General features: G+C 37.6%; 1 protein-coding gene and 3 long non-coding RNA genes across 4 annotated transcripts; all 4 read right to left on the minus strand.

The window, feature by feature from the left end:
• Positions 1–6,327: 6,327 nt before the first annotated feature.
• On the minus strand, positions 6,328–47,246 carry LOC122662276 (serine/threonine-protein kinase PRP4 homolog). The gene is made up of 8 exons (XM_043857901.1): positions 47,117–47,246; positions 35,006–35,071; positions 34,688–34,844; positions 34,291–34,582; positions 34,100–34,214; positions 33,797–33,960; positions 33,522–33,596; positions 6,328–6,455 (listed from the first exon to the last, which is right to left on the minus strand). Exons 1-8 carry the CDS (start codon positions 47,244–47,246, stop codon positions 6,357–6,359), a joined length of 1,098 nt encoding a protein of 365 aa, XP_043713836.1. The 3' UTR covers positions 6,328–6,356.
• LOC122654686 lies at positions 8,709–15,523 on the minus strand. The gene is made up of 4 exons (XR_006331950.1): positions 15,481–15,523; positions 10,217–10,219; positions 9,012–9,226; positions 8,709–8,778 (listed from the first exon to the last, which is right to left on the minus strand). It is a non-coding gene; the product is annotated as an uncharacterized LOC122654686 (long non-coding RNA).
• Positions 18,867–19,404, minus strand: LOC122654674. Its single transcript, XR_006331948.1, has 3 exons — positions 19,257–19,404; positions 19,001–19,141; positions 18,867–18,909 (listed from the first exon to the last, which is right to left on the minus strand). It is a non-coding gene; the product is annotated as an uncharacterized LOC122654674 (long non-coding RNA).
• LOC122654681 lies at positions 31,683–32,497 on the minus strand. Its single transcript, XR_006331949.1, has 3 exons — positions 32,443–32,497; positions 31,945–31,996; positions 31,683–31,799 (listed from the first exon to the last, which is right to left on the minus strand). It is a non-coding gene; the product is annotated as an uncharacterized LOC122654681 (long non-coding RNA).
• Positions 47,247–72,089: the final 24,843 nt, after the last annotated feature.

A 72,089-nucleotide genomic window follows, 5' to 3' on the forward strand; every position in this document is an offset into this window, starting at 1 on the left:
CTTTGCTGTAACCATCGGCGATCTTGTTCACCCCACCACCATACTGCAAATAGTAAGACTTTTGGAAGGCCTTTACTAGCCCTAAACCACACATTGCACCCAAGCATTGTGAAACCATGTACATCACAGCACGGATTAGTGACACCTTATGGGCTAAGAAAAGCCCAAACTTCACTTCTGGGTTATTATGCCCTCCTCTACACACACACAACTGTTTAGAAGGAAAAAAGAGAGAGACGATCAGACGAGAGTTATTAATCATTATTGAAAAAATTCCTTTTCTATTCAATGACTATCTTTCTTTTTTAAATATAAGAAAGAAGGGATACAGAGAATAACTTAAGCATAGTTGTGAAACCCGTAAAAAAAATTTGAACTTTTGGAATCTGTGTGATTTCAGGTTCTGGTTCAATATTTGGCCATGCTAGCCTCTAAGTTGAGGGCCGTCTTGACTAAGAAATTCAGACCTATCTCATGACTCGTCTGTAAAGGCATTCCGATCAGCCAACTACTGTGGCCTTAAATGAGTCTGAGGTGTCTAGAGGAAGACAACACATAAGCTTGGCATGCTGGATTGATGGCCTGCGAAGCCTCTCTCTGTCTTAGGCCGAATCCCAGGTAAGAATCCCTTTTATATGTATATATGTTGTATTTTTAATTAATTTGTGTATTAGGGGCAGAATAGTAATTTTTACCTAGTGGGACCCCGCACCAGAGCTACTTGTGTCGGGTCTGCTGGCTGGACAGGCTGCAGGACCTTCCCCTTAATTAAACTCAATGTAAGTATAATTTAAAATATATTTATATAACGTTTTGTACGACCAAATAGGGTTAGAAGGGTTTTTTAGTAAAATTGACCCCGTGAGACCCAGTTCCCCAGTGGGGAATGTGGTTCCGGACAGTTACCCATATCCGGATCATCCCTGATGTCGCATGACATCGATCTGTAGCTGGAATAAGGTAATAAATACAAAAGAATCAATTTTAGAAATAATTTATAACCAAATGACCATTCTGCCCCTTAGTGGTTAAGTATCCTATATATATGTATATAACTTCTCTTATACTATTTACAAAACACATTACAAGTTAGAGAAGCTGAAAAATTCGTTCCAGCTTGGAGAAAGAAGAAAGAAAAGGAAAAAGAGAAGAGAAGAAGAGGGATTAGAGGCTGTTCTTGAAGGCTTATCTCTTGCACCTAATTTTGGGCTTAAAGCTTCCATTAGAAGGCTGCAATTACAGTTTCAGGTAAGCCTTGGTGAATCCCTTGCTGTAATTACCTTCTTTTCCTCTAAATTTCTTCTAAAACTGCTCTAAATCTACCCTAAGTTCATCCTAGTATAGCCTAGGTGCTGTCCAAGTAAATACCTGCCATTAAAGCTCTAATTTGAGCTTGACTTTTATAGATTTTACTATTTATAATGCTGTCTTGCTGCCATCTAGGTTCAGTTATGCCTGAATCTCCATGGCAGTACCCCTAATAAGCCAGCCCAATTTCTGCTCCCAGTAACTAGTCCATGAACCCTAGCTAAGAAATTTAGGTTTAATTGAAGAAATTCCTAAATTAACTAACTAATTATGAAATTGGAACCCAAAATAGATTGACCCACCTTGAATTAATGTTAAAACTCCTAATTTGGGCCATGCATACAAAGATCTGGCCAATTGAAGCAAAACCCCCAAATTCGGACACTGACCCGGATGCTGTTGCAGGCCTAGGGGCGATCGACCGGCTCCCTGGAAGTCTGCATCCGGCTGCCTGTTTTGGAGCCTTTATGACCCTGCCCTTATGGGACTTAACCTTGGGCCATATTAGGACCTAATGGATGATGTTTTGCGTAATTGTGTTGTTTAGGCCTGTTTCTGCTGTTCTTTATCTGCTTTGCTGGGTTCTTGGAAGGTTATTTGGAATAGGCTAAGTTACAACTCAGGTAAGGGAATTCTGACTTTAATTTTGGAGTGTTTATCATTTTAATTTGTTATTGTTCTGATTGCCATGTCATGCATCATCAAAATTATCCTGTTCATATAGTTTATTAGCTTTTATTTACTGCATTAGAATCTACATGTGAATTAGGTTGCATTGGCATCTTGCATCTGCACTGATATTTACTTGTTACTGATGATTATTATTGGAGAAGTACTGTTCTATTTAAATTCAGCTATTCATACATGTGCTATCATACATAGATTGCACTGGGCTAGACTGTCATATCATAACCCAGTACTACGCCCCTTACCAACAAGGGGTAAGGTGTTGGACAACCCGTGGTACAACCGAAGGGACATGCCGTGGTGCCATCTTCTGTCCCATATTAGCGTGTCCGCTCCGCTGTGGGAATAAACAGATAGGATTGGTCTTTGGGGGCCTATCGGATCCGCTGCCTGGTGTCATGCCGATTTGGCGGGTCCTCACCGTGGTAGAATGGTTTCGCTCTGGTGACCGACGTCTAGAGCTGCCTGGTGTCATGCTTTCCGATTGGTCATTGGGGGTCTGTTGGGTTAGCTGCCTTGTGTCATGCTTTCCTGGCGGGTTCTCTTCGAGGTTAGCATCTACCACAGTAGTACTTATACCACATGAGACTTAGTATCCATGTTAAGAGCATGCTAGATTAGCACATTCATCATGAATTATTGTGTTGTGTTTTGCATGCATTTCCTTACTGGGCTCAGTTGAGAGCTCACCCCTGTGGATATCCTTATTTTGCAGGTGATTTAGTTACTTCTAATGTTGGATTTGCGGCGCTGGAGTTTGAAGTGCACGATACTTCGTGCGCACGTGATGATTGCGCAACCTCCTGATCTTGGCCTGATAGTCCAGGCTACCTCCCCACTTTTTTATGCTTTATAAATGCTTTATATAGTTATAGTATAGTTTCTTGTATACTTTTACTCTGTGGTACTTTTGAGAGTTGTATAGTTGTATCACAAGCCTTATCCTTTATATAAATGAAATATCACTTAGACTTCTCTTACTAATGATGTTATCTCTATTAATTAAATTATTTCCGGTGCCTCTGATTACTGTGTCTGTGAGCAATGATTGTGAATAGGGTACTGCACTTGTGATCCTTGGGGATTGGTTGGATGTCAGAGACATCCCGCCACACTTGGCCCTTAATAACCGGGCCAGGGTGTGACAATAGCAATTGAAACAAAAACAAAATACGGAAAATAAAATGAACCCAACAGAACAAAGTGAAGCGAGGCAATGAAATTGAACAAAAATTACCAATGAAAATGCCAACAGATAATAGTGGGCCTCGCTGTATTGGACTAGGACTTTTATCGAGGTTTTGCCTGATGGAGCACCTTTGTCCTAGAAAAACCAAAAAGCATTGTTATACACCACAGAATGAAGAGGCAACACTAAACCTATGTTTCCTATCAGGAAAAACATGAAAAAGTTAAAACTACTAACCAATTCGAACATTAACTGCAACACTGCAACCTCTCATCGCCAGTGCAAAAGCCTCCAGAACCACCAAACCATAGATCATATGTAATGCAGTTTCACAAAAGTAATGAGGGCAAACAGAACAAAGGTTTCTAATCATAATTAAGCCCCCCTCATTCTCTATTGATTCTGATCTTCTAACACTACTTACCTGCTGTTACCACTTTCCACACCCCTGCTCTGTTTTTGTTAGTTCCCATATCAGTCCCGATCACACCCCGCTATTATTAGCCAGAGATATCTGTCCTGTTTTAACCACTGATAAGTTTGATCGAAACGGTTACTCAACCCAAGTTTCAGGCTCAACAGCTCTGTAGTTTTGAGTAACAAAATATCCCCCATTCTGTAAATGAGCTTTCGATTTCCTTCATTTCTCTTTTAATCTTCTAATCATATATGCTGTTTCTGTGGCCTACCCAGTTCCTGTAGTCACTGTTTCTTGTTTCCTAATTAGCCTATTCTGTCCTTTTAGAGCCTTTGCAAATTCTGCCCTAATCTCAATTTAGGGTTGGGTTTCAGACCATGCACCAGGAGAATTATCCAAAGTGAGCATTTTTCTTAGGTTCCAACTCATATTCCACAGATTTTGGTGAATCTTCTCTACATCATCTTCTCATTAAGAATTTTCTTATCCTCCACAAACAGCCTGGTAATTAGTAGTGAAATATCATATAAAAATAATTGCCATTTAATGAAACCAACAACAACCATTGGGGTTAGATAAGAATAAAACAGAAAGAAGGTAACCAAACCTTAAGTCTCTGTTTATTGTCCTTGTCCCAAAAATTGAAAGCACCATCAGAACCTGATGTTGCAAAAGTATGGTGTACATGAACAAGGGATACCCACACAAGCTCTGAAAGTATATCAAGCAACAGATAAATCAAACCTCCTCATGAGTCAAAAGTTCAGCAGATATCTATGAGGGATATGATTTGAAGGGAAAAAAGAATATCTGAAACTAATAAAATTCTAAAAAAAAAGAATATCTGAAACATATGGACCAATTTAATTGGTAACACTAACAATATATTTTTTTTAATTAACATAAATTTTATAAAAAGAAAGTTAATATGGTATAACAGGCCTCCAAGGAGGCAAGAGCACAGATAATATACAACAACAAAGAACTACACCCCCGCCCCCTATAAAAGCCCACATCTCATAATGGAATGGTATTCCCATAACAGAATCTCAAAAGTAAAACACCTTGCTTGGCAAACTCATCAGCCATCTCATTGACCACTCTAGGCTGTCATTGAAAAGAGCAATGCAGGCTATAGGCAAGATGAGGAATGCATCCAACTAAATGTGCAAATCTCCAAGGTTTCCTGAGTATGATCAACCATACAAGTAACAACATTTACATGATCTCCTTATAAATATGCATGAAACGAAATACCTGAAACAACCAGAACCATGACAAAATGGAGTAATAGGATTAGAGATGAAGAACTTACTGGAATTCCATGAACTTAGCACCAATGTCCTAGAAAAATCAAAAAGCATTGTTATACACCACAGAATGAAGAGAGAACACTGAACCTATGTTTCCTATCAGGAAAAACATGAAAAAGTTAAAACTCATGGATCATGTTAAAAAAAAGAAAATTAAAATCGGATGCAACTACTAACCAATTTGAACATTACCTGCAACACTGCAACCTCTCATCGCCAGTGCAAAAGCCTCCAGAACCACCAAACCTAGATCAGATGTAATGCAGTTTAAAGGTTTCTAATCATAATTTAGCCATTACCAGAATATAAACTATGATTATTCACCTTAAGAATCTACTTTTTTCTTCTTCTTTTTTGTAACTTGTAGGAGGGTGTACCAATAAAAATTAAAATATTCCATATTACAGAAATTGAACCTCTATTTCTATACATACACGCACGCACACAATGCAGGAACATGTACATGCAAACAGGCATGAGAGCTGTGATAGGCAAGGAAGAAATGGACCATTCAACTTCAGGTTGTAAAATTCTTCTGGTTAATTCCTCCGAGTCTGAAGACAGTTCAGGAGCCCAATTTTATAGTTAAGAGCATGCAAAGTAGTTTCAAGGGTTTCACAATAAGCTGCCTAAAAACAAACCAGGGTACCTTCTTTTGGTTGCCTTCTAAGCATGTAAAGCATTGATTGGTTGCGTCATTGCCCTGGATGAAACCCTGAATGAAAAATAGAATTAGACTCCAGGACCCAAGTGATTTGGATAAATAAAAAAAATGTAGACAACAAAAAAAATGCAATATCCAAGTATCCACTAAATATTGGAAAGATGAAATCCAATGTAAGATGGAAGCTATCTGAAAGGAAAAGATTCTGTCAAGTCTATCTTTTCCACAAGTCATAGGAACACTTTTCACAACCTCATTGAGTTTAATTTAGTAACTAGCATTGGTGTGAATTATCTAATGCACTAAAGCCTGCAAAGGGTTGCAGCACACTGTTTTCAAACTTCCAACAAAAATTTCAAAGGGGGGATAAATGTGATAAATCTTCTCAAAGCCCATTGTTAAGAATGATTACAAGAGATGTAAACGCCTTTGGCGAGTTGTCTTACGATAGAAACAGAAACCATCCCACTGAAAGAACCGCCATGTAGGAAGGTCATTAGACCAAACATCATCTTCTTCGCATTTCATCCACGCCAATAACACTGTTTCAATCCTCTTAGGCAATCACAGAGAGATAAAAACAGAGAAATGCCCAATGATTAGAGAGCTAAAAATAAATTGAGATCATAATGTACATGTATCTAGCTCAACAGCATTTCTGGGGTCATAAAATCAGAGCATCTTTGGTCACTTGCCTGTGATGAATGAATGCCTCAATGCTTGAGATACTGTCATTCTCTTCTCTGGATCTAAGACGAATATTTTTTCTAGAAGATCTTAGAAATTCGCCAACATCTTCGGATCCTCACCAGGGGAGCTTGTAATTAAGGAGCCAATGTCTTTTTGCTTAATATTGAGAAGCAGCCTCTTCACAGTCTGCAGACATAGTTTACAAGGCTAAATTAAAATGAGGGCAATGATGCTTCCCCTTTTTTTTTCTTTTTCTTTTTTTTTTTCTTGTTTTTTTGTGGGGGGGGGTGAAGAGGGTGGTTGAAGTAGTAGGAAAAACAATAGAAACAGTCACTGAAACATAATCACTACAGATTTCAATGACAAGTAACTTCTAACCTTCTTTGTAACAGGATCTTATTCAGTAGCATGAAAATTCAAATCCTGGTCAAAATGCTGATTGGTAAATCCATCCTGTACAAAAAACAAGAGATGTTGAAATCAGCACAAGCAATAAAAATAAGAATCATAACATAGTATTTCCATTCAATAACCTAAAATAATAAGCTAAAGATATTGATGACCATGGAAACAAAGATGCAAAAAATAAAGGGTTTAAACACCCCTCGTGAGGGTTGCAGGGAATCTGAAGAAATTAGATAAATGAAGTATAATACAAGTGGGAGTAAAATAACTCCACTATATCTGATAAATGAGGTATAATACAAGTGGGAGTAAAATAACTCCACTATATCTGATAAATGAGGTATAATACAAGTGGGAGTAAAATAACTCCACTACCACATTATTATGCATTTTATAGCAAAAACCAAAAAAATGACAACCCACCCCGGGATAAATAACAAGAAATTTTATAAAGACCCAACAAGAACAAAACAAAATAACCCTAAAAAATTAAAAGAAAAAAGATAAAACAACAAAGGAATAGCAATTCCATAGACATCTCAGTCCTAGATATTCCATTTTCTGTTCAGTAAATCATTGCAGTTTCACCAACCCACACTCTTGTAAGGATCAGCAAATGAAATTTTGCAAGAGTCAAGAGGAAAAAAAAGGGCAGAGTGGTCAATTTCCGGACATTCCAGATCATTTTTTCTTTAAGGCAGTACACATGGCTTTTCCATAGGTCCAACAGACTACGTCAGGTCAAAGAGGTTTTCTTATAGGGCAACTGAAGTAGATACCTGATTGAGTTTACTTTTGATCTACAAAATCACCTTACTATAATACCCAGCTTTTTTTTTGTTGGAATATGTAATCCAGAATACCATGGGGGTATTCTGGTCTTTTTGGGGTAGTTTTATTCTTCTTATGTTATTAAGTGTAAGTGGGCTATGTGGGTTTTAGTCCCACGTCGCATAGTTTAGTCTCTTTGTAATTTTCCCTCTATTATAAATAGAGGGGCTTACCTATCAATGAATATAACACATTATTCTCTCTTTTCTTCTCTCTAAGGTTACTGGTTATAGGTCCTAGGTTTTCTACATTTTTATTTAAATAAGTTGCAATACCAAGCAACTTTTTAGAAGTTTAGCATAAGTACGCAATTCCCTTTAAAATTAGCATCGTATGTTCATTTGCAATCAAATTTAAGTTTCATCAAGTTTAATTTGCTCGATGCGATAGTGTCGGGTTGTTTAATGGTTCAGATGTTAATTTGGAATCAGATTTAAGTTTCATCCACTTTAATTTGTTATTCATATTAAAGTGTTGGGTTGTCTAAGTGTTAACTGTTGTATTTGACTCCTAAACCCAGAGTTGCACTCATTTTTTTAACACGATAAAACTCCCAAACTAAGCAACTCCCTAAGAGGTCTTTACGCTTTACCTATTTTCTTTCGCTAGTTACTAAAAAATACTATTGCTTTATTGATGGATTCTGTGTTCTATCAATATCTTCGTGAAGATGTGATCACATTGAACCAACTATAGATAAACTACTAGAAGTCTCTAGATATGGTTCACCAGTGAAACCTTTTTCAATCTCACAAAGTCTAAATAAATAACAAATTTATAAGAAAAATAGAGGATAGCATATAAAAGAAATATTCTGTCAATCGCTGGATTACAATACATCGCCATGGAAAGCATCCATGAATGCCAAAACACATTTCTCTAACCGCAATCGCAGGCCATCACTAAGAACCCATAACATACTGCTCATGTGATGCATGTACAAATTACAAGAAAAAGGAGAGAACATGGGATTATCAGCAGGTCCAAAGTGGCCTCAGTTGAACATGCTATCTCAGGCAGGACAAACCATATACTTCATTTGGTTATTCAAATCAGTTTTTGGTTATACACGATTTTCCAGAAACCTAGTTCAGCTTTCTATTATCTACATTAAATGTTCAGCAAACAAAGAAGAAAACCAACACTTGTGAGAATGCAAGAGCTTAATGCAATTAGAGGGGAGAGGAAATAGAACGATAGCTACAGTTTTACGAACTCCAGCAGGTCTCTCTCCGAAAATATCATCACAGAACATATCTGCTGATCTCTCACTCTACACAAATTGGTGAAATTGTGACTATGAACTTATGAAGCCGTAGAAATTAACATCTTAAAGTAATCGCTATTATATCTAGGCTCAAAAAATTAAAAATAAACCATCCAAGGTCACATAGGAATCAAAAGAACCATTGTAGACAAGCTTGGGGTTGATTCATGCAAATCATGCTTACCCACGTATGCAAGAAATTTAAAAAATATCTAATTGTTAATTGGTCATCTACAAACCTTTGCAGTCCCATCCCCTAAACCCCCAGCACCAGAAGTACTCTCATGTGCCAATGTTCTGTTACGTGAAGGTGATTTCCATACAGAAAATGTAGGCTCGGGGACATCAGCCTCGGGACTATCATTCCTACCCTCAGAAGCGACAGATGTAGAATTAACCGCTTTTGGAGGAAGTATCTGTTCTGCTGCCTTGTCGACATTGAGAGAACCATTCTCTGATCCAAAGCATTTATGGTTTAGTATGAACAATGCATAAAGGCCACAAAGAAAGCAGTCATAAACTATAAATAAAACTCCTAAACATCAAAATATAGAAAACACAATTAGCTTGGAAGTGGACGACACCTTTAGTTGAGGCTTGACCATGGGGTACAACCTGCTTTTGTGACTTCTGTTGCTGTTGTTTATATTTTTCTAGCATGGCCTGCCGTTGTTCCCTACTCTCCTCCTTAATTCTGTCAACATCCTCCTCTTTTTGTTCTGCTAGTTGATCTTCATAATCTTCTTCTACCTCTTCATCTCTAAAAGCAGAGAGCAGCATATAAGATAAATTTGAAGTAAGCAAGGATACATCCAATGATTAAATGACATTGTATACCTCAGTGGTTTCTTTTCACACCTTTCCGGATCATCATCCATGATGTTGGGCACCTTTACTGGATCTTTTTTTTCTTTCCTATATTGGTAATCCGGTTCATCTTTCAAATGTTTGGAATCTTTCGACCTATCTCGACCACCATATGCATCATTATGACCATCATATAGATGTCTGCCCACCCAACCACTCTCAGTCTCCCTACCTCTATCTTTATCCCAAACTCTTTCCCTCACCCTATTCCTCTCCCCCTCCCTATTCCTGTACCTATCTCTCCCTGTCCCTATCCCGATCCTTCTCCTTCTCCTTCTCCTTCTCTCTCTCCCTCTCTTCTAAAAATTATTATGAAAAACTCAGACTACGAATTGGACTAAGATTTAAAACCCAAAATCCAAAGCCAAACAAGAACATTGAGCCCGACATACTAAATTTACATTTTCTACCGCCAAATACAATAATGATAAAAAATAAATAAATGAAAACCTAAACTTAACCACCTTCAATATCTTTCTATAACCATCTATCCCATGGAGGTTTCATGCTCTGAAGAAACATTTGTTTTGGCCTCAAAAGAAATTGATTCATTCTTTTTTTTCCTGCTCCACATAACCCTCTTAAAACAAAACAATCACCTAGTATGCTTTAAAATAGTATGCTAGAGCAAAAAAGTATGTCTTGTAAGTGTAACGCCCCAAAACCCGAACGACCGGATTTCGAATCGTTAACTCAAATTAACCTGTTAAACCTTAAAGCAACACAATGAACACCTAAGATAAAATTTCATTTAGACAGTCATTAAATTTAAAACCGAAATAAATGTCTGAGTCTTTCAAAGGAGGACATAACCAATGTTCCAAAACCAAATAAACTGAAATAGAGTCAAGTTCAACGTAGACTATCCAACTCAAGGAACATAAAGTACTACTCTGAAGATAATCACAAAAAAAAAAAAAAGATTTCTCTTGGGCAACTCTTTCAAATCACTCGCGCTCAACCACATTTCCCCAAGATTCTCTGGCTATATCTACGTCCTCATCTCAAGCTTGGCCAAAGCCCTCATCTGCAAAACATCACATTCTGCCTGAGTTGTGGAACTCAATAGGCTACCTTATAAAGAAAGAAATGCTTGAGAAGATACAATATCAGTGGTACAAGGACTAGCTGGGTAACAAAATGTAATGTATGCAAGTGTAAATTTTTTTTTTACATCTATAAATTTTCAAAATACGATACTCGTTAATTTCATTTAAAAAAAAAAGAATCCAAATCAAATGACAACTATACTAAATTCATAGAGGCTTTCACCTCCCATACCGTCGTACGGGGTTTCTAGTGAGAAGCAACAAAAGCGACTCTACCGGTAGGACCATTATCCATCTTTTTGGGCAGCCACCCCCAAGGACTAATAAATCAGCCCCACTTTCGGCTCAAATGTATTCTCAAAACATAATAGAGTAAAACATTGAAAGTTCTTTAGACTAGTCACGTCAAAATGAACCCCGAAACAGGGTTAAAACGATATAGCGGTGTACTGAACTGATTCATGAAATAAAACCCGAGTAGAATTTTAATGTACATAATAAGAGCATGTGAACCAACACAGAATCATAATACTACATAACATGCCATAGACCAAAAAACAGAGTTTAAATCACAACTGCAGAATTTTAATGGATAAAATTCCAAAACAGAAATTAAATCAGAACTACGGAATTTTTGTGAATGAATCCCAAAAACAGAGATTAATCAAAACTGCAGAATTTTAGTGAGCAAAATTACAAAACAGAATTTTAAATCCGAAACTGCAGAATTTTAGTGAAATAAATTCCAAAACAGAATTTAAATCCAAAACTGCAGAATTTTTATGAATAAAATTCCAGAACAGGAATTAAATCAGAAATGCAGAATTTTAATGAATAAAACTCCCAAAACAGAAATTAAACAGAAATGCAGATTTTTAGTGAATAAAATTTCCAAAACAGTAATTAAACAGAAATGCAGAATTTTAGTGAATAAAATTCCCCAAACAGAAATTAATTAAAAACTACAGAATTTGTATGAATAAAATTCCAGAACAGAAATTAATAAGAACTGCAGAATTTTTATGAATAAAATTCCAGAACAGGAATTAAATCAGAAATGCAGAATTTTAATGAATAAAACTCCCAAAACAGAAATTAAACAGAAATGCAGAATTTTAGTGAATAAAATTCCCAAAACAGTAATTAAACAGAAATGCAGAATTTTAGTGAATAAAATTTCCAAAACAGAAATTAATTAAAAATTGCAGAATTTTTATGAATAAATTTCCAGAACAGAAATTAATAAGAACGGCAGAATTTTTATGACTAGAGACTCCAAAACAGAATTTGAATTGCATATAATGAATTCCCTAAACAAAATTTAACTTACATGTCATGCATACAAATAAATGAAATTTTCAAATCATAGTTTTCCTCCATATATCCCTAACCCTTGAAGGATTCTTACATCTTAAACACTAATCTACGACAAAGGAAGACATAGAATAAGGAACCTACCTCCAACCAAGCCAACGTCCTCACTCCTCTCCTCAACCGTGATTGTTCTTAGCCCTTCTCTTCTCCTTTTCCAATCTTCTTTGGCTCCTCTTGTGCTTGAAGTCTTCCGGCCAAGATGGGATAATAAAAGATTTACTCTCCTATGTATATAAGACCCAAAACCCCATCAGAATTAGAGAAGGAAATCAGCCACGATTCCCCCTTTCCCTCTTTCCCTTTTTTTCTTTCTTTCCTTATCTTTCTTTCCTTTTCTTTTCTTTCATTTCTCTTTTTTTTCTCCACGATCCCCCAATGGATCAGCCAGCGACCCATTTGGCTCTCGGGTCAAGCCCAAAATTTGGGTCGCTACAGTAAGGTCAGCTTGTAAAATAATATTCTTAATTTTCTCTCTAAGATTCTTGTGATATTTATGATTACTTCCAAAACAATGGTGTGCCCCCAACACCACCCTCCCCCCCAAAAAAAAAGAAAACAAGAATAATCTAGTCAATAAAGGAATGGGGAAAAATGTTAACCCAATCAACTGCTGAAAACCGTTATCTATATTTCATGTTAGCATTTATTGAAGACATAGAGAGAGGCAAAAGTGAACAATTCAGTCAAACCAAAGGGGGAAGTTTATCATCCTCACCTCATTCAAACGAAAAGAAGGCTGCACGGAGTTTGGATTTTGACTTAGAATCTCTTCCAAGGATTTTTGATACTTCGATAAGGCAAAGAAGAAGTTGTCCTCCTCTCATATGCAAGGCTTTAGGTGCCTGGGGCAACAGTTGTTTTCAAGTAATTCCTTCTCATCCTGCATTTTTAACCAGAGCAAAATACAGGAAATTTTGTGTTTAGAAAATGTAAACATGACTCTTCATCAAATTATCCAAGGGAATATTTAGAAGAATTAAGTCTTTAAAAGGTAGTAATGTCATATTCCAGCAAATGCTGAAAGTGGTTATTCTTTATACTCAATTCAATCACACAATCAATGTCAATAGAAAAGACATACAGTGGACACAATATTCAACCTCCCTGAGGTCCAGGAATGAAAGAAAAGAACATAAATAACAAAAAAAAAATAAAAAAAAAAAAAAAAAAAAAAAAAAAAAAAAAAAAAAAAAAAAAAAAAAAAAAAAAAAAAAAAAAAAAAAAAAAAAAAAAAAAAAAAAAAAAAAAAAAAAAAAAAAAAAAAAAAAACCACAAAAAAAAAAAAAAAAAAAAAAAAAAAAAAAAAAAAAAAAAAAAAAAAAAAAAAAAAAAAAAAAAAAAAAAAAAAAAAAAAAAAAAAAAAAAAAAAAAAAAAATAAATATAAAAAAAAAAAAAAAAAAAAAAAAAAAAAAAAAAAAAAAAAAAAAAAAAAAAAAAAAAAAAATAAAATTTGTTCTTTGAAAGAATTGCTGGTTGGTTGAATGGTGAATCTCATCTCTACATGTGCTTGGGCACAGCTGGCAGAACCTCTGCATGTGTCTACCTAGGAGTTTTTACACTTCATATATGGCACATATTGGTAAAAGAGTTGATAAAGCAACAAAGATTTCCTAAAATCAAAGACGGGTACCACCTTATACTCCTCACAGTTAATGCAATAAAGGCCTTCATAATCAGCTCGGTAAATGTTACCATTTGCAAGAACTCAAGTAAAATTCCTGATCATTTTTTCTTTAAGTCAGTACACATGGCTTTTCCTTAGGTCCAACAGACTACGTCAGGTCAAAGAGGTTTTCTTATAGGGCAGCTGAAGTAGAAACTTGATTGAGTTTACTTTTGATCTACAAAATCACCATACTATAATACCCAGTTTTTTTTTATTTAAATAAGTTGCAATACCAAGCAACTTTTTAGAAGTTTAGCATAAGTATGCAATTCCCTTTAAAATTAGCATAGTTTGTCCATTTGCAATCAAATTTAAGTTTCATCAAGTATAATTTGCTCGATGTGATAGTGTCGGATTGTGTAATGGTTCAAATGTTAATTTGGAATCAGATTTAAATTTCATCCACTTTAATTTGTTATTCATCTTAAAGTGCTGGGTTGTCTAAGTGTTAACTGTTGTATTTGACTCCTAAATCCAGAGTTGCACCCAATTTTTTTAACACGTTAAAACTCCCAAACTAGGCAACTCCCTAAGAGGTCTTTACCGATTTTCTTTAGCTAGTTACTAAAAAAATACTATTGCTTTATTGATGGATTTTGTGTTTTATCAATATCTTCATTAAGATGTGATCACATTCAACCAACTATAGATAAAGTCCTAGAAGTCTCCAAATATGGTTCACCAGTGAAACCTTTTTCAATCTCACAAAGTCACAATAAATAACATATTTATAAGAAAAATAGATGACAACATATAAAAGAAATATTTTGTCAATCGCTAGATTACAATACATCGCTATGGAAAGCATCCATGAATGCCAAAACACATTTCTCTAAGCTGCAATCGCGGCCATCACTAAAAACCCATAACATACTGCTCATGTGGTGCATGTACAAATTACAAGAAAAAGGAGAGAACATGGGATTACCAAGGTCCAAAGTGGCTTCAGTTGAACATGCTATCTCAGCAGACAAACCATATACTTCATTTAGTTATTCAAACCAGTTTTCTATTATACACGATTTTCCAGAAACCTAGTTCAGCTTTCTATTATCTACATTAAATGTTCAGCAAACAAAGAAGAAAGCCAACACTTTGAATGTGAGAATGCAAGAGCTTAATGCAATTAGAGGAGAGAGGAAATAGAACGACATCTACAGCTTTACGAACTCCAGAAGGTCTCTCTCCGAAAATTTTATCACAGAACAGATCTGCTGATCTCTCACTCTACACAAATTGGTGAAATTATGACTATGAAGCAATGGAAATTAACATCTTCAAGCAATCGCAGTTATTATATCCAGGCTCAAAAAATTAAAAATAAACCACCCAAGGTCACATAAGGAATCAAAAGAACCACGGTAGACAAGCTTGGGGTTGATTCATGCAAATCATGCTTACCCACGTATGCAAGAAATTTAAAAAATATCTAATTGTTAATTGGTCATCTACAAACCTTTGGAGTCCCATCCCCTAAACCCCCAGCACCAGAAGTGCTCTCATGTGCCAAAGTTCCATTACGTGAAGGTGATTTCCATACAGAAATGACAGATGTAGAATTAACCACTTTTGGAGGAAGTTTCTGTTCTGCTGCCTTGTCGACATTGAGAGAACCATTCTCTGACCCAAAGCATTTATGGTATAGTATGAACAATGAATAAAGGCCACAAAGAAAGCAGTCATAAACTAAAAATAAAACTCACGAAACATCAAAATATAGAAAACACAATTAGCTTGGAAGTGGATGACACCTTTAGTTGAGGCTTGACCATGAGGTACAACTGCTTTTGCTGATCGTTGTTCTTGTTGTTTATATTTTTCTAGTATGGCTTGCCTTCTTTTCTGCTCTCCTCCTTAATTCGTCAAGATCCTCCTCTTCTTGTTCCGCTAGTTGTAATGAAACCCTATCTTCACAATCTTCTTCTACCTCTTCATCTCTAAAAGCAGAGAGCAGCATATAAGATACATTCAATGATTAAATGACATTGTATACCTCAGTGGTTTCTTTTCACGCCTTTCCAGATCATCATCCATGATGCTGGGTACCTTTAGTGGATCTTTTTTTCCTTTCCTATAGTGGTAATCCGGTTCATCTTTCAAATGCCTGGAATCTTTCGACCTATCTCGACCACCATATGCATCATTATCACCATCATATGCATCATTATCACCATCATATAGATGTCTGCCCACCCAATTACTCTGAGTCTCCCTACCTCTATCTTTATCCTGAACTCTTTCCCTCTCCCCCTCCGCCTCCCTATTCCTGTACCTATCTCTCTCCCTGTCCCTGTCCCGATCCTTCTCCTTCTCTCTCTCCCTCTCTTCCAAAAATAATTATGAAAAACTCTATGAACAGGACTAAGATTTAAAACCCAAAATCCAAAGCCAAAGAGGAAGAAGGAAATAAGAACAGAGTAGATTATGATCTTCACTTCAAAATAGCACAAATTAAAATGACTAAAAAATAAGGAAGAGAAAAGTGGAAGAAGGAAGAAATTCAATTGAGGCGGCGATCAAAACCTGGTTGTCCCAAGAAGTAGCGACGAGGTAATTTCCCTCGGGACTAAAACAAGAACTTGAACTCGTGTCATAGAAAAGAACAGAGATTATAAAATTGCTAGCAACTAAATATAGAAGAATCCATGTGATGGCTGCTATAGTAAGGGAGGGATTGGGGGTAGAAAAAGATGCATAGGACAAGCTTGTTTTCCTTAATCAATTTCTTCTACGTTGGATTCTCGATGTTTTCGAAATTGACCGCAATCGCTTTCTTCTTCGTGGTCGGGTTAACTCGGTCTCGAGAACAGGAGGAGGGTCGCGTTGATGGATGAGAAGAACTAGCTCCTCCTTTGAAGAAGGAGTTGAAGTGACATTGATTATGGAAGCAGAAAAAGGGTTTGGTCTTCCGCATTCGGAGAGAGGAGCGGTGCGAGTATAGAAGGGAGCGAATCTTAACAGAGTTCGTCTCTACGACTCTAAGGATTTTTTCCGGTCGGGGTTTTAGCAAGACAGAATTTGAAGACGAGGCTTCTTCCTCCTCCCCTCCTCAAAGGCTTCTTCTTCTTCCACGTCCGCTTCCTCCCTTATGTTTTTTTTTTCATCTCCTAACATTGAGCTCGAAAGCATGCTGGTCTTAAATCCATAAAAGTTCACCTTCGCTTGAACGGAATACAACCATTAAATAATACTCCCAAAGTTCCTCCTCTACACTGCCCCATCAAATTCCAATTGAAAACACCATCACCCATCTCTCTCTCTCATGTTGTTTATGATCGATGAAGCAATATCAGAAAAATGGGTATTAAGTCCAGCAATATACTTTATCTGGGGAAGTCAGTGTTTCTCCCTTCCTTCCTCTCAAGTTATAAGTTAATGACTGAATCGAAGCAAGAAAATGGGTCTTTATCTGGGAAAGTCGTGTTTCTATCACAAAATCAGCGGTACCTTTCAATTCCGAATAGCTCGAAGGAACCTTCTTGACTACTTACCTACGATGTTTCAACCTTGCCTCACCTACCTCATCAATTAGATTCAAAGGAAAAGGAAAGTAAATATATAAGAGGAAAGAGAGATTCCTTTTTCTTTTGTGAAAGGATGTCAGAATCACTTTGATGTCTTGTTTGTAATTCAGATTCTTGGTCCATTTGGCCAAGCAAAAATGAAGTCCAACAAAAAGAGATAATGTGCACACATGAAGGTTCAACCCAGTTATTTGATTCACAATATAATCTACCTGGCTTCAAGCTCGAGATTTTCACCAAGAATAATCGCTCCTTTCCGACGCAATGTTTAATCATTAACCGAGAAAATATAGAACAATTTGCATTTAACTTCAGTCAAATGAGGCAAACCGAACTATAACACAAAATTAATATCAGAAAGGAAGAATTGAATAGTTCCATCATGCTTCAGAGCTTATAGAGAGCATTGGAAAATAACATTCACATAGAGATGCTATTGAGACCTAATAGAATAGGCAAACATATGGCATACAAATCTTTTAATAAGAAAAAGAATACTGAGTAAACCAGTGATCAGCTGTTGCTTTAAAGTACTAGTGAGTTTATCAAAGAAGAGAAACAGGCTGATAACAGCAATTTTTCTGATAGGAATAACGATGAAAACTCGGATCACAATAAAAAGGGTAAATTATGCGGCGACCCCCTGAGGTTTGCCCTGAATACAGTACGACCCACTGTGTTTTTAAAATATACACTCAGCACCTTTAAGTGGACGGTGTTAAGAATAAAATTCAAATGCCAATTTTTCCCTTAAATTAAAACAGCTCCAAATCCCCCTCTTGGAGACCTTAACAGCCACAGGGAGGTTATGGGATCCGCAGTGGAGGCCTCAAGGTCTGACTCCGTCCTATACCAGCACCGGTGAGTGCTTCGCAAACTCCGGCAACCGTCTAATGAGGATCCCATAGGCCGGGAAAGAGAAGGGCCAAGATGCAGCGCCTTTCCTTCCTACAATTGTGGCTCATCAAGAATAGAAACAATGAAACGGAACTTTCCTTCCTACAATTTACAGATACCCACCTTCCCTTTTCCCTTCACATTTGTTCCTCATCTCTTATCTCTTTCTCTACATCTTTGTTCTTCTCATCAGATTCATAAGAGTGAGGAGACTCGGAGATTCAGAGATGAGTGATGGGCGTGTTGGGATTGTAGCGAGAGCACTGAGCAGCTTAGGGAAGGGGTTTGATATAACCTCAGATTTCAGATTGAAGTTCTGTAAAGGATAAGAAAGGTTAGTTTTGATCAATGAAGAAGAGAAGAAAGACCTCACTATTCCCGGATTTGAAGTCCTTAAAGATGTTTCTGTCGATATCAAATGCGATAAAGGTGATTGGAGGCAGTGTCAATATGATGTTCTTGGATTCAACCAGCCACCAGGTAATGGGTCTTCTCTGATTTCTCCCTTATTTCTCACTTAGAGCTGAAAGATTTAAGCTTTCTTCCTTATAGTTCCTGAATCAACTTCCCCAATGATTCATAGATGAATGGAGATTCTGCATTCCCATGAGAACAATTGTATAATTGTGATTGGCCCTTTGAGCTTGCAACCAGGTTTTTCCACCCATCCGGTCAATGTCAATCCTTCCACCCATCCAAACTCGACCAGTCATCCAAAGAACCATACCTGTTCAGATCTGTGGTTGCCTTCAAGAAACCCTGCAGAGAGAATGAATAGACACATTAATGGACAAATTCAATCTGTATGAGAAGAAAGGAAAGTAAAGAAATGAAGAAACGAGATGATAACCTGCATCTGAACGGTAATGGAATCAATGGTCTTGCAGGGACCAACGAATTTTATGGGACCGAGTAAGAAAGTCCCTTTTGGTATGAAAAGCTTCACAGAACCTAAAGATCCACATGCTGCTTTCCATGCCGCCGTGAAGGCCTGCGTAAGTTAGAACGAAATTTAGGGTTAAAGATCTCTAAAACTTATCAAGATAAAAAAGAAGAAGAATAAATTATTTATAGAGGAAAAAAGAATGGGGATTAAGCATAATTACTTTGCTATCGTCGTTTCGTCCATCGCCTTTAGCGCCGAAGCTCTTGACGTTGAAAGTGCCAAAGCCCTGCTTCGTCGCTGCAACTCCTTTTTGTCCACCAGTTTTTCTTCCTCCTCCTGCACCCGCTCTTCATCCAGTAACAATCCAGGTGAAGGAAGTGAAGCAAAGCAAGAAGATGGGGTTGCAAAGGGTGGGGGCAGATGAGTTTGCAGGAGGAGGAAGAAGATGAAGAAGAAGTAGAGAAGAAGAAAAAGAAGCAGAGACAATCGTGTGAAGTTCAGGCTGCCCTATGGGCAAAATGGTAAGCTCACACCCCATTAGGGGTATATTTGTCATTTTAAGGCATCAATCACCAACACGTCAGCAACTAACGGGAATGATCTAACGGACTGGAGTTGAGTGTAACAAGTAACCTAATCTCAGGGGGTCACAGTGTATATTTTAGAAACACAGGGGATCGTACTGTATTTAGGGCAAACCTCAGGGGGTCGCCGTGTAATTTACACTAATAAAAAAGCCAATCCTTGTCAAAGAATCTCTTACCCATGACCTCCAACCTAAAACATTATTGGAATCAACCTAGCTTACCACATTAATAGAATTAAGCTTCTTCATTATATTAGCTAAATAGATGTTAATCATTGTTTTACGGACACAGCTCCAGCCTTATATTGGTCACATGTGCAAACCAAAAACGGTCAATGGAAAATATTTATATAGAGGAGGTGGCATCAGAGATACGTGCCAGCTGTAGTTTCGTACGACTCATGTGCTTAAGCTGAATAATCACCACGCGCAATTTTACATACATCTTCCAGGCTAACTAAGGATTTTAAACTCAAATCGGCTCTAAAAACCCTATCAAGTTTCACACATAAAAAGAAATGCATAAAGATTAGATTAAATGCTTCACTTCAAAATAGCGCAAATTAGAACGTGCACTGTAAGGGAATGACTAAAGAATAAAGAAGAGAAAAGAGGAAGAAGGAAGAAATTCAATTGTGGCGGCGATAAAAAAACCTGGTTGTCCCACCCACAAAGATGAACTTACAGGGACATGGGAGTCTCTGGTACTTCTCTTGGGATCAGTAGCAAAGAAAACAGTGTAGACAAGGATGAAAGTATCAATGAATTCAGCTGCCAAACCCACACTTTCACTGTAGCCATCAGCAATCTCGTTCGCCCCACCACCATACTGCACATGGTAAGACTTTTGGAAGGCAATTACTAGCCCTACACCACACATTGCACCCAAGAATTGTGCCACCAGGCCCACCATGTACATCACAGCATGGATTAGTGACAGTTTATAAGCTAAGAAAAGCCCAAACGTTACTGTTGGGTTATTATGCCCTCCAGTACACACACACAACTGTTTAAAGGGAAAAAAGAGAGAGAAGAGAGTTATTAATCATTACTTGAAAAAATTCCTTTCTCTTCAATGACTATCATTCTTTTTTAAATATAAGAAGGAAAATAAAATGAACCCAGTAGAACAAAGTGTAGCAAGGCATTGAAATTGAACAACAATCATCAATGAAAATGCCAACAGATAATAGTGGGCCATGTTGTATTGGACTGCGACTTTTATCGAGGTTTTGCCTGATGGAGCATCTTGCCCCTCTATTGTTGTTGTATCATAATTTTCTTCTCTTTCCTAAAGGAACAAGGTTATCATTCACCCACGGTGAATTGAGTGGAGCAAAAGTTCTCTATTAGAACATTTTTCCATGGGGATTAACAAGAGAATTAAGAATGCTTTCTATATCGCTTCTAATAATACTTTGTTTTCCAAGTAAAACAGGTGAACTTACGTGGACATGGGAGTCTCTAGCACTTTTCTTGGGATCAGTAGCAGAGAAAACATTGTAGACAAGGATGAAGGTACCAATAATTTCAGCTGCCAAACCCACACCTTTGCTGTAGCAATCGGAGATCTCGTTCGCCCCACCACCATACTGCACATAGTAAGACTTTTGGAAGGCCTTGACAAGCCCTACACCACACTTTGCACCCAATCATTGTGCCACCATGTACATCACAGCACGGATTCGTGACACTTTAAGGGCTAAGAAAAGCCCAAATGTCACTGCTGGGTCAATATGCCCTCCTGTACACACACACACACACACACACACACACACACAATTGTTTATAATCAAATTGTAAACACCAGAAAACAAAGAAAGAAGCAAAAAAAAATGGAATACCCACCAGAGATACCCACGGTGCAGTAAACGAGGATGAAGATCATGAAACAAAACCAGAGGTGGATTGTTCTTGGCGGCGGCAATGGTAGTATAGGCGCCTTCCATGTGGGGAGAGGTATTTAGGTAATAAAAAGGCATTATGAGAACAAAAGGCTCCGCAGAGGTGGATTGTTCTTGGCGGCTCTGGAGTTGGCTTCTGCAACTGCAAAGCATAGATGATTTCAACAATGGCATAGAAAATGGATTCTGATGAATATGGAACCGGTCCTTAATATGCTTGCTTTTGGAGCTCAATGAAGATAAAGGAGACAAAAGAGGAAGAAGGAAATGTGAACAGAGTAGATTATGATCTTCAATTCGAAATAGCACAAATTAGAATGACTAAAAAACATGGAAGAGAAAAAGAGGAAGAAGGAAGAAATTTAATTCAGGCGGCGATCAAAAAACCCGGTTGTCCCAAGAAGTAGAGACGGCTTCTTCTTCTTCCACGTCCACTACCTCCCTTATGTTTTTTTTTTCATCTCCTAACATTGAGATCCGAAAAACAGTGCTGATCCAAAATCCATAAAAGTTCACTTTCAGCTTGAACGGAATACAGCCATCAAATAGTACTCCCAAAGTTCCTCCTCTGCTCCTGCCCAATTCAAATTCCAATTGAAAACACCATCACCCATCTCTCTCTCTCCCTCTCTCACTCATGTTGTTTATGACCGATGAACCATTTCAGAAAAATGGGTATTAAGTCCAGCAATACACTTTATCTGGGGAAGTCAGTGTTTCTACCTCCCTCCTTCTCGCGTTTATTGTTTATGACTGAAACAATATAGCAAAATGGGTATTCAATCAAATTATTTCAACTTAAAATGCACTTAATCTGGGAAAGTCATGTTTCTATCACAAAATCATGCGGTACCTTTCAATTCAGAAGAGCTCAGAAGGAACCTTCCTCAGCCACTTACTTGCAGATGTTTCAACCTTGCCTCAGCTACCTCATCAATTAGATTAATCATCCTACATCAAAGGAAAAGGAAAGTAAACATATAAGAGGAAAGAGAGATTCCTTTTTCTTTTGTGAAAGGATGTTAGAATCACTTTTATGTCTTGTTTGTAATTCAGATTCTTGTTCCATTTGGCCAAGCAAACACGAAGTCCAACAGAAAGAGATAATGTGCACGTATGAAGGTTCAACCCAGTTATTTGATTCACAATTTGATCTCGGAGATTTTCACCAGCAATAACTGCTTCCTTTCAGACGCAGTTGTGTTGACATGTCAATTGAGAAAATAAAGAACAATTTACACTTAACTTGCCGTCAAATGAGACATACATAAAGAGAACTATAACACAGAATTAATATCAGAAAGAAAGAATTGAACAGTAACATCATGCTTCAGAGCTTATAGAGAGCATTGGAAAATAACATTTCACATAGAGATGCTATTGAGACCTAGTAGAATAGGCAAACATATGGCATACAATTCTTTTAATAAGAAAAAGAATACTGAGTAAACCAGTGATCGGCTGTTTCTTTAAAGTACTAGTGAGTTTATTAAAGAACAGAAACAGGCTGATAACAGCAATTTTTCTGGTACGAATAACGATGAAAACTCGGAACATAACAAAAATAATAATAATAATAATAAAACCCATCCTTGCCTAGGGAGTCCACTGAATCATTAGTGGAAGTTGGGAAACCCAAGAATGATGCAGTTGATGCAGCCGTCTACCCCCCTAGTTTCTCTAAAATGTCAAATATTGTCAAGGAATCTCTTACCCATGACCTCCAGCCTAAAACATTGTTAGAATCAACCTAGCTTACCACATGAATAGAATTAAGCCTCTTCATTATATCAGCTAAATAGATGTTAATCATTGTCAACAGAAGATATTTATATAGAGGAGGTGGCATCAGAGAAACGTGCCAGCTGTAGTTTCGTACGACTCATGTGCGTAAGCTGAATAATCACCACGTGCAATTTTACATACATCTTTCAAGGCCAACTACGGATTTTAAACTCAAATCGGTTCTTAAAACCCTATCAAGTTTCACACATAAAAAGAAATGAATAAAGATTCGATTACAAGCTTCAATTCAAAATAGCCCATATTAGAATGTGCACTGCGAGGGAATGACTAAAAAATCAAAAAAAGAAAAGAGGAAGAAAGAAGAAATTCAATTGTGGCGGCGATAAAAAAACCTAGTTGTCCCATCCACCAAGGTAAACTTACAGGGACATGGGAGTCTCTGGCACTTCTCTTGGGATCAGTAACAAAGAAAACAGTGTAGACAAGCATGAAAGTATCAATGAATTCTGCTGCCAAACCCACACCATTGCTGTAGCCATCGGCGATCTCGTTAATCCCACCATCATACTGCACATAGTAAGACTTTTGGAAGGCCTTTACTAGCCCTACGGCCTACACCATACATTGCACCCAAGCATTGTGCCACCATGTACATCACAGCATGGATTAGTGACACTTTATGGGCTAAGAAAAGCCCAAACGTCACTTCTGGGTTATTATGCCCTCCTGTACACACACACAACTGGTTAGAGGGAAAAAAGAGAGAGACAAGAGTTAATAATCATTATTGAAAAAATTCCTTTATCTTCAATGACTATCTTTCTTTTTTAAATATAAGAAAGATGGGATACAGAGAATAACCTAAGCATAGCAATTGAAACAAAAACAAAATAAGGAAAATAAATCAACCCAATAGAACAAAGTGAAGCGAGGCATTGAAATTGAAAAAAATTACCAATGAAAATGCCAACAGATAATAGTGGGCTTCGTTGTATTGGACTTGGACTTTTATTGAGGTTTTGCCTGATGGAGCACCTATGTCCTAGAAAAACCAAAAAGCATTGTTATACACCACAAAATGAAGAGACAATGTTTGCGAGAAATAATTAACCGCAAGCGTACGGTCAATCGTAGCTACGGGTCGAACACGAGGAGGTCGACCTTGAATAAAGTTCCACTTTTAATTAACGCAAGTGTACAACTTACCAAATATAGAAACAACCTAGATATGGAAACTACCAATTATGGAAATTACCAAATATAGAAGCAACTAAATTACCAAAGATAACAAATTAACAATAGAAACTCAGGCAACGACCGCTTAAGGAAATGGATGAATTAAAAGCAAGAAAGTCACTTGGGAATGGGTTCCACCATGAGAATTAGGCGAGATCAACGACTAGCATATTAGGACAAAGCATGCATACGGCCTAGGTCGATAAGATATGCGGCACAGCTCATATACGGTTAACATATCCTATGAAAATAGTGCTCATACAACATACTGATGTAAACAAAAAAATAATACATGAACATAATGGTGTCTGATGGATACGCTAACGAACATGTATATATTTTCCCTTAGAATGACATCTGAAGTTGTGGACGGTCATCCATTGTAAGTCTAATATTGATCATGTCCATTAATCACATAAACAATGCTAGCCATCAATTCTTCCTTCTCTCATGTTTTCACCCACTCCCAAGAGGAGAGGTTTAGCTAGCCATGAAAGCGATAGCGAGGGAGCGAAGGATTGATGGAGAAAAAGACATAGAAATTACTAAAACTAAAGTTTATAAGAAGAAGAACTTAGCTGATTGAATAACTCCAATGAAGATGATTCCGTCACTGAATCCCATCACTGAAGGCGCATCCAATATTAAAGAACAAATTACCAAAGTATATAATGAAAATTACACATATGATCTTAGGGATGGGGAAATAAAAATTATCCTAACAATGATTCTAAAAATTACATATGATAACCTAAATACATAAGATCTAAAAAAACTCAAAAGAAAAGGAAGATGAGAGAATCGGGAATGGGAAGAGAGAGTTATCTAAAACTTCAATTAAAACCAAAAAGTTGAAGAGAAAAAGCAATTGGAAGCTTATTGTCATTACATGAAAGAGAAATAAGAACGAAGACCAATAGAAGAAACATAAAAATCCCAAAGAGAGCTCTCTCGAGAAGAGGGCGTTTGCTGTTCTTATATGCCCATCGTGCTCTGTGTGATGTCCTCTCTACCGTTCTTTCTTTACAGAAGTGAACTCCCAATTGGAAACTACTAAAACCGTGGTTGATTCCCTTCCAATTCCAACTCCCTAAAATCCATGTGAGAATGAGAGAGAGAGAATTTTAATTCTTAATCTACAACGTGTTATCATATGAGAGAGAGTGAGAGATTTCTTTCTCTTTTTTTTTATTTTTTTTTATTTTCTATTCCTTCATCATAAATAACTTCACTAAAATTCATTATTGGGCTATATCTTTGTATCCGAGCCCAGATGGAACCAGCCCGAGAATTAAAGTTGCACCGTTTTGAATTCCAGACGATATGAGCCCAATATCCACTATTTTCTGAAAGATTCTCAATTTATCAAAATTACCCTTATGCCCCTATGCTTGATTTTACTCTCTTCTTCTTCTTCTTCTCTTAACTCGGATCGACTTGCTCTGGTCTTCAGCTCCTGTCTTCATTGAATCTTCTTCTTTTCAGCTCCTTTAGCTTTATTACTCCACTTCTATTAAAATTATCCTAAAACCTGAAAACACAGAAAATACCTCGAGTAGCTCCGTAAAATGTGAGTAAAATGCATGCTTATGACCCTAAGATTTCACACATTACTGTGCTCATCAGACAACACTAAACCTATGTTTCCTATCAGGAAAAACATGAAAAAGTTAAGACTACTAACCAATTCGAACATTAACAGCAACAGTGCAACCTCTCATCGCCAGTGCAAAAGCCTCCAGAACCACCAAACCATAGATCATATGTAATGCAGTTTCACAAAATATAATGAGGGCAAACAGAACAAAGGTTTCTAATCATAATTAAGCCCCCCTCATTCTCTATTGATTCTGATCTTCTAACACTACTTTAACACCTGCTGTTACCACTTTCCACACCCCTGCTCTGCTTCTGTTAGTTCCCATATCAGCCCCGATCACACCCTGCTATTCTTAGCGAGAGATATCTGTCCTGTTTTAACCACTGATAAGTTTGATCTAAAGGGTTACTCAAACCAAGTTTCAGGCTCAAAAGCTCTGTAGTTTTGAGTAACAAAATATCCCCCATTCTGTTAATGAGCTTTCGATTTCCTTCATTTCTGTTTTAATCTTCTAATCATATATGCTGTTTTGGTGGCCTACCCAGTTCCTATAGTCAGTGTTTCTTGTTTCCTAAGTAGCCTATTCTGTCCTTTTAGAGCCTTTGCAAATTCTGCCCTAATCTCAATTTAGGGTTGGGTTTCAGACCATGCACTAGGAGAATTATCCAAAGTGAGCATTTTTTTTAGCTTCCAACTCATATTCCACAAATTTTGGTCAATCTTCTCTACATCATCTTCTCATTAAGAATTTGCTTGTCCCCCACAAACAGCCTCGTAATTAGTAGTGAAATATCATATAAAAATAATTGCCATTCGACGAAACCAACATCCATTGGGGTTAGACAAGAATAAAACAGAAAGAAGGTAACCAAACCTTAAGTCTCTGTTTACTGGCCTTGTCCCAAAAATTGAAAGCACCATCAGAACCTGATGTTGCAAAAGTATGGTGTACATGAATAAGGGATACCCAGACAAGCCCTGAAAGTATGTCAAGCAACAGATAAATCAAACCTCCTCATGAGTCAAAAGTTCAGAAGATATCTATGAGGGATATGATTTGAAAGGAAAAAAGAATATCTGAAACATATGGAACACTTTAATTGGTAACACTAACAATATATATTTTTTAATTAACATAAATTTTATTAAAAGAAAGATAATATGGTATAACAGGCCTCCAAGGAGGCAAGAGCACAGATAATATACAACAACAAAGAACTACACCCCTGCCCCCTATAAAAGCCCACACCTCATAATGGAATGGTATTCCCATTACAGAATCTCAAAAGTAAAACGCCTTGCTTGGCCAACCCATCAGCCATCTCATTGACAACTCTAGGCTGTCATTGAAAAGAGCAATGCAGGCTAGAGGCAAGATGAGGAATGCATCCAACTAAATGTGCAAATCTCCAAGGTTTCCTGAGTGTGATCAACCATACAAGTAACAATATTTGCATGATCTCCTTATAAATATGCATGAAACGAAATACCTGAAACAACCAGAACCATGACAAAATGGAGTAATAGGATTAGAGATGAAGAACTTACTGGAATTCCATGAACTTAGCACCTATGTCCTAGAAAAACCAAAAAGCATTGTTATCCACCACAGAATGAAGAGACAACACTAAGCCTATGTTTCCTATCAGGAAAAACATGAAAAAGTTAAAACTCACGGATCATGTTAAAGAAAAGAAAATTAAAATCGGATGCAACTACTAACCAATTGAACATTAACTGCAACACTGCAACCTCTCATCGCCAGTGCAAAATCCTCCAGAACCACCAAACCATAGATCAGATGTAATGCAGTTTCACAAAAAATAATGAGGGCAAACAGAACAAAGGTTTCTAATCATAATTTAGCCACTACCAGATTATAAACTATGATCATTCACCTTAAGAATCTTTTTTTTTCTTTTTTCTTTTTTTTTTGTTACTGGTTGGAGGGTGTACCAATAAAAATTAAAATATTCCATATTACAGAAATTGAACCTCTATTTCTACACATACACGCACGCACACAATGCAGGAACATGTACATACAAACAGGCATGAGAGCTCTGATAGGCAAGGAAGAAATGGCCATTCAACTTCAGGTTGTAAAATTTTTCTGGTTAATTCCTCCAAGTCTGAAAACAGTTCAGGAGCCAAATTTTATAGTTAAGAACAGGCAACGTAGTTTCAAGGGTTTTACAATAAGCTGCCTAAAAAACAAACCAGGGTACCTACTTTTGGTTGCCTTCTAAGCATGTAAAGCACTAATTGGTTGCGTCATTGCCCTTGATGAAACCCTGAATGAAAAATAGAGTTAGACTCCAGGATCCAAGTGATTTGGATAAATGAAAAAAATGTACACAACCAAAAAAATTTAATATCCAAGTATCCACTAAATATAGGAAAGATGAAATCCAATGTAAGATGGACGCTATCTGAAAGGAAAAGATTCTGTCGAGTCTATCTTTTCCAAAAGCCATAGGAACACTTTTCACAACCTCATTGAGTTTAATTTAGTAACTAGCATTGGTGTGAATTTTCTAATGCACTAAAGCCTGCAAAAGGTTGCAGCACACTGTTTTCAAACTTCAAACAAAAATTTCAAGGGGGGGGGGATAAATGTGATAAATCTTCTCAAAGCCCATCATTAAGAATGATTACAAGAGATGTAAACGCCTTTGGCGAGTTGTCTTACAATAGAAACAGAAGCCATCCCACTGAAAGAACCGCCATGTAGGAAGGTCCACAGACCAAACATCATCTTCTTTGCATTTCATCCATGCCAATAACACTGTGTCAATCCTCTTAGGCAATCACAGAAAGATAAAGACAGAGAAATGCCAAATGATTAGAGACCTAAAAATAAATTGAGATCATAATGTACATGTATCTAGCTCAACAGCATTTCTGGGGTCATAAAATCAGCATCTTTGGTCACTTACCTATGATGAATGAATGCCTCAATGCTTGAGATACCGTCATTCTCTTCTCTGGATCTAAGACGAATATTTTTTCTAGAAGATCTTAGAAATTCGCCAACATCTTCGGATCCTCACCAGGGGAGCTTGTAATTAAGGAACCAATGTCTTTTTGCTAAATATTGAGAAGCAGCCTCTTCACAATCTGCAGACATAGTTTACAAGGCTAAATTAAAATGTGGGCAATGATGCTTCCCTTTTTTTTTTTCTTTTTTTCCTAGTTTGCCAGGCCAACTAAGGATTTTAAACTCAAGTCGGTTCTTAAAACCCTATCAAGTTTCACACATAAAAAAAAATGCATAAAGATTAGACTACAAGCTTCACTTCAAAATAACGCATATTAGAATGTGCACTGCAAGGGAATGACTAAAAAATCAAGAAGAGAAAAGAGGAAGAAAGAAGAAATTCAATTGTGGCGGCGATAAAAAAACCTGGTTGTCCCATCCACCAAGGTGAACTTATAGGGACATGGGAGTCTTTGGCACTTCTCTTGGGATCAGTAGCAAAGAAAACAGTGTAGACAAGGATGAAAGTATCAATAAATTCTGCTGCCAAACCCATACCTTTACTGTAGCCATCGGCGATCTCGTTCACCCCACCACCATACTGCACATAGTAAGACTTTTGGAAGGCCTTTACTAGCCCTACACCACACATTGCACCCAAGCATTCGGCCACCATTGTACATCACAGCATGGATTAGTGACACTTTATGGGCTAAGAAAAGCCCAAACATCACTTCTAGGTTATTATGCCCTCCTGTACACGCACACAACTGTTTAGAGGGAAAAAAGAGAGAGACGAGAGTTATTAATCATCATTGAAAAAATTCTTTTCTCTTCAATGACTATCTTTCTTTTTTAAATATAAGAAAGAAGGGATACAGAGAATAACCTAAGCATAGCAATTGAAACAAAAACAAAATAAGGAAAATAAAATGAACTCAATAGAACAAAGTGAAGCGAGGCATTGAAATTGAACAAAAATTACCAATGAAAATGCCAACAGATAATAGTGGGCCTCGCTGTATTGGACTAGGACTTTTATCGAGGTTTTGCCTGATGGAGCACCTATGTCCTAGAAAAACCAAAAAGCATTGTTATACACCACAGAATGTAGAGACAAAACTAAACCTATGTTTCCTATCAGGAAAAACATGAAAAAGTTATAACTCATGGATCACGTTAAAGAAAAGAAAATTAAAATCGGATGCAACTACTAACCAATCGAACATTAACTGCAACACTGCAACCTCTCATCGCCAGTGCAAAAGCCTCCAGAACCACCAAACCATAGATCAGATGTAATGCAGTTTCACAAAAAATAATGAGGGAAAACAGAACAAAGGTTTCTAATCATAATTAATCCCCCCTCATTCTCTATGATTCTGATCTTCTAACACTACTTTAACACCTGCTGTTACCACTTTCCACACCCCTGCTCTGTTTCTATTAGTTCCCATATCAGCCCCGATCACACCCTGCTATTATTAGCCGGAGATATCTGTCCTGGTTTAACCACTGATAAGTTTGATCTAAAGAGTTACTCAACCCAAGTTTCAGGCTCAACAGCTCTGTAGTTTTGAGTAACAAAATATCCCCCATTCTGTTAATGAGCTTTTGATTTCCTTCATTTCTGTTTTAATCTTCTAATCATACATGCTGTTGTGGTGGCCTACGCAGTTCCTGTAGTCAATGTTTCTTGTTTCCTAACTAGCCTATTCTGTCCTTTTAGAGCCTTTGCAAATTCTGCCCTAATCTCAATTTAGGGTTGGGTTTCAGACCATGCACCAGGAGAATTATCCAAAGTGAGCATTTTTCTTAGGTTCCAACTCATATTCCACAGATTTTGGTGAATCTTCTCTACATCATCTTTTCATTAAGAATTTGCTTATCCTCCACAAACAGGCTGGTAATTAGTAGTGAATAGCATATAAAAATAATTGCCATTCAATGAAACCAATAACAACCATTGGGGTTAGATAAGAATAAAACAGAAAGAAGGTAACCAAACCTTAAGTCTCTGTTTACTGTCCTGGTCCCAAAAATTGAAAGCACCATCAGAACCTGATGTTGCAAAAGTATGGTGTACATGAACTAGGGATACCCACACAAGCTCTGAAAGTATATCAAGCAACAGATAGATTAAGCCTCCTCATGAGTCAAAAGTTCAGAAGATATCTATGAGGGATATAATTTGAAGGGACAAAAGAATATCTGAAACATATGGAACACTTTAATTTGTAACACTAACAATATATTTTTTTTAATTAACATAAATTTTATTAAAAGAAAGATAATATGGTATAACAGGCCTCCAAGGAGGCAAGAGCACAGATAATATACAACCACAAAGAACTACACCCCCACCCCCTATAAAAGCCCACACCTCATAATGGAATGGTATTCCCATAACAGAATCTCAAAAGAAAAACGCCTTACTTTTTCAACTCATCAGCCATCTCATTGACCACTCTAGGCTGTCATTGAAAAGAGCAATGCAGGCTAGAGGCAAGATGAGGAATGCATCCAACTAAATGTGCAAATCTAAAAGGTTTCTTGAGTATGATCAACCATACAAGTAACAACATTTACATGATCTCCTTATAAATACGCATGAAACGAAGTACCTGAAACAACCAGAACCATGACAAAATGGAGTAATAGGATTAGAGATGAAGAACTTACTGGAATTCCATGAACTTAGCACCTATGTCCTAGAAAAACCAAAAAGCATTGTTATACACCACAGAATGAAGAGACAACACTAAACCTATGTTTCATATCAGGAAAAACTGAAAAAGTTAAAACTCATAGATCATGTTAAAGAAAAGAAAATTAAAATCGGATGCAACTACTAACCAATTTGAACATTAACTGCAACACTGCAACCTCTCATCGCCAGTGCAAAAGCCTCCAGAACCACCAAACCATAGATCAGATGTAATGCAGTTTCACAAAAAATAATGAGGGCAAACAGAACAAAGGTTTCTAATCATAATTGAGCCACTACCAGAATATAAACTATGATTATTCACCTTAAGAATCTTTTTTTTTTTTTTTTGGTTACTTGTAGGAGGGTATACCAATAAAAATTAAAATATTCCATATTACAGAAATTGAACCTCTATTTCTACAGATACACACACACACACACACAATGCAGGAACATGTACATGCAAACAGGCATGAGAGCTCATATAGGCAAGGAAGAAATGGACCATTCAACTTCAGGTTGTAAAATTCTTCTGGTTAATTTCTCCAAGTCTGAAGACAGTTCAGGAGCCCAATTTTATAGTTAAGAGCATGCAATGTAGTTTCAAGGGTTTCAGAATAAGCTGCCTAATAAACAAACCGTACCTTCTTTTGGTTGCCTTCTAAGCATTTAAAGCACTGATTGGTTGCGTCATAGCCTTGGATGAAACACTGAATGAAAAATAGAATTGGACTCCAGGACCCAATTGATTTGGATAAATGAAAAAAATGTAGACACAAAAAAAATGCAATATCCAAGTATCCACTAAATATTGGAAAGATGAAATCCAATGTAAGATGGAAGCTATCTGAAAGGAAAAGATTCTGTCGAGTGACTCGAGTCTATCTTTTCCAAAAGCCATAGGAACACTTTTCACAACCTCATTGAGTTTAACTTAGTAACTAGCATTGGTGTGAATTTTCTAATGCACTAAAGCCTGCAAAAGGTTGCAGCACACTGTTTTCAAACTTCAAACAAAAATTTCAAGGGGGGATAAATATGATAAATCTTCTCAAAGCCCATCATTAAGAATGATTACAAGAGATGTAAACGCCATTGGCAAATTGTCTTACAATAGAAACAGAACCCATCCCACTGAAAGAACCGCCATGTAGGAAGGTCTTCAGACCAAACATCATCTTCTTCGCATTTCATCCACACCAATAACACTGTGTCGATCCTCTTAGGCAATCACAGAGAGATAAAGACAGAGAAATGCCCAATGATTAGAGAGATAAAAATAAATTGAGATCATAATGTACATGTATCTAGCTCAACAGCATTTCTGGGGTCATAAAATCAGCATCTTTGGTCACTTGCCTGTGATGAATGAATGCCTCAATGCTTGAGATACTGTCATTCTCTTCTCTGGATCTAATACAAATATTTTTTCTAAATCTTTGAAATTCACCAACATCTTCGGATCCTCACCAGGGGAGCCTGTAATTAAGGAACCAATGTCTTTTTGCTAAATATTGAGAAGCAGCATCATCACAGTCTGCAGACATAGTTTACAAGGCTAAATTAAAATGAGGGCAATGATGCTTCCCTTTTCTTTTTCTTTTTTTGGGGGGGGTGGGAGGGGGGGAGGGGAGGAATAGGGTGGTTGCAGTAATAGGAATAACAATAGAAACAGTCATTGAAACATAATCACAACAGATTTCATAGACAAGTAACTTCTCACCTTCTTTGTAACAGAATCTTCTTCAGTAGCATGAAAATTCAAATCCTGGTCAAAATGCTGATTGGTAAATCCACCCTGTAGAAAAAGCAAGATATGTTGAAATCAGCACAAACAATAAAAATAAGAATCATAACATAGTATTTCCATTCAATAACCTAAAATAATAAGCTAAAGATATTGATGACCATGGAAACAAAGCTGCAAAAAATAAAGGGTTTAAACACTCCTCGTGAGGGTTGCAGGGAATCTGAAGAAAACAAAAATCAAATTTCAACCTTGCGGAGCATCTTCTTTGGAAAAGATCCCTTCAACTCCATGTGGAGACACAACATGTCATTGTTTGATGGGCTTGGAAAAAGGACTTTCCCCAAATAAAGCTCATATAAACAGCAACCAACAGACCATATATCCATGCGATGATCATATGGCAAGCCAAGAACTGTAACAGGAAAAGAAAATTTACATATTTTACTGACAGAAACCAATAAAAAAAATATATCTCAACAAACACATAAACCCCCACCCCAAAAAAAAATAAAAAAAATAAAAAATCAAGGGATATGAAACAAAGAACTTACTTATTTCAGGAGCTCGGTAAAAGCGGCTCACAAGATATGGCGTGATCTCATTTTTTCCAGCAAAGATGGCATTACCAAAATCACAAAGCTTCAACACATTTTTTGTCTCATTTACCTGAATGGGACAACATACCTATGTTAGAAAGTCATAAAAGAACCACCCCAGTAATGGAAGAATAATTTAAACTCACCAGCATATTATCTGGCTTTATGTCACAATGCAGGACTCCACAGTTACGCAGATGCTTTAATGCAATAAAAAGCTGTTTGGCATATTCTCTTACAGTTCCCAGATTAAGGCCAATATTACGACCAAACTTCTTTAGTACCTCATGAAGATTCATATGAGGAGATTCAAAAACCAAACAAAGATGATTTCGGTACCTGAAACTTGAGAAAAATCGAACACAATGGCATCTATTCTCAGGATCTGCACTAGCTAATTTCTTCAATATTATCAGCTCTTCTAAACCTGCCTTGTACCTGTGCATTGAAATACAGTCAACAGTAACTTGCACTATCCAGTTAAAATCAATATTTAGCTAGAACTAAAGCAATCTGAGGGCAAAAAGGGTAACATCAACTCACATAGTGTCATTATTGCGTATGATTTTTATAGCCACCTCTTCAGGATCACCCTTCCCAGCCTTGAGGTCCTTTGCACGAACTACTGTCGAAAAAACACCTTTCCCATGGGCTGCAGTAACTTCATACCTACTGTCAAATATTTCTCCAAATCGATAGCCTGCACAGAGAATATGTGAATACCATGAAAAGAAAATAACAAAGTACAATTCCTGCAAAAGATAGGTCAACCCGAAATCCAGTTGATACCAAAGAGACATAATAGTTCTTTTGCTTGCATATGACAAAAGAAAACAAAGAAAGGTTTGATGAAGGACTTACTGTCATAACCCTCTGCATCGTCCCAGTTGTCAGGAAGACCACTTCTTTCAAGATGCAAACCATCTCCTTTTCCGTGCAAAAATTACTAAGCACGAGGATAACTGTTCAAGACAAAATCAGGGAAGAATAGAAGTCATTTGGGAGGGGTTGGGGAAGAGAGAGAGAGAGAACAACCACTGTATCTGATAAATGAAGTATAATACAAGTGGGAGTAAAATAACTCCACTACCACATTATTATGCATTTATAGCAAAAACCAAAAACATGACAACCCACCCAGGGATAAATAACAAGAAATTTTATAAAGAGCCAACAAGAGCAAAGCAGAATAACACTAAAAAATTAAAATAAAAAAGATAAAACAACAAAGGAATAACAATTCCATAGACATCTCAGTCCTAGATATTTCATTTTCTGTTCAGTAAATCATTGCAGCTTCATGAACCCACGCCCTTGTAAGGATCAGAAGATGTAATTTTGTAAGAGCCAAGAGGGGAAAAAGGGCAGAGTGGTCAATTTTCAGACATTCCAGATCATTTTTTCTTTAACGCAGTACACATGGCTTTTCATAGGTCCAACAGACTACGTCAGGTCAAAGAGGTTTTGTTATAGGGCAACTGAACTAGATACTTGATAGAATTTACTTTTGATCTACAAAATCACCGTACTATAATATCCAGCTTTTTTTTTATTTAAATAAGTTGCAATACCAAGCAACTTTTTAGCAGTTCAGCACAAGTATGCAATTCCCTTTAAAATTAGCATAGTATGTTTGTTTGCAATCAAATTTAAGTTTCATCAAGTTTAATTTGCTCGATGTGATAGTGTCGGATTGTTTAATGGTTCACATGTTAATTTGGAATCAGATTTAAGTTTAATTTCCCTCTTTCCCTCCCCCTCCCTATTCCTGTACCTATCTCTCTCCCTGTCCCAGACCTTCTCCCTGTCCCTGTCCCGATCCTTCTTCTTCTCTCTCTCCCTCTCTTCTAAAAATAATTAAGCAAAACTCACACTAAGAACTGGACTAAGATTTAAAACCCAAACTCCAAAGCCAAAGAGGAAGAAGGAAATGCGAACAGAGTAGATTACGATCTTCACTTCAAAATAGCACAAATTAGAATGACAAAAAAATAAGGAAGAGAAAAGAGGAAGAAGGAAAAAATTCAAGGCTTTGATCAGCCAAGATGCTGGGGGAGTAAAGCCAGCTAAGTAGCCTAAATGAAGTGTGGTTTCTGGTTAAGTCTCTATAATAACAAAATCCCCCAAATAAAAAAAAATTAATCTCGTTCAAAAACGCCAGAGGAAACATGCTGCATAGAACTGCCAATAAGAAAGCAGGATCTTTCCTACTTATCCCACAAATAGAAAGAGAGATCCTTCTTTCCATATCTGCACGACCAATACGAAATCCTATCTGTTTGGCCTGACAGTTTGTCAAACATGTGTCTGGTAGTGAAACTGACAATTAGTCCATAAGCATGAGTTCCAACTTAAGAAACAGCCTCGAACGTGCTTCAGAAATACAATCAAGTATCAAGTTTACTTTCTCAGAAGAGATTTCTTATTCTGAGAAGGGTCGAAGGAAGGATAGTTATGTCTACTTTCACCTCATCTTGTAGATTTTGATGTGAAGTGATGGGCATCTAATGTTGGAGTTGCATATTTGTGGGATTTGGGTCTAAAGGTGTCTCAAGATATGGAGGGCTGTGGCCTTTGTGAGAAGAGTCCAGTGATGGAAATTTTCTCAGAATTTATAGATAGTTTTGTTTGCAGATTTTGTTTTCGTAGTGTACAGCTTGAGTTGTTTGTGTTATTGCTGGCTCTTCGTTGTAAAATTTCATTCTTCCTTTTTCTTATAAATAAAATTCTTCATTAGGCTTCATTGATCCCCAAAAAAATTTAGGTGCTGAAGTTTTCAAACGCAGATCAAGATCAAGATCTAGTTAGGACTTAGGAAATAGATAGCATTTATACAAATTTCTATAGGGTTAATAGAATCCAGAAATTTAGCATTTACAGAATTATGGATTGGAGTTAGCTTATTCTAGAGAAAATAGAGAGATAAACCTCAAAATGCATACCATAAGGGAAGACCTACTGATTAGGGCGGGGGGGGGGGGGGGGAAGGGAAGCACAAATTCTATTTACAAAAAGGATGTGAAACAATATATATCCAACTGAAACTTAAGAATTTAAGAAATTGCATACACAAGCACCATGACTTAGTAACTAGTTACCACAGGGTTGATGGACCAGCAGATGACTCTGAAATTACTGTCGAACACCAGGGCTGGGGTGTTGATTTGAACCTCAAAAGTTGGCCAGCAACCGATGGGTAGATTGGAAGCTCTTGGGGCTCAAATTTTTTTGTTGTAGGCGAGAACTCAGTCCAGTGAGCCGCAAGGTATATTCAGTCTTCTCCAACCAGCAACTATAATCGCAAGCACTCCTGTAACATTCAACATAGAATTCCAGCAACTCAGTTCAGTGAGCCGCAAGGTATGTTCAGTCTTCTCCAACCAGCAACTATAAGCCCAAGCACTCCTGTAACATTCAACATCGAATTCCAGCAACTCAGTCCAGTGAGCCGCAAGGTATGTTCAGTCTTCTCCAACCAGCAACTATAAGCCCAAGCACTCCTGTAACATTCAACATAGAATTCCAGCAGTAACACAACACTCACGATAGAATCTCAGTTGAACAAAAGATCTCAGAACAGTAACCACAACACAGGATATCGAATGGAAAGAAAAAGAAGATAGAAAAGGTAGAAGGGGTTAGGGTTGATCGAGCCTCTCACTCTCTCCTAGGTATCTCACCTATGAGGTCTCTCACCCCCACTGTATCACACAACCATTAGCACAAAGCCAAATTCAATCTCATTTATAAATTGTGGAGGAAAGACCGACACCTGCCTACTTCGAAAATAGAAAGTAAAACAAAATAGAAAGTCTCTTGCAAGGTAATATTCAGACTTGTACACGAAGCTAATCAAATCTTGAGCTATGAAACAAAATGGAAAGTATTTGGAGTTGTTTTGAAAGCGAAGAAACGGAATAACGGTCGACGAGAGATATTTATGGAGGTGGCGTCAAAGATACGCGCCAGCTGTAGAGACATGCGTGCAATCGTGTCAATGATATCGATCGAGTCTCTTACCAAAAAAATAAGATATCGATCTGGAGTCAGTTATTAATTGACAGCTACTGATGCGTCCCACTAAATGTAATAATAATATTGTAAAAATATATTCTCGTAAATCTGTTCCTAAGTCCCGCCATAACTATCAAAATTCAAAATCATCTGCCAACCAGCCTAATCACCACGTGGATTTTAAACTGGAAATCGGTGTCTTTGAAATATTCAATGGGTGCTTAATTTTACTCAAAAAACAGAATGGATCCTAAAAGCCCTAGAATTGTTAGGCATCTGCTTTTCAGCCGATGGATCCTAAACACCCTAGGAATAAAAAGCATTTGTTTAATACGTATAATTTAATCGTATTTTTTGTGAGACGGACCAATGGTTTTAAATTTGGAATCAAATATCGAATCTATACTAGAAACCCATGAATTGTCCCCTTAGATCTGAAACTCAATGATTTGGTCCTAAAACCCTAGAATCAACTGGATCAGTACATCCAAAATCAAGATCAATCACTATCAATACATATCACAATTGGTCAATTCGACTAATCCAATTCCAATTTTTTAAACAATTGGATTGAAACCCATCAAAATTCATCTCTAAGCATATATGATGCCAATATTTGGGATAGGACATGGTTTGCATTTACCACATGGTAATTTTTTTTAGCTCAATTCAATTACAAGTGAGTGCTATTTGCATGCAGAGCAATAGAAATTTCCCATGGGTTACTCTTGCATTGTTGGAGTGATCACAAAGAGAGATTCCCACATGCTTTGCATGCAATTAGTACTTCTCTTTAATCATTTGCGTTTCCAATCATTTATTTATTTATTTTTTGTGAATTGTCAGAGTTCCATTTTGTTTTGGGGAAAGTAATCTTTCACGTTGCATGAAGGAAATAGAAAGACATTGGTGATTGTCTATGTCTGCCCTCTATTTATGAATGGTCAAAAATATCTTTATTATTGTCGACACCCTACGGACACTATCGAATCCCCTCGATCAAGACAGAATCCCTTGACGATGGCTGAAGGAAAATTTTCTTATGATTATAGAAGGTTTTCACCCTTCCCTTTTAAGGGATACAAAATATCTTTACTTTACATCATTTGGGTAGGATAAAGATTTGCCCTTATCTTTACCTTGTTAGCCCACAAGTGAAAATTCCTATTACCTTACAAATAAACAAGAAATAGGTCATGGGTATAGTCCATGGGTTGATTGGATAGGATGTATATGGGTTGGCCCTTTCAAATAACGTACATGTACATATATGGAGGAATGTAATGTATGCTTACAAAATCACCTTGATCTCATAATTAGATAAAACTAATTTCCCATAATGTATATATATGGAGGAATGTAATGTATACTTAAAGTAGATAACTAATTTCCCATAATTTGTACAAGCGCAGAGTGCTTACATGCGAGGAAGCATGTGAGAGAGTGAAAAGAATGAGAGGGAGAAGAGAAAATAGAGTTAATTTGAAAGGGAGGGAACAGAAAAAACGGTCGAGGGAAAATACTTATATAGAGGAGGTGGCGTCAGTGATACGCGCCAGCTATAGTTCCGTACGACTTCACAAGGCACGACGGTAAGTAGTAAGATATGTATTAACCACACACAATTTTACATATTTCTTTTACTAACAACAAATTTACATATTTCTTGCCGAGCCAACTAATGACTTTAAAATTTAAACAGAAAATATTTTTTTTTCAACTAGATTTGTTGGAAAGCTTTGAACACTGCTTAAATCTTATTTATATTAAAGGATTATGTTCTGGTCAAACTTAATTTGGTATGCGCGAATGCTGTTTAAAATCGTTCTGAATGAAAATATTTTTTTAGATATCAAAACAACTAAATATTTTAGTTCACTTTTGGTTTCTAACAATGTTTTACCATATTAAGATTTATGAAATTTTTAGATTTAAGAAAAACCCTAGCATTAGAAAGTTGAAAATTTCACCTACCATCGAAAATCCAATTTTTTTTCTTGAACTAGGGGGTTGACTTTTTATCTTTTTGGAATTTGATTTTAACTATTTTTATTAGATTCAAATAAGGGTGTATTTGCTTATTTATGAATAATATCTTACGTAAATAAAATACTAAATATTTATTTAAATAATATTAGGCATAAATAAATATTTGGTATGGTTTTTGGCATAAGTGTCTGTCCTGGTTTCCAACCAAGTTTCCTCAAGTTTTATTGGGGATAAGTGACATTTATATAGGTATTCAGGTCGAAACTAGCGAAATATGGTCGATACTAGTCGAAACCAACCAAAACCCTGTATTTTTTAAACTCCCACCTTAACTCGTCTCGATTTCTTGCGAAACCGAGATATCTTGATGGTTTCGACCAAGATCTCTTTCCATGGTTTTAAATAAAGTTGCTGGACCTAATCCCTTACTCCCTTAGGCTTCTAGAAACCCCATCAATGTGTGTGTGTGTGTGTGTGTGTGTATGAGAGAGAGAGAGAGAGAGAGAGGAGTGATGCAGATGCAAGGAAGAGAAGAAAGGGATAACATGTTTTCTCCCTATAGCTGTAGGAGTTCTATTTTCAGTCAACCAGCCTAGATCGTGGGGTTAGGTTAAGGTGTTATTTTTTCTTTTTTGAAAATTAAATTGTCAAAAAGTAGTCTGTTTTGGCTATTCGAAGCAGTAGGTTGAATTCCAAATAATACTAGTGTCTATTTCTGAGTTCTATAATAGTTTTAAGAGCTGCAGCGCACTCCCATGTTTTTAAAAACAATAGAATTCAGTTTTTTGTTTTAACTGAAAGAGCAGTGGAATCAGTTTTGCTGAGTGGATTCTCAGCAGGTACTTGGTGGGCTCTATGGACTGATCTCAAGTGGATTCCCGTACCAATCTCTTCTTATTTATTTTCTAGAAATTTTTAGGTCAGTCCTTCCCTATTCTAGTACCCTATTCCCCTGTTTTTTAGTTATTTTCTGCTAGTTTTCAAAAACCAGGGGTGATCTGAGTTTCGTTTGAAAACTAGGGGGTGACATGTAATTCACCCAAATTAGGAAATAGATAGCAATTATACAAATTTCTATACGGTTAATAGAATCCAGAAATTTGGCATTTTTAGAATTATGGATTGGAGTTAGCTTATTCTAGAGAATATAGAGAGATAAACCTCAAAATGCAAACCAGAAAGGAAGACCAACTGATTAGGGGGGGAAAGCACAAATTCTATTTACAAAAAGGATGTGAAACAATGCATATCCAACTGAAACTTAGAATTTAAGAAATATTATACACAAGGACCATAACAAATGCCATAAAACATTTTAAAGGCAAAACATATAATGGAACTAAATTTAGTAATTCATACGCTCTCCATAGCTGTGAGTTCATCTTTGTTGCTTGTGATCAAACCATCTCAATATTCAGGAGTCTCTCTCACTTGATCTCCCACAGAGTTACTCCTATTCCCCAGTCATTTTTATTCTGGCTTAACTGGTCTTGCAACTCATCAATCTCAACAATTTCATTTCAACTACATCATTCTCCAAACAGTTTAACTTGTCTTTAAGTGCCACACATTATGTTTGGGACATGCTCATAAGATTTTCATCTAACTGTGATCAATGTGTTTCAGTCATTTCACAGTTCTAATTTCTAAAGCACCATTTCCTAGGTCATCCAAAGCTGTTTCTTTCAGCTACTCACATGGTGTAACATGTTACTAAGGGATTATATTGTGGTACTGGTCACGAACTTACCTAATGCACATATCTATGCATATCCAGATTCATAATACATCACTTATTCCAAACCTTCTTCATATCACTGTTTTCCACCTGGTGCCAGTGCTACGTTAGGTTGGCATCTAACCTATATACATGTATCTATACCCATTTAACATGAATCCCAAAAACAAAGCTTAAAGCAGAATAGCAGAAAAGAGTCTATAAAAATGCAGGTCGTGGGCTTAGTAAACCCAAGAGAAGGACCAAATAGCTCCTTCAACTGTCATGATGACATTTTGACTAGTCCGTTGGATCCATCTTAGGCAGTTAGGCCTCCCTTTGGTTTCCTTTATTTAGTTTCTGATATGGGTCATTCTTAGTTGCATTGGGTAGACTGAGTATGAGTAGGAATTTCTCCAAGTCTATATATATACCCGAATTCAACTAGAAGTTTGACACATAATTCTCAACAAATTGGATCAAGTGTGCTTCTGTTTTCAAGTTTCAACCAACATACAGACTGTAGAGCACATTCATAATCTGCAGTTTCCATCTTAATTTTAATTCCTTTGATGACCATTATATCCTATTGCAGCTGATTAAAATTCCTTTTTAAGGAGATGCATTTACTGGTTTGCAACCTAACCTTGTGAGTCACAGCATTATAGAGTTGTGAAATTAGTGTTCTCTAGACAGCACCTCTCATTTGGTCAAATAGAGTGAAGATGAGTTTGCGTTGATTTTGTTTAGTTCTGTGTAGCTTCTTTTGTTTTTAACTTTCATACTGAATAAAAATTTGCATCTTTTTTATCCCATTTCTTTTTCTTATTTTGAATTATAACTCAGAATACGTTATCTATCAAAAAGAAAACTCAGAATCCAGCTAGTAAAACTAGGGTAGGAAAGCTCTATTCCTACAACAATCTGGGCAATCAACAGATAACCACTCACTTGTACAGAAAGTAGTCACAGCGTTTAGGCGAATCAAGGCAGGGGGCCTGGATGCAAGGCGACCAAAAGTAATGTAAGGCCAAGTCACAAGTGACCTAACCCCCAAGCAGGATCTCAATTACAAGCAAACAGAATACTCAACACCAATTTCAGCAACACTACATCAAACAATCACCTAACAATAAGTGGACAGTAGAGTATATCAACCCCACGACTCTAATAATAATTAGCAAAGGATTTAGAAGGATCCCAGCCAAACAAAAAATCAACCAGCATCCATAATAGGTCTACCGCAGGTCAGGAACAAGACCAAACAACCAGAAAAATAACCAACTTCAGAAACAGTAGCCACAAATTTTGGTTGGGCCTTATATCCTCATCGAGTAGAGGTCTAATAGGGTTGAATAAATCACCCACATCTCAGCCCCAAACAATGGCTAGATGCTGAGATATTCGAAGGTCTCAGAAATAGAAAGTAAGGACCAGACTTAGTAACTAGTTACCACAGGGTTGATGGACCAGCAGATGACTCTGAAATTACTGTCGAACAGCAGGGCTGGGGTGTTGATTTGAAACTCAAAAGTGGGCCAGCAACCGATGGGCGGATTGGAAGACCTTGGGACTCAAATTTTTTTATTGTAGGAGAGAACTCAGTCCAGTGAGCCGCAAGGTATGTTCAGTCTTCTCCAACCAGCAACTATAATCCCAAGCACTCCTGTAACATTCAACATAGAATTCCAGCAACTCAGTCCAGTGAGCCGCAAGGTATGTTCAGTCTTCTCCAACCAGCAACTATAATCCCAAGCACTCCTGTAACATTCAACATAGAGTTCCAGCAGTAACACAACACCCACGATAGAATCTCAGTTGAACAAAAGATCTCAGAACAGTAACCACAACACAATGTATCGAATGGAAAGAAAAAGAAGATAGAAAAGGTAGAAGGGGTTAGGGTGGATTGAGCCTCTCACTCTCTCCTAGGTGTCTCTAAGGTCTCTCACCTCACTGTATCACACAACCATTAGCACAAAGCCAAATTCAATCTCATTCATAAATTGTGTAGGGAAGACTCTATGGTCTCAATACATATAGCTGCAGATGCCTACTTAGAAAATAGAAAGTCTCTTGCAAGGTAATATTGAGACTTGTACACGAAGCTAATTAAATCTTGAGCTATGAAACAACATAGAAAGTACTAGAATGAACCAAAATAGAAAGTAAATAAAACAGAATAAAATCTCACCTGATATCTCTGCTGATCTATCGCCCACGATCTGGTTTTGAGTGAACCAGAAAACACCCAGCCATGGCTGGTTGGCCCAAAGGCCCATGGGTCTGACCCCTTAGGTTTTTGTGGCTGTATTTCTCGTCCAGGAACCTGTCCACATAAAAAACACCCGCCTAGGCAACAGTTGTCAAGGCGCCTGGGTGCCAAGGCGGCCACCTAGGCAACACCTTGACAACTATGCTTGTACACACCATAGCTTCACTGGTAGAAACATCATACTGTTTGGAGAATATGACTTGAGATGTTCTGATTTCTACTGGCTAGATGCCCAATAAAATTTTTGTTATTTCACTACACACACACAGAGATGGTCAGCACAAAATAAATCCCATGAAGCATACATTCTTGAAGAAAATAAGTTGGATCATAGATTATCAATAAACCTAGAATTGATTCTTCCTGGGCCAATGCCCGAGCGGTTAATGGGGATGGAAGGAAAGAAAAAATAAAAAAAAAGTCTTTTTTCATTGAAAGATTGATTATCAAGGGCTTCTTCCCCTTTTTCAAACTCCGATTCATATTTTTCATATAGAAATCTCTAATCAACAATAGAACAAGATCCATTTTGCATCATATCTAAGGGATTCCTTGGTTCGGACCAAAGAAGCAATGTAACTTGATCATTGGATTGATCAGTCATTTAGTACAGGAAGACCCCCTAAGAGAGAGTTCACATTCCTTTTCTCTTTCTACCTTTGCTTAGTACGGTACGGTACAGCTTGTTCGGTGTGGACGAATTTTCCATCTCCAAGGGAAAAAGAATATGTTAGAATAATGTACACCAGAATGCTGTGAGGGTATTCTGGTCTTTTTGGGGTTAATTTTATGTTATTAAGAGTTATTAGCTTATGTCGGCTATGTGGGTTTTAGTCCCACATCGCCTAGCTTCTACTATTTGTAACTTCCCCTCTATAATAAATAGAGGGGCATTTCTCTCATTAATACAAGCCATTCTAGTTATATTATTTCCTCTCTCTGACCCACGGTTCAACCAACATGGTATCAAAGCTGGTCTGATCTAGGTTAGAGAGAAGAAAAAACCCTATTTTCTCCCTTCTCTTCCTCTAATCGATCTCTCCTCCTCTTCTCCCTTTTCTCATTTTTTCCTGCTCCTAATCTTCTCCCTTGCAACCCAAAAATAGGGGCAGCACTAATGAGGTAGACATAATATCGATGATTTAGTGCTGCCCCCCTTTCTCTTCTATCGTTTTTTATTAAAAAAACCCTGTTGGAAGCCTCATCTGCGATTTGGAGTTCCCCTTTTTTGAGATCAGATCTCTATAAACCTGATCCTCTAATTTAGGAACACCCTATGCAGCCTTTTTCCAGCCCTATTCTACCCTATTCCTAAACCTAACTTCCCTTTTTCTTTATCTCCATCAATTGTTAATTTTTTCCAGCCTAGATCCCCAAATCGATTTCACCTTGTCAAGGTTTTTCAAAACCCTGACTCTAATCGATTTTGGGTTTCCCTTTGTCAGATGCAGCTAATTTCAGGGATAATTCCCAACTTATCCAAGCCCTAAACGACCTCAATTTGAACACAATCTGATGGCTGGATCTGTCCCTACAGCAAAATCTTTACATCCTGCCTTTTATGGTTCCCTGTTAACACCCTAACTCAAATCGATATTAGGATTACCAGTTTGAGTTCTTGCTGCCTTTTGAGGAATGATTACTCCACCTACAGAGACCACTCAACCTCAGTATTTGCCTCTTTCCAAGTGTTTGAAGACCCCTTACCCCAATCGATCTCTATTTTTCAGGGTTTTCCAAAACCCTGACATTAATCGATTTTTTGGGTTAGGGTTACCTACTGCCATTGGAGTTTTTTGTTGGTGTTTCTACCATCAAGAAGGACAGTCTACTTCAACTATTTATGACTTGAAGAAGGTCTACTGCACAAGATAGCTGCTGCCCTCTTTTTCTGCGATTTTTGGTATTTCTTCCATATGAAGATCAAGTCTCAATTACCAAGAAGATTGGTCATTCGAACTGGAGATCCATTCCAGCAGTTAAGGTCAGCCTGTAAGCCTGCACCTTTGACAAGTCATCCTCACTTTTGTTGAAGCCCCCTTCCCTACAATTGATATTCACTTTCAGGGTTTTTTACAAAACCTTGGCTATAATCGATCTAAGGGTTAGGGTAGTCCACTAATGCTGATTTTTTTTAGGAGAGTTTTATAAACATCAGAGGAGTATTCAGCCTATTATTCAGCATCATTCATCAGGTTTTTTTAGTAAAAATTACAGTTCATTCTGTTGGCTTGGTTTCTTCAATTTATACCCTATTTCACTTACTTATTCCTCTATGGCGGGCTGCTTCAACTGCCTATGGATTTGTCTGGTTATTTTGAGCTTCACTACCTATCTGGCTGGTATTATTGATTGGCTTCCATCAGCATGACTGGTTGATGTGTTATTGCTGCCTTCAAGTGGCATACTGCTGCCCTATGATTATTACTGAGTTTCCTCTTGTTGGAGATCGAATTTCTTTCGTTGTGGAAGACTCGAATCTGCTACCCTGGAGATCAGCTTCTTTGGGACTACAACAGTGTGTTCTACGGTTATTGGCTGCACCTACGAACCTATTCAGTTATGTGGAGCCTTTCTGGTTTAAATCCAGCATACTTTGGAGCTTGAATCCTAGCATTGTTACTGATTCAGATCTGATCCAGTTTTTGTTGAAGCTTCTTCATTCAGCTGCTGTCTGGATATCTTTGTTAGTACTGTTTAGCATGTGGGAGTTTCTACCTTGGAGTTTTTCGCACAATTGCTCCTCCCTGTTTTGAAGATTGATCAAGCATTGAAAGATGGAGCATTTCCTTACTTCAAATCAGATCGGTATACTTCTCAGATTTGCCCATTGGAGTTAGGAGTTTCTCCCATACAGGGGTTTCCATCAAAAGTGTTTGTTTGATCGATGGAAGATGGTTGGAACTTTGTGTTGCATAATTTACTCCTCCTTCATAATCCCACTGCTATTTTTCCTTCACCACCTCCCGAAACATACCTTGGCATTCCCCATAAACACTTTGGAAGATCATGGTATTCTCTTGTTTGCCTTTTCTTCTTTTTCCATTACACTTGGCAGCCATTGACAAACTCTGGAATGTTATGTTTTGTCCTATCTCTACAATCATCTCTCGTATGTCCACGTGCACTACACGTGAGGGGGGGATTATATACAGTATACCTGCAGCCATTGCAGAGAGCAGAACATGCAGGGACACTTAGTGCAAAACATAGAAGGTCAGAGATTTCACCATTGCCAAAGGATATCTACTTTGTTATTGGGTTAAGTTTGCCATAAGGGGGAGGCTGGTGTTAAAAGTTTTGAAGATGTTTGGTTATTACCTGCTTATATGAGGTTCTACAAATTGGGTTGATTTTTTTCCGCTGCTTGATTTTTACTGCTGCTTGACTCATTTGACGGCTACCCTAGTTACTTATCTTTAAGATTATACTTCAGAGATTCATTATTGGACAAAGATTGGTGAGAGATGCCTTTTTTGCTGATCAAGTCTGTCCAAGTTTGAAGGTCTATTTTTTTCAAGTTCTTGAAGGTCTATTTGGGAGCTGCATTCATTCTGAAGCTGGATTCAGCTACAACTTATTTTTCCCATTTTATTTAAGTTGGGCATTAGAACCTTGTATGCGCCAACTTGAGGGGGAGTGTTAGCATTGTTATGGAGAGAGTTTTTTTCTTTAGTCCACGCTGAATCTTCCTTCTTTCATATTTGTATAATCCAGCGTGAGGGGGAGTGTTAGAATAATGTACACCAGAATGTCGTGGGGGTATTCTGGTCCTTTTGGGGTTAATTTTATGTTATTAAGTGTTATTAGCTTATGTCGGCTATGTGGGTTTTAGTCCCGCATCGCCTAGCTTCTATTATTTGTAACTTCCCCTCTATTATAAATAGAGGGGCCTTTCTCTCATTAATACAAGCTATTCCATTATTTTATTTCCTCTCTCTGACCCACGGTTCAACCAACAGAATACAAAACAAAAAAAGTGATATCTTATCTTATAAGCACACTTGAGTTGATTGCAAAAAGATGATTCATGCCTCAGTACGCACCCACCATTCCTGACTTGAGGAAGGAATGGAATTGTTGGAATATGGGTATTAATGTAACATGGGTCGACCCATGGGGTTTTCTCTATTCTAGTTACTCTTGAGGGTATTATTGTAATTGTTCCTATTCTGGAACTTTCTCCATATCTATTATAAATAACTCGTGGAGGGCTATCACATTGATGAGCCATTCCAATTATTTCTTCATGGTATCAGAGCCAAAACCGATACCTAAGAAATAAATCCCAATTCCCTAAAAATCGATCTCCCTTCTTGAGTTTAATTTTTTCCTTCATCCATCTCTTCCCCTCAAGATCGATCCCTCTTAGATCGATTCTTCTAGTTCCTTCAAAACCCTAAACCTAACCTTACAACCGAGACTCTTTTTTTTTCCTCTAGTCTCCATTGTTTCATGGGGGCGGTACTTTGAGGTGATCAAATAATGATCTAGTACCTGCCCTGGATCTTAGCTCCTTTTTTTTTCTATCCTATTTGTGATCTCCATACAGATTGAGATCATTATTTGAAGATTGAAGACATTGCAGATTTTTTTTTGGACAAGATATTCTTAGCCACGATCTGCAATTTTTTTTACAGAAGTTCTCGGTATTTGAAGTTCTCGGCATTCTAGATTTTTTATTGGCGTCAATCTTATTTCACTCCAGTTTTTCTGCACTTTAAGATTGACACCACAAAGGATCAGTCTCATTCCAGGTCTTCCACAACAAAACCGAGAATCATCTTTTTGCAGAAAACGATACCTGTAATTTTTCTGCACATCGTCTTTGTGCTTTGGGCTATTATTCCTTTATTTTTCTTTGTGATCGATTGTGTGCACCTATCATCAGTATGCCTGATTCAGACGAATCCACAGCATCTACTGGCCCATCTGTTGGACAAGGGAATCATCATGATTATCCCTCTTTTCCAGCCAGCCCAGTGAAGCTCGATGGCACAAATTACTTACTTTGGTCTACATCAGTTTTTCTCTCCATTGATTCACGGGGCTATAAGGGTTATATATATGGTACTGCTGTTAAGCCAAGTGATGCTGGTCCATTACAAGATAAGTAGAGTTCAAGTAACTCACTGGTTATGTCTTTTCTTCTCAGTGTTATAACTCCAGCCATTGCCCGTGGCTATGTGCTGCTTGACTCAACCGCCAAAATTTGGAAGGCTGCTAAAGATACCAATTCTTAGGTAGGGAATGATGCACAAGTTTATGATACTCAAAGAAAAATCCATGCAACCAAACAGGGAGAACTCACTTTGTCACAATACTACTCTGAACTCCATAGTCTATGGCAAGAGCTAGATTACTATGATAACTTTCAACTTGATTGCCCTTCCGATATTACAAAGTTTCAGCAAAGGGAGGATAAATTCAGAGTATACACCTTTTTTATTGGACTCAATGTGGAATATGACCAGCTTCGGTCTCAGGTTTTGAGTCATTCCCCTTTACCCAATTTGGAGCAAGCCCACTCTATGATACAGTTAGAGGATACTCGTCGATCCACTATGTTACCACCCACACAGCCAGAGAGATCAGCTTTACTTACTTCTGGGGGTGGCTCTTCTAATACTGGTACATGTTCCTTGTCTGAGAAGGAACCTCTTAAATGTACCCATTGTGGAAAGGAACGACATACTGTGGATTATTGCTGGAAATTGCATGGTCGGCCATCTAATTTGTCCGATGGTCGTGGTGGTGGTCGGGGCCGTGGCCGAGGTTGTGGTCACGATAATGGTGGCCATGGTGGTGCACAGGCCAATCTATCTGAAACAGCCGAAACATCTCCTAATACCACACTTTCTACAGAGGAACTTGTTGTATTTCGTCGTATGATGACCAACTTTGGGTCCCTGACATCATCATCTGCATCTACCTCTACCTCGACTGTGGTTCCCTCTTCTGAATCCAACCTTGTTTTCTCCAAACCAGGTATTTCTTTTGGTGGTCATTGTGCTTTGACATTATCTCATCCTTGGATAATCGATTTTGGAGCTACTGACCACATGACTAGTACATGAAATTTATTTTTTCGTTATTCTCCTTCTTCAGGCAAGGATAAAATTAAAATAGCCGATGGTTCTCTTTCCTCTGTATCAGGGAAGGGAGTCGTCCACTGCTGTCCTTCTTTATCCTTGTCTGTTGGAATATGTAATCCAGAATACCGTGGGGGTATTCTGGTCCTTTTGGGGTAGTCTTATTCTTAAGTTATTAAGTAGTTTTATTCTTAAGTTATTAAATTTAAGTCGGCTATGTGGGTTTTAGTCCCACATCTCCTATTTCAGTCACTTTATAACTTTCCCCTCTATTCTAAAGTTATTAAGTAGTTTTATTCCTAAGTTATTAAGTTTAAGTCGACTATGTGGGTTTTAGTCCCACATCGCCTATTTCAGTCCCTTTGTAACTTTCCCTTCTATTATAAATAGAGGGGCTTACCTATCAATGAAAATAAGTTATTCCATTCTCTCATTCTCTCTTTCTAACCCATGATTCTGCCAACATGGTATCAGAGCAGGTTTGATCTAGGTTAGAAAAAGAGAAAAAACCCTACTCCATCTCTTCAATCGATCTCTCCCTTCTTCTCCGTTTCTCTGTAATATCCTAACATAATGGAGGAATTAATTTAAAGCTTAACCTGTGATATAATACCCGTGCCTAAAATACAAGGGTGATTTGGACATTTCACATTAGCTTAAATTTCGAATCGACGCTCAACTGAGGATCTTGATTTTTGTATCCACGATCAATGGATTTTGAGGTAAGATGATCATTTTCAAATATATTTATTTATAAGCCTAGTGATATCTAAGTGTGTTAGTCTGGTGGTTAGGACCTTATACCTAATTAAATAGGTCTAGAGTTCAATTCTTGAGGGAAACAATTAAAGAAAATTTTAATTATTTTACCTTAAGTAGCTTGATGGACCCCACACAATATTAATTGAGAAGTTGAAAGAAAATAAGAGTGGAGTTTCCCCACGTTTAGAGAAAACGTGGAAGAGGGAGAGAGATAGAGATTGAGTTAGATTGAAAATTAAATAAAGAAATAGAGAAGAAAGAGGATTTGAGTTTAAAACAAATAAATAAATAAAGAGGGAATGGAAGATAAAAAGGGAAAATCATGGATAGCAAATTGGATAAAAAAATGAGAGAGAAGAGAGAAAGAAGTTAGAGTTTTAAAAGGAAAATTTGAATGGAATTAGGAAAGGGGGGAGAGACATAAATCGTGAAAAGGGGAGAGAGAGACTAGAATTGTGAAAGAGGAAGAGAAAGAGATCGTGGGAAAAAAAAAGAGGAAGAGAGGAAGAAAGTAAAGAAGAAGAGAAGAAAAAAAAAAAAAGGAGGGAGGTCTTCCACCATTAGCACCTTCAAGCTTTTCTTTAGAATTTGATTTTCTGCAAACCAGTGAGTTAACATCTATTCTTTGTGCTTATTTTATATTAAAAATATTCTCCTCACTTGATTATAACATTCTGGTTTTACAAGCATGTGTTCTACAACTTTATTTGAGAAAACTATGTTGAAAAACCCATTGATTTATGAGCAATAATAGCATGAGAAGGATGTTATGATGATATTCTTCATGATTATGTAAGCATGACAATCCTTTGTATGCTTATGGACGCATGGATGTTTTTTTTTATTTGAATTATGATTGAGAAGATGAGCCTGTAGTACAGTACGGGGCATACTTCTTGTCCTCACCTTTGGTGAGTGAGCTGCGCTTATAGTACGGTGCAAGGCAGGTGTTTGTGATTACATTGATGTGTAAGTTCATGGTTAAATTTGATATCGTGGTCATGCTTTTGGCCAGGTGTAAGCATGGTATTGGTACTTGATTATGTATATGCGATGATGTTGTTTTTGTGAAATTTGCTATAGGGATGAGTAACCCTAATTTTACATATATATTTTTCCAACTCTGTTATGGTGCATGTTTTTTTTTAAATGCTCGTATGAGGTTTAGATGTTATCTTGCTAAGTTTCTTCCTGAAACTTGCCCCAATTATATTTCAGATGAAGAGACCGTAGATATTGATCAGACCTTTGTGGAGAATCAAGAGGACGGAGCTTATGGTTGTGACGGAGACATACATTAGGATTGAACCTTATTTAAATTTTGTTTTGGACTTGAATTTTTAAGGACATGTAACTTGGATAAATTTGAGATTTGAGACTATGTAATATTTAGTTAAATTTTTAGTGCTATTGGAGACTAAAATTTTATCATGTTAATTGAATGGAGACTTCCGCTGCAATTTATGTTTGAGATTACCAAATGATTTATAATTTGGTTCACATTCCGGTTCCTATTTCACTAAGACTTTGATCTTGTGGACCATTAACGACCTAAACTCCTCGGCGGATTTGGGGGCATTACAGAGTGGTATCAGAGCACTCTGTAACGCCCCCAAATCCATCTAGGAGTTTAGGTTATTAACGGTCCACAAGGTCTAAGTCTTAGGAAAATAGGAACCGGAATGTGAACCAAATTTATAAATCATCTAGTAACCTCAAAACATAAATTGCAGCGGAAGTCTCTAACCACATCCATTCAATCAATATAATAAAACTCAAGTCTCCAATAGTAATAAAAATTTAACAGACTATTACATCGTCTCAAAATCCAAATTAATCAAAGTTACATGTCCAAAAAAAAAAAATCAAGTCTGAAACAGAATTTAAATCAACTTCAAGATTCAATCCTAATGATGTCTCCTTCACAATCATAAGCTTCATCCTCATGATTCTCCACACAGGCCTGATCAATATCTACGGTTCGGTCTCTCCATCTGAAACATAATTGGGGTAAGCTTCGGGAAGAAACTTAGCAAGGTAACATCTAAACCTCATACGAGTATTTTAAAAAAAAACATGCACTATAACAGAGTAGGAAAAATATATACGTAAAATTAGGGTTACTCATCCCTATAGCAAATTTCACAAAAACAACAACATCGCATATACATAATCAATTACCAACACCATGCTTACACCTGGCCAAAAGCATAACCACGATATCAATTTTAATCATGAACATGCACATCAATGTAATCACAAACACCTACCTTGCACCGTATTACAAACGCAGCTCACTCACGAAAGGTGAGGACAAGAAGTATGCCCCGTACCATACTATAGGCTCATCTTCTCAATCACAATTCAAATAAATAAATAAAAAACACCCATACATCCATAAATTTATAGGACCCTCCAAGATTAAGGTACAACAAGTTTAAAGACGGAATTTTTAAAGGAGAGGAGGATGTAATAACCTGAAATTTTTGGAAGCCCAATTGATCGTACATGCTAAGATAAAAATGATTGAACTTATAATATGAGGTGGATGTATACTAGAGTATGCGATACATGATGTGGATGATACACACAAAATAATTTGAATGAGTTGAGTTTGGGTGATTCTACATGGATAAATGTTGAATGGTTGAGGATCAAGTCAATTCTGGTTCAACTTATTGGTTAGTAAAACTCAAGTGTGAGAGGTATAGTTTTAGCCAAGCCTATTTTGGACCTTTGATATAGGTTATGATTGAATAAATAATCGGCCAGGACTATAAAGATAATGATCCAGAAACTTTTAAAGATTGATTTGGCCAAGGTTGCATGTTAACTCAGTGGTTCAAGAATATATTTTGATTTTGATTCAGCTTAGTGACTCAATGTTTTAACTAAGAACCAAGTTACCATGTTGGATATTATTTATATCGTTCAATAGATTTAGTTTGATCAAAGTTGAATTTTGGAAGTTTGATTTATTAAATTTGTTAAGTTTCTAATAATGATGTCTTAACCAACAAATGGATGGGCAGGTAGAGAGAGTGATTCAAAATTTGAGGAAATACCTATATGTTTTAGATCGTAAGGAGCAAGTCTTACATAACCGCACCTTTTCATTTATGATGATTTTCTGGAGGAATCATAATATTCAAGAGACTTTGTAGGAAAAAAAAAAATTAAAGGAAGATGAGATGCGGTCTAAGTATCCGCAACTGTTTAGAGACCCAGTTATTTAAATTTCGAGGACGAAATATTTTTAAGGGGGTGGATTGTAATATCCCGCATTTATTCAGCTATCTAGATAATTGTAAATTTCGAGGACGAAATTTCTTTATGGAGGGTGGATTGTAATATCCTGACATAATGGAGGAATTAATTTAAAGCTTAACCTATGATATAATACCCGTGCCTAAAATACAAGGGTAATTTGGACATTTCACATTAGCTTAAATTTCGAATCGACGATCAACTGAGGATCTTGATTTTTGAATCCACGATCAATGGATTTTGAGGTAAGATAATCATTTTTAAATATATTTATTTATAAGCCTATTGATATCTAAGTGTTTTAGTCTGGTGGTTAAGACCTTATACCTAATTAAATAGGTCCAGAGTTCAATTCTTAAGGGAAACAATTAAAGAAAATTTTAATTATTTTACCTTAAGTAGCTTGATGGACCCCACACAATATTAATTGAGAAGTTGAGAGAAAATAGGAGTGGAGTTTCCCCACGTTTAGAGAAAACGTGAAAGAGGGAGAGAGATAGAGATCGAGTTGGATTGAAAATTAAATAAAGAAATAGAGAAGAAAGAGGATTTGAGTTTAAAACAAAAAAATAAATAAAGAGGGAATGGAAGATAAAAAGGGAAAATCGTGGATAGCAAACTGGATAAAAAAAAAAGAGAGAAAGAAGTTAGAGTTTTAAAAGGAGAATTTGAATGGAATTAGGAAAGGGGGGAGAGACATAAATCGTGAAAAGGGGAGAGAGAGACTAGAATCGTGAAAGAGATCGTGGGAAAAAAAAAAGAGGAAGAGAGAAAGAAAGAAAAGAAGAAGAGACGAAAAAAAAGAAGAAAAAGGAGGGAGATCTTCCACCATTAGCACCTTCAAGTTTTTCTTTAGAATTTGATTTTCTGCAAACCAGTGAGTTAACATCTATACTTTGTGCTTATTTTATGTTAAAAATATTCTCCTCTCTTGATTATAAAATTCTGGTTTTACAAGCATGTGTTCTACAACTTTATTTGAGAAAACTATGTTGAAAAATCTATTGATTTATGAGCAATAATAGCATGAGACATAGTGAGAAGGATGTTATGATGATATTCTTCATGATTATGGAAGCATGACAATCCTTTGCATGCTTATGGACATATGGATGTTTTTTTTTATTTGAATTATGATTGAGAAGATGAGCCTGTAGTACGGTACGGGGCATACTTCTTGTCCTTACCTTTGGTGAGTGAGCTGCGCTTGTTGTACGGTGCAAGGCAGGTGTTTGTGACTACATTAATGTGCATGTTCATGATTAATTTTGATATTGTGGTTATGCTTTTGGCCAGGTGTAAGCATTGTACAAAATCTCGCCGAAATATCGCCTAATTTCGTAAATCTCGAGCTGTCCGAGACGCGATACCATTCCGAAATGAAAAAATATAATATTTCGTCGATATCTCGTGGGATATCGACGATATATCGTGGACTCACGAGATATCGACGAAATGTTGAAAAACCACTTAAAGTGTCACGTGAGCTGGGGCTTTAAGACCTTATTTCACAGATTTCGGTAGATATTTCGACCGAGAGCTGCTTATGCTTTGAAATTTTAGTGTTTTGCCTCTTCTTCCACTCTTCCAAGCTGTCACCCAAGACTCCACCCATTGTTCAACCACTTTGTTGTCGGATTTTCGCCGGTAAACTCATCGGAGGCTCATCTAAGCTCATCCTCCAAGCCTTTTTTCACTATTTAAGGTAAATCCTATTTCTCTAAAACTATTTTTTTGAAAATACTAGTACAAATGTTGTTGGATGGTGATGATATTAATTTTAGACACCGGAGGCCGATCTACAGCCTCACGGTGTCAAATTTTTTTTTCCATATGTATTTTTTTTTTTTATTTTCTGGTTTGAAAAATTCATTTTCCTACAACTAAAATAGCAAATAATTAGGGGTAATATGACTTAGAAGGTAATGAATTAAATATATATTAGACACCAATGGCCGATCTACGGTTTCACGGTGTCGAGTTTATTTTTCTGCCCGTAAATAATTATTTTAATTTTTTAAAATTAAGAAAAAAATATAAAAAATTAAACAAAAAAGAAATAAATAAGGAAAAATATGAGTTTTAAGTTTGAAAAATAATGAAAAAATATGAAAGTAATTTCTACATGTTTTGAAATGCATTACATATATAATATGTTTACTAATTTTCGGTTTTGTTGTGTTAGGTCAATATTTATATTAACATTATATATAAAAAAATTGTTTTAAATTATGTGAAAAATATAAGGGTTAGGGAAAAAATATTAAATAACTATACAAGTGTATTAGTAATCTAAAGTGTCAATTGAAATGCATCTACATTAAGTTTTTTAATTATTTGTTACTTACATTGCAGTAAACAAGTGTTATTATGGCGGATCGTGATAGATAACATGCGAAGGGCAAGCAAAAAGTGGGGGAAAGTAGTCAACAGAGGGGGCAGAGGGAGTAAAGAGAACAGAGGGAACAAGAGAGACCAGCCAGCCAGTATAGGGGTGACATTGCATGATTACATGGCACTCCCATTGATGGGGATAAGAGAAAATCCCAATGTAACTATTGTCACATGCAGTTTTTGGGAGGTGGGTCCAGTAGACTTAAACAACATCTGACTGGAGGATCTAAAGATGTTGTAGGTTGTCATATGGTGCCTACTCAAGTAGCTAGAGAAATTGGTGACAGTTTGAGGGGAAAGAAGAAGAGGAAGGCTGACAAGCAAAGGATAAGAGAACAACTTAAGGATACAGGGAGGAGTTCAATGGGAGGAGGAAGCCGATACCATGATGATGATGACTCTTCTGATGATGATGATGAGGACATTGCAGTACCTGATGACATACAAACAGCAGAGGAGGCTAGGGATTTTAGGCGGACTGTTTCAAGGAGTAGAGTAAGTTTTCAAGATGATCAGCAGAGACAGAGAGTAGGGGGTAGTGGAGGAGCTGGCAGTTCTGGAGGTTCTAGATCTTTCAATCCTTTTAGAAGACCACAAAGTGTGAGGGCAGCCCCAACACCTCTTCCAGTACCAGTACCACCATCAGCATCAGATCCTAAATTGCATAAGAAGAAAGGCAGCAGTCAACCAAGAATCAAAGGAGCATGGAAGGGGATGAAGGGATTGGTTAAAGAATTAATAGTTAAGTAGATGCTATACCATACCATCCCAGTAAACACTGCACAAGGCCCCCCATTATGATACCATGATAGATTCCATTGCAGAGGCTGGCCCAGGATTCTAGGGCCCCACCCTATATGAGGTAATGAATGTTTATCTACCTCAACAAAAGTCTGAGATTGATGAGTACATTAGAGAGATGAGGAGTATGTGGGAGACATATGGGGTGACTATAATGGCAGATGGATGGACTGGGTCTACAAGAAAGTCCATCATCAATTTCATGGTTTATTGTGATGGGAGGACAGTGTTCCTCAAATCTGTGGATGCATCCAAAGAGATAAAGGATGCAAAATACATTTACAGATTGTTAAAGGAAGTAGTGGAAAAAGATATGGGCATTGAGAATGTTGTCCAGATGGTAACGGACAATGGAAGCAACTTCAAGCTGGCCGGTGAGAAGATGATGAACAACAATAAGTACCGGCTCTTCTGGACTCCTTGTGCAGCCCATTGCATTGACTTAATGCTAAAGGATATGGGAAAGTTAAAGTTTGTGAAGACTGTGGTTGAAAGTGCAAGACAAGTCACCAACTTTGTATATAACCACCCCTATGCACTCAATCTACTGAGGGAAAAATGTGGGGGTGATTTGGTTGGGCCTGGCATCACAAGATTTGCCACCAACTACATTGCCCTAAAAAGCATTGAGACAAAGAAGACCGGGCTGAGAAGTATGCTTGCTTCTGAGGAGTGGTTTGGGTGGAAGGGTTCCAAGACTGCAACTGGAAGGGAAGCACAAGCAACCATGTCATCGGAGGACTTCTGGTCAAAACTAAGCAAAGTGGAGAAAGTTTTAGAGCCAGTAGTTAAAGTTCTACATATTGCTGACTTCGCTCTCAAGGGCCCAACCATGCCAGTCCTATATGCTGCAATGGACTTGATGAAAGATAGTGTCTATAGTGTGGCTGCTCGCAGTAGCAAACACTTCTTGGATATCATCAATGCTCGCTGGGAGAATCAACTTATGCATCCACTGCATAAGGCTGGTGAGTAAATTTGTTTTACGTAACTAATTCATAGTATTATTATTTACTAATTACCTATGCATTTGACAATATCTCTATTCTATATGTCAAATTTCAGCATACTACTTGAACCCTAAGTATCAATATAACAATAGGCTTGGGTTGGAAACTCAACTTATTGATGCTGTGAAACAAGTAGTGAAGAAGTTGGAGCCAGATGGTGCACTACAAACAATTTGCAACAATGAGGTGAGTCTTACAATTCATTTGGAAACTCAACTTATTGATGCTTTTAAATAAGTAGTGAAGAAGTACTTACTAATTTTCCATATGGGTATAGATCAAGATGTTTAGGGATGCATTGGGAAGTTTTGGAACTGATGCTACGATACAAGGCAGAGCACGCGGTGATGCTGGTAATTCTTTTAAGCTTTAAATTCCATATGTATTGAAATTTGAAAGTTGAAACTTGAAAGTTGAAACAACATTTGACACATGTCTTTTTTGTTGTAAACTTGTAATGCAGCTGAATGGTGGGTGTTGTAAGGGGAATCGGCTGAGAACTTAAGAAGAATAGCAATCAAAGCCCTTACCCAAACATATTCCGCATCTGGCTATGAGAGGAACTGGAGTACCTTTGCACTCATCCACTCCAAGAGGCGCAACAGATTGGGGTCTCAACGTTTATCTGACATGGTGTATGTGCACTACAACTTGAGGTTGAAACTGCAACACATGCGCATGGGACATGAGGGACAGAGGGGCACTATTGATCTCGCTGACATCTTTCAAGTTAACTCAGACAATGAGGACCCTATTGTGGATTGGGTGAGGGATAGAGGTGAGCCAGTGTTGGATCAGGAGGGAGGTAGGCCCGACCCCATGATAGCTTCCGAGATTGGTGCTAATGTGGATGATTATATAGCTGACGAGGGTCAGATACATGCACGGGAAGCCTCACCCATACCATTCCAGCCCACTGGTGGCAATGTTGCTGATGATGAAGACTAGTCTAGGTTCGATGATGATGACGATGGTGGTGATGGTGATGCTAGTGGTGGTGATGGTGATGGTGATGGTGGTGCTGGTAATGGTGGTGAAGATTTTGACGGCATACGAGAGCGTTATGTGGTAGGCTAAGATACGACGCCTATAGAGCCAGTCCGATTCACTGGAGAGACACAATTTGATGATGCCACACAAGATACGGACCACAGAGCACATGCCCCCGCACCCCCACCCTCAGGACGCCCCCTACAACCATACAGCAGGAAGCGTAGGGGTCGACAAACACAGTTGCAATCTGATTACATGGACATTGATAACCTATCTAGCTCTGTTGGCAGTTTGATTATGGGTGATAGGGAGGGAGGACCGACTGGGCATTGGCATGCCCCATCTTTTGACGCACATACCACTCCATTATCATCGAATTATAGTGCATCACAACCTTACGGTGGATATGGATATGGATCTGGATCATATGGGCAGTTTAGTGGGGTAGGGGATTATGACTACCAATCCCAGTCCCAGTCCCAGGGACATACTGGATCATCTTTTGTAGATGACATCTTTGCAAGCCCTAACGGGGCCTAGCTTCCAACCTCACCAGCCATTCATGCAGCTAGTGCCAACACCTCTTCCGCTAGCGCTGACATCATGATTCATATCACACTGGATCATCTTCTTCACAGACTGGATCGATTGGTGACCCTAGCATATATCCTAGGATAGGTTACCTACAGTATGTTGATGACTCCATCTACATGACACTTGTGGATGACTACACTCGTTTCTTCTCCGATTCTATACCGTGGTCCACATATGTCCTTTAAATAGAGAATAATGGACGTCGACTCCAGCGGGGCATGAGTGGGATTGATCCAGGGAGGCACAACAACTATTATTAGCACTTGTAACTTTGTAAGTTGTAAGTTGTAAGTTGTGATTTCACTGAATTGTGAACTTGTGAGTTGTGACTTTGACACTTTGTGTATAGCCTTTAAGGCTTTAAGCATTTGAGCTATTGAGTTTTGACTTTTGAGTTATTGACTATTAATCTATAATGGAGTTTATGAGAATATGATTTATGAATTATGTCTTATGAGTTTTAATTAGTTTGTTTACATTTCTTTTATGTCTGTAACTGCCTAATCAATGTGTATTTAACTATTTATACATTAGGGTCGGCGACAGTATGTCAATCAAGGGTGCAAGCCCAAAACACCAATTTGAATTCATGTTTTTGTAATTTTATGGTTTAAATGTGTTTATTTAGCTGAAATAAGGGTGCCCATGAAGTTTCAGGCCTAGATATGGCCAAATACCCCCCGAGATGGACCCCCGAAATATTATAGAAAAAATGCAATATTTCGGGTATCTCGGTAGGTCCGAGATACTAATATATCGCGAAATATTAAACCTTGGGTGTAAGCATGGTATTGGTACTTGATTATGTATATGCGATGTTGTTTTTGTGAAATTTGCTATAGGGATGAGTAACCCTAATTTTACGTATATATTTTTCCAACTCTGTTATAGTGCATGTTTTTTTTAAAATGCTCGTATGAGGTTTAGATGTTATCTTGCTAAGTTTCTTCCCAAAACTTACCCCAATTATGTTTCAGATGAAGAGACCGTAGATATTGATTAGACCTTTATGGAGAATCAAGAGGACGGAGCTTATGGTTGTGACGGAGACATACATTAGGATTGAACCATGAAGCTTACTTAAATTCTGTTTTGGACTTGAATTTTTAAGGACATGTAACTTGGATAAATTTGAGATTTGAGACTATGTAATATTTAGTTAAATTTTTAGTGCTATTGGAGACTTAAATTTTATCATGTTAATTGAATGGATTTGGATGGAGACTTCCGCTGCAATTTATGTTTGAGATTACCAGATGATTTATAATTTGGTTCACATTCCGGTTCCTATTTCACTAAGACTTAGATCTTGTGGACCGTTAACGACCTAAACTCCTAGACGGATTTGGGGGCGTTACATTCTCGGCTTCTCCTTCTTCTGTTTTTTTTCTTCTCATCCTTGTAAGGGGGTAGCACTAATGAGGTAACTACAATATCCAATGATTTAGTTGCTTCCCTCCTCCATTATATCTATTTTTTTCTATTAAAAACTGCTGGAACCATCTCTGCAATTTGGAGTTTCCCAGAATTCTTTGGAGATTAGAACCTTATCATCGTAGAAGGCTGACCTTCCACCATTGGAGCTCCGTTTGCTATCTTTTCCAGCACCTTACTACCCTATTCCAATGTCCTACTTCCCTTTTTTCTTTTTCTCCATCTCTCATTAACCATTCTAGCCCCTACCCTAATCGATCTCAACTTGTCAGGGTTTTGGAAAACCCTTACTCCAATCTATTTTAGGGTTACCCTTTTCCGTTGCAGCTGAATTTTTGGGGGTGATTCTCTACTACTACAAGCCCTACTCAACCTAAGTTTGGACCCGAATTTTTGAGGGTGATTCCCTACTACTACAAGCCCTACTCGACCTAAGTTTGGACCATTTCTGATGGCTGGATTTGTTTATACAATAAAACTTCCTTAACCTGCTAATTTGGTTACCTGCTAAAAACCCTGACTTTCAGGTTTCAGTTTTTGCTAATTTTCGGAGGGCTGATTACTCCAACTACAAGGACCACTCGACCTCAGTATTATCCTCTTTCTAACTGTTTGAAGACCCCTAACCCCAATCGATCCTCCTTTTCAGGGTTTTACAAAACCCTGACACATATCAATTTTAGGGTTAGGGTTGCTTGCTGTTGCTAGAGTTTTTTGGGGGTGTTTCTACCATCAAGAGGGACATTTTACATCAACTATTCATGGCTTGAAGAAGTTCTATTACACAAGATAGCTGCTGCCCTATTTTTCCTGCAAATTTTGGTGTTTCTCCCTCTTGAAGATCAAGTCTCAAACACAATTAGAGATTGGTTATTCGTATTGGAGATCCATTCAAGCCGCAGAGGACAGCATCTATTCAAATCCATCATCAATCTTTGACAAGTCATCATCAATTTTTTTTTTGGAAGCCCCCTTGCCTACAATCGATCCCAACTTTCAGGGTTTTTTACAAAGCCCTAACTTTAATCGATCTTAGGGGAAGGGATGTCCTATCTTGCTTATTTTTTTAGGGGACTTTTATTACCATCAGAAGAGTATTCGACCAAAGTTTTAGCATCAATCATGGATTTATTATTGAAAAAAATTCAGGTTCATCTTATGGCTCGATTTTTCCAATTATCAACCTATTTTACTGATTCCTATGTGGCTGGCTACTTCAACTACCTATTGGATCTGCTGAGTTATTATCTTATATTTGCTGGTTCTATTGATTGGCTTCTATAAGCATGACTGGTTGACATGATATTGCTACCTTTATGTGGACTACTGCTGCCCTATTATTGAGACTGAGTATCCTTCTATGGAAGATCGAATTTCTTTCATTGTCGAAGACTCGAATCTACTACCCTGGAGATCAGCTTATTTGGGATTACAACAATGTGTTCCAAGGTTATTGGTTGCAACTACGAACCTATTCAGTTGTGTGAAGCTCTTCTATTGGTTCATATCCAGATTACTTTTGGAGCTTGATCCTAGCATTATTCACTAATTCAGATCTGATCCAAGTTTTTGTTGAAGCTTATTACATCAATTCTGTCCAGATATCTTCGTCAGTTCTATTTAGCATGTGAGAGTTTATAAATTGGAGTTTTGCACACTTATTCTTCCTTGTTTGAAGATTGATCAAACCTTGAAGATTGGAGCCTTTCCTTACTCTAAATTAGATCTGTATACTTATCAGATTTGACTATTGGAGTTAGGCGTTTCTCCCCTGCAGGACTTTCCATCAAAAGTGTTTGTTTGATCGTTTGAAGATGGTAGATAATTTCTATGTTGCATTGTTTTTCTCCATAATTCATTATCCCACTGCTTCTTTTCACTTCACCACCTCCCATATCATACTTTTGGCATATACCCATAACCACCTTGGAAGTTTATGGTATTCTCTAAATTGTCATTTCTTCTCATTCCATTATCCTTAGCACCTTTTGGAAAATTCTGGAATATTATACTTTTGCACTGTTTCTTACATCTTCTCCATTTTCTGCCCACGTGTACTACTACACGTGAGGGGGGGATTATGTATAGTATACCTGCAGCCATTGCAGAAAGCAGAACTTGCAGGAACACTTGGTGCAAAACATAGAAGATCAGTGTTCCACCATTGCTATTGGGTATCATTCATCATTGGGTTGCGTTTCCCGTAAGGGGGAGATTGGTATTAAAGTATTGAAGATGTTTGGTTATTGCTTGCCTATATGAGGTTCTACAGTTGGGTTGACTTTTTCCGCTGCTTAATCTTTTCTGCTGCTTGATTCATCTGCTCGCTACCCTAGTTACTTATCTTCAAGATTATCATTCATAGATTCATCACTGAACAGTAATAGAAGATTGGTCAAAGCTGCCTTTTTGGGAAGACATTCCAGTCCCGGTTTGCTGATCAAGTCTGCCCAAGTTTTGAAGATCTATTTTTTCAAGTCCTTGAAGGTTTATTTGGGAGCTGCATTTATATGTTAAACTGGATTTTGATGCAACTTAGTTTTTTCCCATTTTGTTCAAGTTGGGCAGTAGTACCTTGTATGCGCCAACTTGAGGGGGAGTGTTAGCATTATTCGGAGTTCTTTTTTCTTTAGTTCAAGCTGGATCTTCTTTTTTTATTTATTTGTATAATCCAGCTTGACAGGGAGTGTTGGAATATGTAATCCGGAATACCATGGGGGTATTCTGGTCCTTTTGGGGTAGTTTTATTCTTAAGTTATTAAGTAGTTTTATTCTTAAGTTATTAAGTTTAAGTTTGTGAAATCCGCAATAAATTTAAACTTTTTAGAACTTGTGTGATTTCAGGTTCCAGCTTTGAGTCTATGGTAGCATCGATGCTATGGGCTGCATCGGTCGAGGATACAGATGAAGCTCTTGACACTCCTATGGAGGATTCCAGGGATTCTTCCCAACTTGCTCTTTTGGAGTCAGAGGACCCCTGTAAAACCCCGCACCGGAGTTACCTGTGTCCGATCTGCTGCCTGGAGGCTATGCAGAACCTCACCCTTAGTTAAATTCGATGTAAGTATAGTTTAAATGTATTTTTATAGTGTTATGTACGACCAATTAGAGTTAGAGGGGTATTTTGGTCAATTTACCTCTGTGGGACCTACCTCCCCAGTGGGAAATCCTATTCCTGACATTTACCCGTATTCGGATTACCCCTGATGTCATATGACATCATCCTGTGGTTAGAATAGAATAATAAGTACGAAATTCTGGTTAAAATCAATTTTAAGAATTAGTTTTTAAAAACAGATTTTTAGTTATTAAAAAAAACAAACGATACTTATTAAAGCACTATCTATATATATAACTAACATATCTATACTAATCACTATTCATAAAACATAAAGACTAAGGGGCTGAAATCGATTTCAGCCTTGGAGAGCAAGGAAGAAAGAAGGGAGAACAGAGGGCTGTACTTGGAGTTTGATCCCATACTTGGAATTCGACCTTTGGAACCTCCATGGGAGACTTGGCTGCATAATTGGAGGCTGCCTTCACCTTGTTCTTGCTACTACACTCAGGTAGGCTATGGAAAACCTGCTGCTCCCTCTTTATCTTCTCTATTCTCCAACTCTAATTCAGCCAAATCACCTTGCTACCATTAAAGCTTCAAGACCAAGCTTAGATATTTAGGCTTCTACATGAAATTGGACTGTTTTAGATCGGTCCTGGTTCAGTTAGACCTGAAATTTCATGACTAATCCTCTTCTGGACCCAATTTCTGAGTTTATTGACCTAGTGATAAACCCTAAAGCAACCAATTTGGGTTTATTTGTCAAAATCCCCAAATTGAGAACTCAACCATGAAATTGAACCCTCAATTAAATGGACCCACCTTAATATTGACTTAGATCATGAAAATTAGGGCATGCATGTCAAGATCTAACCATTTGGAGCAAAACCCCCAAATTCGGCCTCAGGGCCAGATGCAGTTGCAGGCCTAGGGCCGGACGTCCGACCCTGTATTCCTCTGAATCCGGCTGCTCCTTTTTGTGCCCCTGCTGCCCTAGTATCTTGGGGTTTGCCCCTAGCTTCTATTTGAACCTAATGGATGTTATTTGTATATGATTTACGGCTGTAATTCCTGTATTTTCTCTATCTTGACTGGTTCTTTTGGAAAGTCTTTGGCTAGGACTAGACTACTATACAGGTAAGGGAACTTTGATTTTAATTTTTAGTGTGTTTATCACTTTAATTTCCTGTTGTTCTGACTGCCATTTCATGCATCATTAAAACTACTCAGATGCATATAGTTTCTTAACTTGTATTTATTACACTAGAATCTGCATGTGAACTAGGCTGTATTGGCATCTTGCATTGCATTGATATTTATTTTTATTGGGAATTTATTGATGGTGAAATACTGTACTTTTATAATTCAGCTATCCATACATGTGCCATCATGAATAGATTGCATTGGGCTAGGTTGTATGTCATCACCCAGTACTACGTCCCTTACCAACAGGGGAAGAGGTGTTGGACAACACGTGGTACAGCCGAAGGGTATGCCGGGGTACCATTCACTGTCCCATGTTAGCGTGTGTACTCCGCTGTTGAAATAAACAGTAGGGTTAGTCATTGGGGGTCTGCTGGTTGGGCTGCCTGGTGACATGCCTGAACTGGTGGGTCCTCACCGTAGTAGAAGGGTTTTGCTCAGGTAACCGACATCTGGTTATGTGTTTCCGGGACCGAGGTTAGCATCTACTACAGTAGTACTTATACCTCATGAGACTTAGTATCTGTGTTAGGAGCATGCTAAATTAGAACATGCATCATGAGTTATCGTGTTTGTTTGCATGCATTCCCTTATTGGGCTCAGTAGAGAGCTCACCCCCGTGGATATCCTTATTTTCTTACAAATGAAGCTACTCTCGTTGCTGCTGGTGTTTCTGTGGGGATTCCTTCTACTCAGGACTCTCCTGCTGCTCATGGAGTTGATACTCCTCTCCTGGTTGAGCACGATGCTTCGTGTTCCTGTGATGCCTGCACGTTCTCCTGATCCTCCAAAATGATCAGGCTCTTTCTCCCTCTTTTGTTATAACATTTTTGTAGTAGTTATTGTATATAGTTTTTTTGGGCCTTTGAGTTACTCCTTTTGTGAATCACCAATGTAACTCACTTGTGCATAAATGTTCATATAAATATAACTGTTATCACTAGTTCTTCTTTATTACTGTCTTATTGCCTTATTTAATTGCTTCCGCTGCATTTAAATTCTGATTATTATGAATGAAATTGCGAATAGAGTACTGCACTTGCGATCCTGGTGGGTTGGTTGGATGTCTGAGACATCCAGTCATACTTGGCCCTTATAAACTGGGCCAGGGTGTAACAAAGTCGGCTATGTGGGTTTTAGTCCCACATCGCCTATTTTAGTCCTTTTGTAACTTTCCCCTCTATTCTTAAGTTATTAAGTAGTTTTATTCTTAAGTTATTAAGTTTAAATCGGCTATGTGGGTTTTAGTCCCACATCGCCTATTTCAGTCCCATTGTAACTTTCCCCTCTATTATAAATAGTTTTGGCACCAGTGCTAACAGTTCCTACAGAATCAGGGAATTTTGTGTTGTACACTGATGCATCTCGCAAGGGCTTAGGTTGTGTACTCATGCAAAATGGCAAAGTTATAGCCTATGCTTCTCAACAACTAAGATCTCATGAGCAAAATTACCCTACTCATAACTTAGAATTGGCAGCTATGGTGTTTGCCCTGACGATATGGAGACACTATCTCTACGGTGAGAAGTGCGAAATTTATACAAACCATAAAAGCCTCAAGTATATCTTTGTTGAGGTTTTGGTGTCTTGACTTCTGATGATGGACTGCTGTGTGGAGCCTCCGTGGGTTTTGGCATCTTGAATCTATAGCGAGAGTTCTTTCCCAGTATTGAGAAATCTGAGAGAGGTGTGAGGAACGAGCGACTGTAACCTATTCTCCATTGATAGTGAAACAGATCTCATCTCACTGTGGACGTAGGTAACCTTATCGAACCACGTAAATCTTTGTGCGCATTGTGTGATTGTGTTTGCGATTTCCATTATTCTCTGCATCGTGTTAGGTTTCACATATCTTCACACAAAAAGAGCTCAACATGAGGCAAAGAAGATGGCTCGATCTACTTAAAGAGTATGATTGCACAATTAATTACCATCCAAGGAAGGCAAATGTGGTCGCGGACGCCTTAAGTAGGAATCCTCAGGGATACCATGCTTCACTTTTGACTAGGCAACGACTCATCATTGACGACTTCAGAAAACTCGACCTAGAAGTGATGGTAGGAGATGTTTCAGCCATGCTATCCTACTTGACAGTATAACCATCTTTGATAGAGAAAATAAAATCTGCCCAAAGTGAAGATCCGTCCCTAGAGAAATTCAAGACGGAAGTTCAAGAAGTAAAGAGGATGGATTATGTCATCAAGAAAGATGGAACTCTTAGATTTGGTGACCGGATTTGTGTGCAGACAAACCCGACTTAAAGCAAGAAATTTTAGATGAGGTCCATAGTATGCCCTATACAGTTCATCCTGGAAGTACTAAGATGTACCAAGACTTGAAGACCACGTACTGGTGGAACAACATGAAGAGAGAAATTGCTCGCTATGTAGAGAAGTGCCTAACTTGCCAGCAAGTTAAGGCAGAACATTAGAGGCCATCTGGGTTGTTGGAACCACTATCTATTCTAGAATGAAAATGGGAGCACATTATTATGGATTTTGTTATAGGAATTCCGAGGACGTCTAAAGGTCATGAAGCGATATGGGTTATAGTTGACAGACTAACCAAGTCAGCTCACTTTCTGCCAGTTCGGATGACTTATGATATGGACAAATTTGCCCAACTTTACATTGGTGCGATCGTCAGATTGCACGGCATACTGATATCCATCGTGTCAAATAGGGATTCCCGATTTACTTCCAAAATTTGGCAGAGTCTGCAAAAAGCTACGGGTACAAAACTGAGTTTCAGTACCGCTTATCACCCTCAGACAAATGGGCAATCTGAGAGGACTATCCAGATTCTCGAGGATATGTTGAGGGCATGTGCACTCGATTTACAGGGAAGCTAGGAATGGCATCTACCACTAGTAGAGTTTGCCTATAATAACAGTTACCAGGCTACAATTGGTATGGCACCGTATGAGGCACTCTACGGCAGGAAATGTAGGTCACCCTTGTACTGGGATGATGTAGGTGAATGGAGCATACTGGGACCAGAAATAATTCAGAAAACCTGTGAGAAGAAAGCCCTGATTCGTGAACGGATTCGAGTAGCATAGAGCAGACAGAAGAGCTATACATTTAACAGGAGAAAGGACCTTGAATTTAATAAAGGTGACATGGTGTTTCTTCGTGTGGCACCCATGAAAGGTGTGATGAGGTTTGGAAAGAAGGGAAAGTTAAGCCCCAGGTACATTGGACCGTTTGAGATTCTAGAGTGAGTTGGTAACTTAGCTTATAGGCTGGCTCTCCCACCTGCCATAAAGAACATCCACAATACCTTCCATGTATCAATGCTGAAGAAATATGTTTATGATCCTTCACACACACTGAACTAAGAACCACTCGACCTAAAAGTGGACATAACCTATGAAGAGAATCCAGTTCAAATTTTAGACCGGAAGGATCAAGTGCTTCGCAATCGATCGATACCCCTAGTCAAGGTGCTTTGGAGAAATCATGCCATTGAAGAAGCATCTTGGGAACGGGAGGAAGATATGCGAGCTAAATACTCTGAGATATTTACAAACTGAGGTACACTTTAATTTTCTACTCTTTCCTAAAGTTACAGTGTCAGAACACCGTTAAAATTTTTGTCTTTCTACTCTGTTAATCTAGGGGTATGTGGGCCCATAACCACAGGTCCAGGATCGTAACCGAAAGGTTGGAACTTCTGTTTATATTTATTAGAATCCCAACTGTTCTTTCCAAGAAGAATAAATTAGTGACATATTAAATTACATTTAAGAGAGTAATATCATCAAATTTCCAGGACGAAATTTAAATAAGGTGGGGAGGATGTGAAACCCCAGATTTCAGAAACCCTGAGTCTCAACCTTATGGGTAAAATAGTAATTTCATCTCAGGGGTATTATGGTAATTATGCTATATGATTAATTAGGTCATTAAATGTGTTTTAATGCAAAAAGTAATGTTTTATAAAATTTTAGGTTTTATGTACATACATGTAGTCATAGCTTATCGGTGTGTAGTTGCTTTGTTTGTGGGAGGTACAAGGTTCAATTCTTGTGTGCAGCACATTAAGTATAATTTTTGTTTATTTTAGAATTATTATCAAATTGAGGTAAATTCAATTTAGAAGGAGATAAGTTCCGTCAGCTTGGTGGAAGGAGCCTCTTCTGGGCCCCACCTTGAGATTTCGTGACTTGATGCAAAAAAAATTAAAAAAAATGATGATAATAAAATTAGAAAAAAAAAAAAGAAAAAGAGGAGAGAGTAGACTATATGGCGGATTACTTCACAAGAGATAAGAAGAGAGAGAGAGAGAGAGAGAGAGAGAGAGAGAGAGAGAGAGAGAGAGAGTTAGAGATAAGAGAGAGAGTGAGTTGGAGATAAACAAGAAAGAGGAAAGGAGTAGCCGTTTAAGAGGAGATAGAAATAAAAGGGTGGACTCCAAGGAAACCCCAAACCTGGATCGTGGGAGTAAGGAAAGAAAGGAAAAGAAGAAGAGAAAGAGAAGAAAGATAAAAGAAGTGAAAGCTTAGAGAGTTCGAGTAAATTTGGGGCTGCACAAACAAAGAGTAAGTTCTTCTAAACCTAATTTAATTTTTGCCTAGGGTAAGAGATAATAGACCTAGATTAAATTGATAAGATTGTATTCTAAGACCTTGTATTGCGTCTTTAGCAAGGATGATAATCTTTAGGAGACTGTGATTCTTGATATTTTCTGCACAGATTTTTCTGTGCACCGTTTTTGTAAAAATCAGAGTTTTTAAACAGCTTAGGATTAGGATTTTAAATTTATATGGTTACAAAATAGATTGATAGACCTTCCTATGCATGTATATTAAGACCCTAATCCTTTCTGGAAGTGCATGTATTTTGGGTATTACATTGAGGTTAATGTAATTCTGTCCAGCACACTTGTCTGTCCTTGTGACTAATTTTCGGGTTACCTATGGGCCAAATCTGAAGATGACCCCTTCTGATGAAACGTGTCCCTATAAGTCTAGTTTCACCCATAAAAAGATCCCATTGAATTGATTTCTGGAAGATGGACAAATTATATTTTTCCTGCTCCGTACTCAATCCTGAGTGCAGGTTTTGTTATACTTTTGAACCTGACTTGTGCTCAATTTTTTAGCAGACTTAGAGACCTTAAATTAGGTTTATGTCTTCTGATGATTTGTGCATTTATAAGTCTAGTTTAACATATAAAAAACTGAGAGCCATTATAATTTTTAACGATTTATTAAGGCAATTTTAGTGCACCAAGGTCATTCTGTTTAGTAGAAAAAGTTCCTATCAGTACCCTAGTTTGGGAGAGGAGATAGAACGACATCTACAGTTTTACGAACTCCAGCAGGTCTCTCTCCGAAAATATCATCACAGAACATATCTGCTGATCTCTCACTCTGCACAAATTGGTGAAACTGTGACTATCAAGCAGTGGAAGTTAACATCTTAAAGTAATCGCAGTTATTATATCCAGGCTCAAAAAATTAAAAAATAAACCATCCAAGGTCACATAAGTAATCAAAAGAATCATGGTAGACATGCTTGGGGTTGATTCATGCAAATCATGCTTACCCACGTATGCAAGAAATTTAAAAAATATCTAATTGTTAATTGGTCATCTACAAACCTTTGGAGTCCCATACCCTAAGCCCCAACACCAGAAGTGCTCTCATGTGCCAAAGTTCCATTACTATTACCATGTTAATGTATCAACTTGATAATACGTTCTTGCAAGCTACATAGGAGGGCTATTAAGAAAAATGAATCAAAACATGATGAAATTTGGACATATTTGTTTTCATTTTCCTCCATCAACAAATCTCTAAACGACCATAGTTTTTCTTCTCGCAAGTTCCAGTTTATAAATCTAAGACATCAAACTATCCTTTCTTTTTCTTCTTTCCTGAGACAAAAATCTATCCTAAGGTATGTGATGTGACTATGCTATCACCTAGGATAACCTTCTTAGCCCATGTAATCCACTTTCAAACGTTGCCTATTGTATTCTGCTTGTATTTTGAGATCATATGCAGTATCAAACTGACGGTGGACCTTGGTGCAACGGTAAGGTTGCTCCATTGGTGACCGAGTGGTTACGGGTTCAAGTCTCTGGAAACAGGCTCTCTGCGGTGGCGGGAGCCTCGTGCACTGGGTACGCCCTTTTATGCAGTATCAAACTACTGCTCCTGTCTCTGTTCTTCCACCAATCAATATCCTTAATGCACCCTCTTCTGTCTTCTTCTGATGTCTAATGTATGAGGAAGAACAAAAATGGGATTTAAATTTTGGACTAGGAATATACTATCGGTGATGGGTTTCTACTTTCTAGAAGCCTATAGGACTAGGATCAGAAACTCAA

This window comes from Telopea speciosissima, chromosome 1 (genome assembly GCF_018873765.1).
Source record: "Telopea speciosissima isolate NSW1024214 ecotype Mountain lineage chromosome 1, Tspe_v1, whole genome shotgun sequence".
NCBI classification, from domain to species: Eukaryota; Viridiplantae; Streptophyta; class Magnoliopsida; order Proteales; family Proteaceae; genus Telopea; species Telopea speciosissima.

Bases quoted from the DNA above. Each gene is read 5' to 3' on its own strand.
- LOC122662276 (XM_043857901.1), bottom strand. From the start codon at position 47,246: ATGATTGTAGAGATAGGACAAAACATAACATTCCAGAGTTTGTCAATG. The intron at 35,072-47,116 runs GTATGTTTCGGG...TGCACGGAAAAG, and splicing joins TGTTTATGGGGAATGCCAAG to GAGATGGTTTGCATCTTGAA. The intron at 6,456-33,521 runs GTGAGAAGTTAC...CTATGTCTGCAG, and splicing joins AAGATTCTGTTACAAAGAAG to ACTGTGAAGAGGCTGCTTCT.